The 62255-nt window shown below is 43.0% G+C and overlaps 1 protein-coding gene across 2 annotated transcripts; it reads right to left on the bottom strand.

Annotated features, from left to right (window-relative positions):
- Positions 1–14268: 14268 nt before the first annotated feature.
- Positions 14269–60712, bottom strand: trim44 (tripartite motif containing 44). 2 transcript variants are annotated; one of them, XM_008281764.1, is made up of 6 exons: positions 60390–60712; positions 59069–59705; positions 57550–57627; positions 48431–48721; positions 40477–40499; positions 14269–17375 (listed from the first exon to the last, which is right to left on the bottom strand). In XM_008281764.1, the coding sequence occupies exons 2-6, from the start codon at positions 59684–59686 to the stop codon at positions 17291–17293; spliced, it is 1095 nt and encodes a 364-aa protein (XP_008279986.1). In that variant the 5' UTR covers positions 59687–59705; positions 60390–60712; the 3' UTR covers positions 14269–17290. The 2 variants fall into 2 exon arrangements, with proteins under 2 accessions (XP_008279986.1, XP_008279985.1); XM_008281763.1 differs by having other exon boundaries at positions 59069–59726.
- Positions 60713–62255: the final 1543 nt, after the last annotated feature.

Here is a 62255-nt window from a genome sequence, read left to right on the forward strand (position 1 = left end):
GAACTTTGCTAATACATCAGTGCATCTAACGAGAATGTGAAATGAGGACGAGAGGGCAATTATACAGCTCTTGGGAGCCTCAGGATGACGAGTCCTTGTCATGTCAGACTGCCATCAAGGTGGCTGTGAAATGCCAAGGCCCCTCAAGGACTGGCGGTGGCAGGTTTACTCTCCAGTGTGAGTCTCTTGACATTCATCTTATATTTAATAACCAGCGTACCGATGTGAAGGACATTGTTGTTTGTGAGCGAGTGTGTGTGAGTCAGGAAGCAATAGAGGGAGGAGAAAAAAAAAAAACAACGACGGGAGAGAGGACACATCAAGGAACAATGCACTAATGATTACAGCAAATGTTTCTGCGGGCCCATTAAGAAGTTGATTTTGGCAATGAATTCTCAGAACAACACACGCCCAACTGTAAATAATGATGCACAAACACACACACATATGCACGCTTAATCATATGAGGCGTGCACACATGCATAGTTGTGCAATACTTGCAGAAGTTTGCCCCCTCAAAGAGTCTCCTTCATGCTCTTCAAAATGCATTAATTGAATAATCATTCAATTACGTGATCAATGCCTTCGTTCCTTTGACATTAGTTAGCCAAGCTGACGTCTTGCCTGGTGGCGCTGCAGGGACATCAGATAGGCATCAGCAATTGAATCAGAGGGAGACGCGCCGGGTAGCATGGGTGTGTGTGTGGTTGTGTGTGTGTGTGTGTTTGTGCGACTGTCAATCTATAGGGCTCAGGCTGAGAATCAAATGAGGAACAGATATTGATTTGGGATTTCAGAGGCAGGGGCCAATAACAATTTGAGCAAGAAATGCCTGAAGCATCAACAATTACTTCCTTAATTAATCTAGACAAATTGACGTACGGGCTGGAAGGGGCTGCACGGCGAAATGCAAAATACATGGATTATAATCAATATGACAAATATAGTATTAGCGTGACATCATTGTAATGCAAAAAAATACAAGTGACTATCAAAAAATGGAATCTGTCCCAGGGCTGAACAAATGAAAATAGCTGCTGCGCCTCTTAATGGCAAATGTTCATTAAAACCAACTCAGTAAAATAGCAGAATAATGGCTGCTCAGTATAAAGGTTAATTATACTACAATCACAGCAATAAAATTTGATAATTAAATGCAATGATTTACGCTGACACTTCTATAACAGGAAGGAGAAGGGCATTACATTTTAGTCGTACATTCACTCTGCTGTAGCAAAAAGCTAGTAGAGGCTGAATTTCCTCTGTGCTCCCAAAGCCACAGCAGTCCATTATCACATTCGGTCTCCAAACAACAGGCAGAGGCGTTTCTAAATAACAGCCTTAAACAAGGTCAAGTCTTGCTGAGCAATGGCCAATCTTCTCTCACTTATACATAATTAGTAGACAGTTAACTCTGAGCAGTCATCAAGGGCTTCATTCCCAAGATTTCGTCCTTCATTTTAGGAAAAAATATAAGCCAAATTGATGCTTGGGCAACCTTATATGTCACTCTAAGTGATGAAATTATTGTCAATTGAGTTCAAGCGATGGCTGATTAGAGAGAACAGATACACCAGGGGCAGCTTGTCAGAAAGAGACTGTCCTCTGTGAGCATCTATTTAAGCACAGTGGTGCTTCGAGCTAAACGCAGCAGAGTACAGCCGAGGCTGCTGGGAATGTCAATAGCTTTGCAGGTATTAGTTCGCAAACCAAAGAGTTGGACACACTGAAATTCTGACCTGATGCATGATTTAAAACGTCAGGGAATAACCGAAGTAGAAATGTGTGCACCAAATGCCACCAAAACCCAACAATTTAGACATTTTGTTGTAGTTGCACCTTACCGGGGGGCAGCTATAGAGTAACTGGTCCCATCTTGTGTCAGCTGTCTGTGAACAGTCTTTAGCTTGAGTGCTAACAGCCAACAAGTTGATATTTTACAGGTGAGCTAGGAATGGCCTCTCCTCGGATTGATTAGCTTTTGGGGACAATCAGTGCAAAAATGGCTCCGCTAGAGGTCAGAGGTCACTTTTTCAAAAATGCCATATACCTTCAAAAGGGTGGAAGGTAGACTGATGGTGTTTGGTGCAGATGAGCAACCATGCCGGGGCTTTCTGTTAGTGATGTTATGTTTGACCTTGATTGATATTTCATGGTCATAGATTTTGACTGGCTCGGTGGTTAGCACCGTCACCTCACAGCTAAAAGATCAGAAAAAAAATTATGGTAAACTTCATAGCTTAGATACTATAGAAAGTACTGGGTGTCAGCATTGAGGAAATGCTATATGAGCTGAAGAGCAAGAACTTGATAAAGGGCTGAAAGATGAACTGATTTAAAACCGAAATTTAAACTAATGTAAATTGTAAAAACAAATATTTAGGTGGGGCTGCAAGGTGGCTTGGTGGTTAGCACCGTTACCTCGCAGCAGGAAGGTTGGTTCACGTCCCCGTTAGGACGCCCGGGATCTTTCTGCGTGAAGTTTGCATGTTCTCCCCGTGCAGCGTGGGTTCTCTCTGGGTTCTCCGACTTCCGCCCACAGTCCAAAAAACATGCTAAGGTTAACTGGTGATTCTAAATGATGTGTAGGTGTGAATGTGAGTGTGCTTGTTTGTCTCTCTGTGTAGCCCTGTGATAGACTGGTCCCCTGCCGTCACCTTGAGTCGGTTTGGATAGGCTCCAGCCCCCCACGACCCTAGTGAGGATTAAGAGGTGTGTAGATAATGGATGGATGGATGGACGGATGAATAATTTTTGGCTGCTCTGTAACTTGAGGACAGCGCAAGATAAAGACATTGTTTGTATCAGGAACCATCTATAGGCTTCCCACTGGGGATGTAATATTTGACCTTTTTGATATTTTAAGGTCAAACTCAAGGTCATAAAAAAAAAATATTGCTAGTATACTTTAAATAACATGCAACGTACACATGTATAGTACCTATTTGACCTTGGACAGCCAGCCAACCATGATTACTGAAAGAAAACACCTATTTTGTGGTGCAATCATGTCCGGCAGGGGCAACCATATCCCTCTACTGAGGGCCTTTGAGTTTTATTCATTGATTGAGACAGATGAAGTCAGGAACCACCAAAAACTCTTTATGTGCAAATCCATCTGGTACATATGAAACTTTTATACATACTGATGGTGCATGAAAAGTCAAGGGATCACCAAAACCATAGGATTAATCTTCTGAGGAACCCCTACATGTAGAGCAATCCAGCATCGACTGTACAACTCTTCAGCTGTAAAGCCATTTCACACACCAGATGTTAACCTCAGGGTGGTGCTAGAGGAAAAGTCAGGAACACTAAAGACTTCAGGATTTATCCCATGGGGACCATGAATGTCTGTACTGAACTGATGGAATTTCCTTTAGAATTTCTCAAGACGTTTTTTTAGCGGGCCATAGTCGTGGAACAGCAGACCAACACTGCCAATCTGTTTTCTGAAGGCAAGTGAATCTTTTTCCACATAAATAGTGATTGTTTTTGTTTTCTTCTCACAAGCAGAGATGGAGGAAGGATGACATTGTAGAGCTGCATAAAGAGTCTGACATCAGCACTTGAGATCAAGATTTGCGTTGCATTTCCTAATAGCTGATTTCTTTTACCGTTCAAAGAGTTCTGGTTGCCTGTTTTGAAAGGCCAGTGCTAAAAAGGAAAAAAAAAAAACATGCCTTTTAATCTGAATAGTTTACAGTTTTTTTTGTTGGTGGAAACTCCTCGTGGTCAGCAACTCACGAGCAAAAAAGGGGGTTCACACTGTGTCAATAACTCTGGGTATCAAAACCAGCATTTAAATGGGTTTTTGGATTAGAGCAAATCTCACGGGAGGAAGCAGTTTTAACTTTGCTGCGGGCAGGAGCGGCCAGTCAAAACAGTCAAAACATAAACTGCAGGCCCTGGGACTTACCGCTAACCAGAAGAATGGAATTTAAAAGTTAAACTAAGGAAGGAAAAAAAAAAGGTGTTTTCTTTTTCTTTTTAGCAATACAAAGCAAAGGCGAGGCAAGACATTTGGAGAAATGTCCCTGTTGCTACTGACAAAGATGGAAAAGAGCTGGACTTCATGGTGAAAAATGTGCAAAGTGTTGATATGATGCGGGCACAAATCTGGCAGCTCTGGACTGAGGCAACAGAACTGCTTTGTTGTCCCCAGTCAAAGTAAACTCTCCTTTATAGATAAAGCGCTTCTTCCTGCGCCATTAAAATGCATGAAATGTGTCACACACACCTATGAATGTATCTGAAATTGTGATATTTAATACCAGCAAGTCTGTGTGTTTGTTTGTTTTTTTATTAATTCCACACAGTAAAGCAGTGTGCCCTCCCTGTGGGACGGGATTATGAAGGCGTGAATGGTCACAGTTTTTGGAATTCAGTTTTGACTCACTTCCCACTGAGCACGTGACCAACAGCTCAGACAAAATCTAATAAAACATTAAAGAATAGAAGGAACGGGACGATCACAGAGAGCGAGCGAGAGAGTAGAGGAAGAGACGAGAGCATCAGGGCCACAAGGTCGTGGAGTTAGTCCAGGATGACAAGAGGCACCAGCGCTCCCAGCAGGCTTGGCCTGTTTTATAGCAATCATTCTGGCTTGGCCCAGCGCGCACACCCGCAGGCAGCCTTCATTTAGTCAACCACCAACTGTCACAGGTGTTTTTTTTATGGGCCAAAGTGTGCCACGCATTCGCTGCCTCCCCGCCATGCCTTGGCCCTATTCTGCATTTTTCATCAAAATGCTCCAGGCTATATTTATGTTCGATAAAAAGGCCCAGATTTACGAGAGAGTAACATTGAGAGTAACCTTGAGAATATTAAAGTAGCGCCGCATGCCTGTGCGGCGTCGGAGAGGATGAATATGCAGAGCGCCGGAGAGTGAGTGACACATCTGAGCTATTGAAGTGTGAATCTGAACGGAAGGAACAGTGGACAGCGGCTGAGAACAAAATAAAAGTTGAAGACGACGATGAAAACAGGGCTGGCTCGCAGGTTTAAGATTCAGCCGTAAAGTGCATAAATATAGACGACTGTGTTCAAATGGGTTTTGGAGGAAAGGGAGCATGAAATATCTTAACTAAACTGAAAATTATGGGTGCTAAGAGAGGTTTCGTCAAGAGCGTGACAGAGTGGATTGTGTGAGGGGCTGGAGAGACTAAACACAGGAGGGGAGGACTGTAAGCGTTATAGCAGCACTGTAGCTGCCAGAGAGGTTTCTAGAAAGGCCAGGAGTGAAGCAATGGTTTAAGTGCGGGTTCGGTTAGAGCCTGCAGATTGACCATGAGAGGAGGAAGTTGGGTTTGGAGGGGAAAGAGTCTGGGTTGCCAGTCAGGCGCGACCAGTAAAGATATGCAAGTCTCAGGGATAATAAGCAACACTGCCACGGGGTTAAAACTCACGTCTGGCTGCTCAGGGCCATGATTGGAGCAGCATGGAGAGGGGAGGGAAGGGAGAATGAAGGGAACAGAGAGAGAGAGAGAGAGAGAGAGAGAGAGGGCGGTAAGGGGAGCTTGCTGAGAATCGGGCCTTTGATCACAGGGTGAAGAATTACCAGCTCAGTGCCCACTGCTGCTGGGTCCCGGCCCCAAAGCACGACGGGAAACGTTCATATTCAAATATCAACCCCTTCCTCCCGACACATGTCTGCATCACTCGCTGGCACGCACACAGAGCCAAACATATGCACACAGCCGCGCACATTAGAAGACGCGCACAAATAAATAAATCACTTTGTTGTGTTGACTTGCCTTGGGCGAAGTCTCATTAGAGTCATCGCCGCCGAGCTGTGGGGCTGCAACACAATGTGGCGTCTGCAGCACATGTCAGCCGGCGCCGACACGCTGGGGCTGAAGAACGAGCGCTGGTCAGAGGCGTCTAAGTGGAACATATGGGAGTTTTTTTTTTTGCGGCGTGACATCTAAACATGACTATCACTGAAGGAGACAGGCAGGAAGTGCTGCGATTCACCTACAAATGACAAACACAGGCCCCATAATGCACTGCAACATGCCAATCCTCGAGCTGTGATAGAAAGCTTTTAACCAGCATTTGGTGGCGTATCTCCGCGTCCTCTTGCCGTAAGCTTACCCCGCTGGCTGATACAGAGGTGTGTGTGTGTGTGTGTGGGCTGACGGGGGTTTCCAATCTGCTGTTAGGAGCGAGGAAATGCGAGTGTGGAATGAGCATAGCTTTGATCGTTTCTAATCCTCAAAGGAGGGTGGAGGAGCGAGGAGGGAGGGAGGTGGGGGGGGAAACCTCAGCATGTCGGCAGGAGAAGGCCAAATCTAGCGTTTAGGAAGAAGGGGGAGTGTTTGTGCATGTTTGTGTGTTGTCTGGCGTTGATACAATAGCTTAACTGCGCACATTTGAAGCGATTATTCACGTGCCTGAAGTGTTTCTGGCGTTTTTTTTCCACTTAAAGAACAAGAAAGTAGAGAACGATCCATCCTCATCTGACGGGGCAACAAACTGCTTTTCACCGCTCGACCCAGCGTCTTCTATAAATGTCAGCTGGGGAGCAGAAAGCCTTTGACTTTGTTTCCCTGCGGATAAATTAATTGGGAAAGTCTCATTAAATACCACTGCTGGTGGCGCCGGCGGTGGAGGAGGGGAGGAGTAAAAGACACATGCCGAGTCTGACCTTTCATCATAAGAACAATTAACATGACTGGATGCTCGTTTAATCGGACGGCCATTTTATTATCATTACCCTAATGGCGACTCATATATCACGGTTAAAAGTCCGAGTCTGCTCACCAAGTCGAGGCCTCCGGCGGGGTTAAACAAAGCGCTCTGATTGGCAGAGAGAAAAGGAGAAAGTTAAATACAAGGGAGGGAAACAAGTGGCGTCGTAGCCGCTCATTATTCCGCTCAGACATACACAAAGCTTTCACAAGGAAAAGGCTTCTGTATACAGAGGAACTATGACTCAAGTGCAGTGTGGATAAACAGATACTGGCTCTCAAAAACAAGCTGGTTATTTATTTTCCTCTGAATTACTAGACGGGGCTCTCAGAGATTAAATTTGCATGCGCATTGTTGCCATATTTTTGCCCATTAGTTGCCATGGAGGCCCATTGTAATGGAGATGGAGGACACATTTGGAGTAATTACACACAGTTTTAGAGATGGATCTTTGTAGGTGGAGCCGTCTCAGTGGATAATATCTGTGAGCTGAAAAAGGGAAGGAGCTGATATGTGCAGCTATTCACAAAAAAAAAAAAACAACATATTTATGGGTGTGTTTAGGCCTTCGCTCGCAGGTACAGATGGTGAGACCACTCCGAAGCCAGTCCAAGCTACCTCGGGACAGATTCCAGCTCTCACTTCGCAGTCCTCCTGTACGGCGCGAGACCCCGCAGGGCACTCGGAGGGGTGGTTAAAATTGGAACACATTCATCTCAATCCCCCACCTGCCAGCACTAATGGATGTTAGCCTGTTTTGGAGAGACAATGAGATCGAAGAAAGACAGGATTTCAGGCTCCTGTGGACATGAGTGAAAAACACAAACACATTTAATCCCTTTGTGCTACCGCCTGTATTATACATGATTTGAATTCAAGAACTGCATCTTCTCAGCCTTGAAAGCAAATCTGCTGTTTTTATTTTTCTCTCTCTCTCACCGTTGTTTCCGTAGCCCTGATCTGCCAGTTTAGTGCAATCGGTTTGGAGAATAGCGTTAACTCCACATTTGCATGCACCTCGTTAAAAGTCTCACGTTGCGATATAAACAAAACATGCATCGATTATGCTAAAGGATGATCGACTAGCGATGCACTGCCGTGTGGTGGAAAGGTAAAGCCGTGCGGTAATATCAATATATGTAACCCCACGCATCATAAAATATTTCTACCTGCAGAAGAATTCAGACTCTGACACGTTCTTTGTTTACTGTTTCTGCTCCTCTACTTTCCATCCCTTTCAAAATGCACCTCAGTTCACACATTATTTGTTATGTTTTCTCTCTCTGCCTGTAATGTGGTTCTGACTTCTCCTGCGGAAAAAAAAAAACACACCCATCACCCCTCGAGACCATATAGTCTATCCCTTAAAAAGAAGCAGCAAAAAAAAAAAAAAACACAACTCACTGAAACATCTATTCTGCCAATTTGCTGCTCCAGTTAAAAATCCGTTAAAGATTCTAAGACTCTCTAGGATTTTAAAAATCACTATTTCTCTTTCATTTGTTTTGATTTCTCCTCTTGTGGCTTTTAGTTTTTGGAAAATTTAGAGAACAGTTATCTGCAGGGAGTTTGTGCTAGCCACCCAGAATCACCGCGTGCCCTTGTAGTGTATTGATTGTCGTCTCTTAGCAGCAGTATCATGAGCAATGACTGGCTTTCTATGTAGGAGGAAAAGTGTTGAAATGTTCACACACTGCTGCAGAAACAGAAAGTTCAGTCTCTCTCCTTGCTGTATAGAGGTCATTAGCACATCTGCTGTATACCTGCAAGTGTTGTTTTTTTTTTTTTCTTTTCCTCCTGTAGCTGCCCAAGAAGTGACAGCTACATCACCAGAGAGCAGAGCTGTTGCGTCTATACGAACAGCTTCACATACATTCACCTTGTAATTCTTCCTATAGATTTACTCCTGGTTCAGGTTTTGGGTCAGGAAAAGAAAAAACAAAAATCTTGCTGAGGGAGGGAATTTTTTTGAGAATACACAAACGAGTGCATGATTAGTTAATGTTGTATCATCGCTGCATCCAATTAGGATCTGTTTTTTTTAAAGCCGCTTGTCATCTTGATTAAGCAGTCACCACGGGGAGTCTGATGAAGAAACATTTTGTGTGGGCGGGAAGTACAAGGACAGGCATTAATACGACGTGTCAGAACTAAATGGATGAAATCCTGTTGACTGTACAATTTCTTGCAGATATTGACATCCCTCTACCTATGTTTTCTGTGTATTCTATTTTTTTTTTTACCTGAACTGTGAATTGATTTCAATCGTAGCTCCATATTGAAAATCTATAAGCTGCAGGGAAAATAGCAGGAGACATGATGCACTAACAGATGTCTTTTGTGAGTTTGCAAGCACAGAATAAATAAGTTGTACCAATCCAGAAATATAGAATAGAATCCACTAAGATTTCATGTCGCCGTCATGATACAAGGCCTTGAAATACATATATATATATACCACGTTTCAGACTAACACATCTAACGCAGCAGCAGCAGAACAGCTCTACATACAGCAACTGACTGCAAGCAGACTTCGCTCGTGAAATGAAAGAGCCTCCCATATTGCATTCTAGGTGGGAGTTTGGTGGACGGCGAACAAGTGAATGTAAATTTCGATGTGCTATTCCACACCAGAGGGTTGGCTAAAACTGAACAGAAGACTGTGAAATAGAACAGATTGCTTCTCTCTGACCTGAAACTGGTTGGTATAGGGAATGTTAGTCTGCAGTTTTACATACATATGCTGCTTTAAAGTAAACAGGGTTGTTTCATAAAGCTTCCTACATGACTTTTTTAAATCTGAATTTCTCTGACGTCGTTTAAGATCAGCTTTAAAACAACTAGAAAAAGCAACTCTTGCAACCCTCACGCCAAAGTGAAGCAACACCTGTTATGTTATACTTCATTAAGCACTGTGACGAAATTTGTCCTCACCTCGTTCGCCGACCTCTCTTTAGTAACAGCGGGCCGTTGTGCTGCAGCCCCCAAGGCACCAAGCCGGCGCATAGTCAAGGGTAATGTTAGTTCAGATGGACGGAAAGGCTCCCAGGTTCAGCTTAAACGTATTTGCTATAAGGTGACTGTTCTAACCACTGAACCATATTTTGGCATTTTGCCTCAATCAGATGAAATTCCCAGGCCTTCGATACTAAAGATCACTTGATTTAAGGTGTTAAGACTTTCTTGCACCTCAAAACAAACTCCTGCTTCAGTACACTTCGGCGAGGCATGTGTATTTTACAGTGCCAAGCCTTCATTTTTCATAAATCAGCCCGCATTATTTTTGATAGCCCCGTAAACGATCAATGGAGTTCGCTAATTTCCCTCCAAATGCTGCACTTTGATTTATTTGGGTTCTTTTCCACAGCCGAATCTCCCGTCTCCTCTCGGATCGCTTGATGAATGGGAGCCACCGACGCTAAGCTACTAACTGCGAGAAAGCTATTTGTGCAGCAGCAGGCATTTAAGTCTGCCACTCTTTCGCATGTGGGTCTACAAATTATGCAAAGTGATGGCATTTGATCTCAATGTATTAGAGGGTAGAAAAACAAATAAATTGAACGGATAACACGGTGCTCCTGCGCTAATCCAAAGGTCAGCACGATATTGTAAGTTTTTCTGCAACAATATTCATACAAATTACCTTTACTATGGTCCTGCATATATAAATAATCTGTTACTTCAGAATTTATGTATTAAAGTTTGCAGCATTTGAAGTAATTTGTTTAAGTGGCATAATATTTTCCCACCGGTTATACATTAAAGGCTTTTGAAGGAGCTGTAGAAAGAAGGAGCAGGTTCAAAGAACTGGAGGAAAAATCTGTTTTTGTTTGTCTGATAAGTTGAACAAGTCACATCTAAGTCACATTATTATTCATTTCAGACTTTTAAAGGTCCCGTATTGCACTAAATTTCAGCAGATTAATCAAAGTCTCCCATGTTCCCAGAGTGTGTCTTTCAATTTTTCAGCTCAAAATACCGTAAAAGACAGTTCATGTTACCGTAGCTGTATTACGGGCTTCTTCTTTTTTTTTTAGCATCTGTGGCTTTAAACACACCTGAGCTGCTGCCGTCCATCTTCAGGAAGTAGAACCCCTCTGTGTCTGAGGCTGACCGTGTAGAGAACAGCTGGCCGCCCAGCAGCCGACACGAGTCTAAATGAAACCAAAACTTTGTATCGCTTCTAACTTTCTCTCTGACGTGTTGCCAGATACACAGCAAAGCTAAAAGCCAGATTTTTTAGATGATGTTCAGATGATGTTGCAGTTACAAAATCAGTATTTCGACTGAGTTAAGCAGCTGTTTGGAAATGGCTCTGAGGTGACTGCTGGTCGGCATGCCTTCCTAACAGAAACTTCAAAGTACATAAATGATAACAGCTTTTTCGGTAACTTGGCTGCATCAGAACTCACTATATGTGAGCACAGAGAGTAGGAAAGGAACAGATGTAAACACTGGCTGAACTTAAGGTACACTGAAGCACAACAGGTGACGTGAAAACACAATGAGCCACGCCCTGTCTATTGGTTTTCAGATCATCTCTGAATGTCTCCCAGCTTCCATAGAAGTCTAATTTGTGGCTATATGATCAAAGCTAATGGTACCATTAGCCATACTATTTGCACAACGTGCTAATGCTAACAATGTTTTTTTCTATTTTGACCAATTCACTGGTTCCTCAGGTGCTGGGAGTGCATGAAGACTCTTGTGTTCACTCCTACAGCCAACAACAAAACATTTGGTGACTTTTGCTTGTGGTTGAAGCAAGTTAGCAGAGGCAGCTCTACAGTTTACAATTCCATTTATCATTTATCCAAAGCGACGTACATCTGAGAGCAGATACAACACAAGCAAGGATCTAGTCAGGAGAAAACCATCCAGATAAGTGCCATAGAACAAATCTCTAGAAGGTGAACAAATCTGGTGGACGATGAGACAGCTGCTCATTGTGAGTGGCTCAGTTGGAACTAATGGGCCATGAGGAGGCAGGATTATTGCAAAGTTTGAACTCGATGACTATTAGCACCTCGGTTGGAATGTAGCAGCTTATTAAATGTCTTACTGTCTTGTGAAGCTGGGAGGCTATCTAGTTGTCAGGTGGCTTGAGGCATGGGACAGTTACACATCTTCATAACTTAACAGCTTTTCCTTTTACACCTTCAAGTTTATAACAACCACAGAAGACAGTATTTTCACTACAGGGATGTCGGGTGAGCTGCTGTATTAGTCAAGTGTAATTCTGCCTGATAACGATCCTTGGTTACATTCCGTAATTAGGAAATGCAGGGTTATCTAAGTTATTAAAGGTCTGAGGTACCATGAGTGTATAGAATGAAGCAGGCTTGAATTAAGTAGATTAAGCTGGATTATGCTCTGACGACTACTTTTCCCTGTTGAAGAGCACCTGGAAAAAAAACAGGGTTTAATTTTAGATTAAATGTGCTTAGATATAGCACTCTATCAGAGAATGTCATTAAAACAAGGTTAAAACAGGTCAAAAGTGACAATTCATGATTGGAATAGAAATACATTTCCAATAATACAATATTTGTGTCCTATTGTGTTATTATGAGGCTATTGTTACTGTTATTAGGAGGCTACAGTGCTCTATTGTTACCATATAAAAGGGTGTGTTTATGGCTTTTTATCAAGCTACAGCGCAGTGTGTTTGCTCATCGCAGTGTTTGTGAGCTATCAGTGGAGAGTCAGGCCATCATTTAGCCGGTGCTGCTCCAGTATATTTCATGCAGCGCAGTGTAACAGCTCCAATGAGGACGGCGGTACAAGTTCGATGGTCGACTCCGTCCCTGATAAAACTGCTAATGCTGTCCGTCTCATCAAACATGGAAGCGTGCGTCTAATCTCGTAGCCTTGGGGTAGACCTGGAGGCCAGATGGCCGCACCCTTCCTCCCGTAAGGCCAGGCTAGAGCAATTACTACCGCTGCTTCACACGTAGACCTGTGTCACCAACGCAATTAACAAGCTCCGGAGGAGCTGGGCAACCAGAAAGGGACAGACTGTGTACACAGCATGAATGATGAGAGGAATGAGGAAGGACGGAGAACAAGGAGGAGACGGAGGGGAAAACATCAATGGTTCATGCCAGGTTGCCGGGTTTTAGTAAACAGCTAGTGTGGGGCGAGACTTATCTTTGAAAGGTAAAACAAGATCTTAGAGATTTTAATGCTAAACACAAGTTACGGGTGTATAGCACATGTTTTCATATCACACTATCTACACAGAGTATATTGTTTTTACTTCTGCGCACCTTTGGGCAGAGATTTTGCAGAGTGAGACTGCAAATGTTATATTTTGTCTCCCACTTCTCTAAATTCTGCATTCACCCTTGTTGTGAGGGTGATTCATCACGGCTGTGACAGAGAGCGTATAATGTGTTACAGCTCCCAGAAGGAAAGGCAGGAGGTGTTATCTAGGTGGGATGTTCATTTTATTCACAGGCACGTTCCTTTATCAGCTGGAGGAAACCAAGCATCCTGGCTCCTCTCCACTGCAGCCATGCCTTCAGGATCACCGCCATCTCTATTACCTTACAAGGAACAAGTTTTATGTCTCCCCGCTGCGTGCTTAACGCTAAACTTTTAGCCTCATTCTAAACTCTGGCTTCAACCTTCTCATCTGCAGGTCTTTTGATCACAACATCCCCCTTAGTCTCTCTTCCCCTTCCTTCTCTATAATTCCTTTACTTGTCCAAGTGGGATGCCTAGACAGGAAAAGATTGCACAGAGGTTAGAGAGAAAGGTCCTGAGGTGTCTCTGCTGAATCGAGAATGGAAGAGTGATGGCGGCTGTCTGGAGGAGAGATGGATTCTCTGGCCTGTCTCGTTTCCACCCAGTCATTGTTCATGAGCTGGGGCTGCCAGACAGCTGTCTGTACCTGCCACCTCTGACAGATGCCTGCTGTCAGTCAGTCTGAGATGGTCCACAATCTGCATCACCTTCTTGCTGGCTGGATCTCATATGAGCCTAAAAAAAAAAAAAGAAATCGACGACTAGTAAAAGATTGATTCGTTCCCTGTTGCTATTCCTCAGAGGTCCTTCAAGCCTTTTGTAGAACACGTTGAATGAAATAGAAACAAGCTGGAGGTGTTAGGTCCGAGCTGTGACTAAAAATACTAACGACAAACACTTCCTTCAAGAAATAGAAATAAAGCGAAATCCCTCTTCTTGTTATATACATTTTTTTCCCACTGATAAACTCCTTTCATATATTGGAATATGTTTGGAAGCTCTGTCCCTTAAATAACTCCCATTGCCACCTTAGGCAATATGCTTATTTTGTCCAAGGCTTCAGCCCTCCCGTGTTGTATCCAAAATGCACGGCACAGATTGGAAATGTCCACACGTCACTGCAGGGAAGGAAAATGTTAATTTTGAAGGTGACTCTAGTTTTGAATCTTCACATTGAATGATGTCAGGAGTGGCTGAACCCAAAACACAAAACAGTGGAAAATGTAAGAAAAAAACAAAAACAAATCTGGACTAGCATCTCTGGATTGATGCCTATTTCCTTGTTTTTATGTTTGTGTGTGTGAAGAGGACAAGGGGAGAGAGGAATAAGAAAGTGCATTTACTGTGAGACAAGCAATACATTCTCTTGAATGGTACAAGAACATGCAATTTGAGCAAGGGTGGAAGTGTGGGTCTGCAAATAAACTGTCATTTTTCACAGGCTAATGCACATCCTCGCAAATACTTAAAGGCACACACACACACACACACACACATATAGAGTAGCACATGCACACACACACACACACACATATAGAGTAACACATGCAGCGCACACACACACGTCTCAGGGCAATGCGTGCTCTGTTATTAGAGGAAATTTCCTACTTCTCTTCTAGCTCTTGCATGGTAATAAACAGAATCATTAAGGCATGTCATAGTGGGTTGGTGGGTGGTGGAGCTGCTCCATTACTGTGAAACTACAGACTCCAACTGTCTTTTAAAATGATGGCAGAGAAACAGGCTCTATTAAAGGCGGCAATCAAAGCTGCATCGCCACTTGCAAGCATGTCACGTAGCTAATTCAATCTCACAACCCATGAAGCAATTAATTCATGTCAATACAAATACACAAATAGTCTTTTTTTTTTCTTTCCCCCTCTCTCTCTCTCTTTTGCTCCGTCAGGAAAGCGGAGGTCTTACGGCGGTGCTTCTGTTTGTTTGTGCATCTTTGTGTCTCTCTGTGAACATGCTCAGTGGAGTGAACCTGGAGGAGCAGGTGTAATTGGGTGTGGAAAAAAAGGGAACCTTGTGGTCTCCCTGGCTAAATGAGATCAGACAATCTTCTCCTCTCCATTTCCTCCCCTGACAACAGGCACATTGTCCCCCCCTCAGGTTTGTTATTCTTGCGCCGTGGCATAAGCAACGCACATGAGGGGATATGATTATCCGCTGAAACCAGCCTCCCCTTTGATAGCACAGGAGCCTGCATCTGGCAATGCCCACGCCCGGAGAGCCTAAATCAATTTAGCCTTAGACACACTAAAACACACACAGGGGAGGAAAATCTTTAACGGGGTTCAAGTGCTCCGCAGCTTGGTCAGTAGACAATGGCTTTGTGAACGCTGAAGATCAAAAGTTAAACTCAGCAGAGAATACAAAACTAGATGTTACCATCAGGATAGCAATAGCCAGCGGCTAAATGGGTTTATCTGAGTCAATATCTCAGTGTTTCTCCAAGTCAATATCTCAATTAAGTGCTGAGAAGGCACTCTTGGCTTGATGAAGCAGCTCAGGTAGAAAGCAGGTGCGAAGCGAATGTGTGCCGCATGGTGTGTTTCTGAGAAAGCGAGAGAAGTAATGCGAAAAGGGAAAAGGAGCGGCGGAGAGACAAAGGCTTTCAGATTGAGGTTATGAGTTGATCAAAGTGGATTCTGGCTTGTCTGGGTCTGTAGGCATGAAACCAGTCTGTATTTAAATGCATCTGTAGAGAAGCGGAGACCCTAAAGAGCTCTGCTGCTCCATCACCCCCTTGTTCCCAAACCTCCAATTCCCAGGCCTATCTGGATGGGTTGCTGCTTTGAATTTTAATGAAGGAAAACTAGAAATTCTCCCCATCCTGAATTCCCTCTTTAGGGCATTTCATCTCTTTTCCTGTCTCCATTCATCAGAATGAAAATGTCTTACATGCCCGTAAGGTTTTCTGATAGTGGTGACTCGGCTGACAGATGGCTTTCAGGTGTTTCCAGAGTTTTGCAAGAGACAAATGACACGAGAACGGTCCTTAAAGTGGAGACAGTCTCATCTTCTGCATCCAGTATAAGAAACAGGCTGTTTATTTATAGATTTAAGATAAAAATAGACAAATAAAAACAAGAGGAAACATCAGACAGTCAGACTCCTGTCTTTCGTTACACCAGAAACAGAATAAGCTCGAGCAGTTGTGTTTTTTTTTTTTTTTCCCAATAGGCTGTTGACACACCAACATTTCCCCTGGGCGGGTAAACAATTCTCAGTGCATTTTAGTGCAGCGCTACAGTAGTGAAGTCATGTCGTTGTCAGACTTGTCCCACAGATTACGGGTGACACCGCTTTCAATTCCGAGTTTAAGGCAACCGAATCAATCACATTAAAAACAAACTGCTGATATGGACGGACTGGTGGCAGTACATCATAAATGAAAACTAAAGCTGAGCGGGTCAAGGTAGGAAAGTGCGTGCGCTTGTCTGGACTGTAATCTGTCATGTGCTGCAGATTGGCCCGCGGTAATGAGCTCTTACATTACAGCGCATGGAGACGCCGATGCTGCCGTAGCGCTGTTTCGCAAGTCAAGACGCAATTCGATTTTCACCCAACAAAGACTCGGCAACGTTCGCCAATCAATAGGTGTCAAAACGTCCCCCGGGTTTGATAACAGATCTGACAAGAACACGAGGAAGTGCGCACAAATCTACAAGCGTTAAGACTCAGCGGGGTGTAGGGTGAAGGCGGCAGGATGACGGAAAGCACAAGAGACACTTTTTTTTTTTTTACAATCAAAATATAACACCCCGAACACCTTTGCGACATATATATATATTCTGTGGATGATATAAGGCATCGTGGCATCTGAGAAATGTGTCCTTTCTACATCTGAGAGCGTCCAGAGTGCTTGTCGAGATGGCGGCATCGAAAATGATACCGCGGACGAAAGAGTGAAGCGCACAATGTCACCGAATTCCCCGTTTCTGTCATCTGTTGGGCTTAACAGATGCTCTGCTCGGCTGCCTACCCAGGCTCCTCTACCGAGTCAGCCAGGCTCACCAGTAAGCCAAGGATCTGACTGGCTGTGGAAATTGAGCCTGATGGTAATTGATTGCACATAACTTGCGTGCCTCAATTAAAGAAAGTTAGTAGCTAGTGAGGAATTAAAAAAAGTTTGAGTAGAAAAGACGTGGCCATCCATATTTGTCACACCAGCCTTCTTCAAGGTCAGTTCACTGCCAGCAGGCGCCTGAGAGGGGAGGAGAGAGAGAGAGGGAGACGAGTGACAGAAAGAGGGCCGGCCTGACAGCGTGACAGGGCTGACGGCTGGCTGAAGCAGACAGTGAAGGACAGGTGGATGTAGTCGGACTCCGGTCTGCTTGTATCACGGGGCGTGGTCCATGGACGGCCCTGAATCATTGTCTTCCAAGTCCCGCGGGTTCATGGGGTTTGCCCTCGGCTCTGGCAGCCTGGAAGAGACAAAAAAAAAAAGACAATTTCATATCACCTTTTCCTCTTCCACAAACACCTGCATGCAGCCTCACAAACACACACACACACACACACGCTTCCCCATGCACACATATTATGGAAATATAATAAACCTTTGTGAAATGTAATCAGCTTCAATCAAGCTACGCCTTAAGTAGAAATCATCCATTCTGTCGGTTTTATATTAGCAGCTCTGCAGTGACAGAGACAAAGTGATAGCTAAATTGCGAGGACCTGTAGTAATCCGAGCCTGGCTGATAGATTCAATTTCACTGCAGACAGTCTACACTAATCATATGCTCTAATTGGACAATGTCGTAAGGGTGACAGAGCACTGCTGTGCCCTGAGAAGCAACTCTCCTGTAACTTCTCTCCTCCCCACCAACCTCCGTCGTTCTTATTATGATCCCCCCCCACCGACCCTCCCCCCTACAGCACCACATCCATTTTCAAAAGTCTATATGTCAGCATGTTTTTTTTCTAAACACACATTTATTCACTGCATGCTGTTTAATTCAATGAGATTCGACGCACTTTGGAGCGACGCCGTTTCATCTCGCCATGCAAATGTATCTTTTAAAAACAATCGCTTGGTACGACCTTGGACGGTTAGTTTGCATTTATATTTGTGAATTTACACTCATCTATCCAGGAGCAGGGATGAACAAAGATTACTCCGCATAAACTTTTAATGTCTTACTGATGCACAGTTTTGCAGGGCGCAAACCGGAGTAGAAGGTCAAGCTGAAAATGCTACGGCAGCTTGACTGCCTAGACGTGTTTTTTTTTTTTGAACGGATGCTTCTAGTTCAGGGACACGATTAATAAAGTTGTTCCAAAATAAAGTGGCGTATGAATGTCAGCCTCTGAGGTCAATTAAGCGTCTGTATGTTGCAGCAGTGCGGACGCTCTGTTCCTCGGTTATTACATTCGGCCGGGCAGTGTTTCATCACCACCAACAAAGCAACAGGTAATTTGAATATCAAGCAATATTATCTTTCACACAAATTGTTACACGGCACAGTTAATGAAACTAATGAATAATTTTCCCAAGCAGCCGCGGCGAGCAATAACGAAAGGCATTCGCAAACATAAGAGTGTAACGGGATAGAAAGCTTCTACTAGCAGTGGGAAGATAATTAGTCGTGATGCAAAACAGTCAATTGTAGAGTCTGTTCGGTGCGTCGTGGATGCAGCACGAATTATTTCATCAAACATTCGTAGTTAAACGCGGCTAATCGCAGTGTGAAAAGCGGGTGATGAGGAAAGATACGGTTGCGCGCACCTGTATGGGATTTTTCTCGGCGGTAAAAGCAAAAATCTAGTTAGTGAACAAATAATTGGTGTCAAATGAGACAAAAGACCGCCTGCTAAGCCACAATAATATAAGTTCCAGTGTAAATTATTTGCTAAATTTGGTTAGCCATCGGGCTGCAAGGTGACGTGGTGGTCAGCGCTGTTGCCTCGCAGCTAGAAGGTCGCCGGTGAGGACCCCCGGGATCTTTCTGCGTGGAGTCTCCATGTTCTCCCCGAGCAGCGTGGGTTCTCTCCGGGTTCTCCGGCTTCCTCCCACACAGTCCAGAAACATGTTGAGGTTAATTGGTGATTCTAAATTGTCCGTAGGTGTGAATGTGAGTGTGCTTGGTTGTCTGTCTCTAAGTGTAGCCCTGTGATAGACTGGTTACCTGTCCAGGTGAACCTGCCTTCACCCTGAGTCAGCTGGGATAGACTCCAGCCCCCCATGACCCTAGTGAGGATTAAGTGGTGTATAGATGATGGATGGAGGGATGGAGGGATGGATGTTAGCCATAGGTCAGGGTTGTTACAAAATATGAGAACATCATTTGTGAGATACGTTCTATTGCTCATGTATGAACATCTTGTCAGCTCTTAATGCTGCAAATAAAATAGTTTACTTGCATTAAAATATTACTTATGTAGAAATACACAAATACTGTCTGCAAAACGTATTTGAAGTATCTGAATCTCTATGATAACATTAAAAAAATACCCAGTTAGTGTTTTACTGATGTTTATTATTATTATATTACTTATTTACACTACTGGTGCGTTAATGGGTGAGCAGCATTTGACTTCTGTACTTGGCCATGTTGGAGTTGATTTGAACTATTTTATATCACACTGGGTAGTTTAATATGTGTCAGTGTTTTGTTAATCATAAGTTTGGTACATAACATTTGCCAAGTGATTATTAATTTAAGCCAATCAAACATCAGGACAAACCTTCTCATTCCATTTTTTCCCCCTAATTTTTACTGTTTTCTACATTGTAGAACAATATCCCTTAAAAGGTTCATGAATTGAGCACAATAACACAACCAACATTGAAAAACACCAAAATATGAGCAGGAGCTAGTTTTGTAATCTGTGATGGAATATGCAATTCTAGGCAGTCATGAGAATTTCATGTGATCCAGGACTTATGTTTTAAAGATTTGTTTTATTTCAGTGAACAATCAGCTAATTATTAAATGCCATATAGACGTGATGTTGCGTGTGCTATCTGTATTCTGTGATTTCCTCCCATCCCTCTGTGGAGAACACATGTCTACCCATCTACCTCAACGCTGGTCCCACCTCCGCCGCCTCTTGTCTTTCCTTTCCCGCGCCATATGCAAAATCTTTGAGGGAAAAGTCCCCACGTTTGTTAATAGGCAGCAAAAATCTGTCTGAGAGCTGCTCCCCGAGTTCCCCCGTCTGACACACTTCTGTTGGCAGAAACAAAGAGCTGCCTCCTCTCCCTTCCTGCGCCTCCTTGAGGACTGCATCATCACAATACAAACTCAAACAGGGCATCTCATCAAAGACTGCACGCACACAGGAACGCCAGGTTGCACACATGTGTACATCTCGTATTAGCCTTTTCAACATGAATGGATTAACTCCGAAAATAGTCAGCGCTCCAACTATAAATAACACTTTCAGGTGTGAACAAAGCGGCAACAATACACAAACAGACTCACATACACACCTTGGAGCCGAGTGCCAACTAACTGACTGCCAAGAGAAATGACGATGTTGGACAGCGTATACACACACACACACATATACAGGGTTAGCTGCTGTACAGTTATACCATCTCTCTTAAGTATACAATCGAGGCATTAATTATTCAACGGTGATGCAAATTCAAATCCTTGGCACTTTCATCCGCTACACTGGTTTTGCTCAGTATTCATTGTCTACAGCATCACGCAGGCTGTTCACTCTTTGCTGTCAGCACAGCACACGAGAGTCTGCGTCGAGTCTGCTGAGCCCCTCGCTCTCTCGCGCAGCTCCTTCCTGTCTTGAGATGGTGTTTGGGGTAAAACGTTGCCAGGCTTATTTGTGTAAGGCAATTTCATCTCGCATCTCCAGTCAACCAAAACAGTCACCCTGCTCTTTTGGAAATAAAATGTAATTACAAATATATTCATATGGCACAAAGTGAGGCCTACGCTATGGAGGCAAATGAACTATTTATATTCAGACGGTCTTTGCTAAGCCTTAGGACACATGGATGTAATAACTTATTTATTCCACCCGCAGGAAAAAGGCCATTACTTGAGAGTGAGAGAGTGTGAGAGGGAGAGAGAGAGAATAGGATGGGTAGTAGAGAGAAAAGACAGAGTGGAGCTTCAACTTACACCAAAATGTCAGTGGGTGGGTGATAAATTCCCTGCAAGTTAAAGCCTTTGCTTTGTTCTCTTTTTTTCTGTCTGTTCATCTTCCCTGGCCTAAGTAAAAGATCACTTTGCTGTGTGTGTGTGTGTGTCCTAACGACAGGGTTCTTTCCATCCATGACTTATTCATAAGCTTTAATGCAGTCGATGTTTTATTGATTGGGACTGATCATTGCCTCCTCCCCTTGATGTGACCATGTCCTGCGGAAAAAGAGGGGAGCCGAGGGCTGGGAGGCCTGCGACAGAAGCTGGCTTCAGTGAACCATTCTGGCTGTGCTTGTGGGTGATGGATGGACAACAACCAGGGTGTGTGGAAATTTGGAACGCTGTGTGTGTGTGTATGTGTGTGTGTGTGTGTGTGTGTGTGTGAAGGAGAAAGAGGGACAGATAAGAGTTTAGATAGGACTGATCGAGTAGAACAAAGCTCATCTTCCTAATGTCCCCTCTCTGAGTGAAACAGAAAAGTTTCTCCAGTAGCCCTCGAATGAACCCATCGCTCATGGGAGAAAAGCTCGAGCTCCCCGTGAGGAAAACTAAGGGCGGGAGCGTGCATGACGTTGCCGAGACTTTGACTTTTGTCTCTCTCATTCTGTTCGTGTTTTGGCCTCAGCCCTGTGGAGCTCTCTGGGAGATAGAGGAGGAAGGGGTCCTTGCTCTGATTAAGTTTGAATTCCCTGCTCTTGGCAGAGGAGCTGCAGGACTCCTAAGTCATCATCCGGAAACGCTCCCATCACGCTGTGGCAGCCGTGCCAGCTTGATCCAGCCTCATTGCCATATGAATAATCATACTTCAGTAGCTTGGATATGCTGAATGGGTCTGAGAGGTATATGTGTGTGTGTGTGTGGAAAAGACGGGAAGAGCAAACTGGCGGTTGCTGATAGGGGAGTGAGGTTCTCCTTGATTAAGCAAAGAGGTTGAATGAGAATAAGGCTGTGTACATCGCCTCCATGGCAATCATCTAGTGGGGAAAATAACTATTGCAATTTACATTTCCAAACAGTGGTGATGCCATCTAAGCATGCTCCATCACATAAGATGGCTGAGCACATTTCTCAAGCCCTTGGGGCCTATGAGGTTCGGTCTAATGAGAGAGGATCCTTAATGGTTATTGATAGAGCCCACGAGGACAGATTCTTACCCCCTTACTCTCCAGCGAAGCAGTGCACTCTGCCACTACTTAATGAAGTAAAACTTGTCGCTTCTGCAGGATGATTTAACACTACAAACAGCTTTCTGACAAGAGATGACTGTGATATGGAAAATAGATCAAATAAAGTAGTTAAAGGGGGGGAAAAGAAAGGAGTGCAGAGCATTAATGACGAGAGGAAAGAAAAAAAAAGTTATTGATTTGTAGATGGCAACCTAATGTGGAAAAAAAGAGAAAAGACATATTGTAGGCTATTATGAGTAATTTACCATCCCGGTGCTACTGCTGGATCTAATTGGCCATTGTCCTGGAAAGGTTTACATCCGTCACTCTCGCCATATAGTCTGCCAGCTTCCCCTCTTCTCTCTATGGATTTATGCTCCCTCCTTTCATCTGACATCCCCGTCTAGGGATGTGTAATTTAGAAATAGCCCCTGCGCACACCTTTCATTAAGAGCACCCCTGTGATCTTCCCAACACTTTGCACTGTGATGATCCTGCCAGCTAGAATTTGAGATATGGAGGTGTCCTAATGAGGAGAAATGTGAAGGAAAGGGCAAAAGAGTGACACAAAGAGGCAGAGGAAGCTTTAAGCAGAAAGGAGAGACTATTTAGCGGAGCTTCAGGAAGGTGAAGATCAGAGGACAAAGGGAGGAGAGCCGGAGTGATGGAAGGAGGCGATACCATCTTGATTGAAACGTATTACTGACACGCGACAAAGGGAGAGGTGATGTCTACGCCACGATTAATAGATTTTTCCGCCGTTGCTATTAAAGTTTCATGCTTGCAGGTTCCTCGGGCCACGATGAGACGCGGCGTGTTTGACTCGTTGTCAAATACAAAGAAGGGGAACGCCATCGTAAACATTCTTGTTAGATACAAACGTTCTAAAATGAGCTGCTTCACACGAAACTGTGTAAAAAAAAAAATCCATCAATTCCAAAACCAATTTCCCTTATGAATATATTTGCACACACAAAAAAGCCAAACAACAGCAGATTTTGATTGGAGAGAAAACAAACTTGCCAGGTAATGACAAGTTAATCTGCTATAATAACATTTTATTTCAAGGAAGAGAAGCCTTTCAAAAATGACAACTTGTAGAAAAACAAATTTCCTGTCTTCGCTGTTTCAATCGGAGTTGATAAATATGGCAAAAATAATAAGAACATCCAAGAAAATCATCATCGTTTTATTTATATTTCACAATATCTATAATATACCGTCTTACTGCCGAAAGAGAAAACCTTAACGGGTGGTAGCAGCAGGTATTGAGGAGTGAGGACTCTATTAAAATTCCACGGTGAGAGGCTGCGAGGTGGGCACAGGTGCCACCAGCTGTGCAGGTACTGGAGGTGGATGGCAGAGGGAATGAGTCACAGTTTGGATTTCATGACTGTTTAGCCGTCTCACTCCTAAACCACTGACGCACAGGATTTGTATTCGATACACTCCGCGTGACGTGCCGAAACGCACAAATACGCTTCGCAATTGGATTACGTGACAGCCAGTTTAACATAATGACACATGAATAGGTGGCACGCCGTGGGAGTCGAGATTGTGGTGTCATTTTTTGTTTGTCGTAAAAAAAATGTTCTGGTTTTGCTCCGATTTATGTTTAATAGAGCGGAATTTAGGCACAACACCAAAACGAGCCAGAAGGCTGCTCGGAAAGCCTAGCAAAATAAAAAAATGGTGGCCGTGTTTTCTGATGCGTGTGTAAAAGCAGACACATGTGGATCAATGATGTTAGTAATCTCCAGTGAGAGAGAAAAAAACTCAACCGCTGCACTTTTCTGCCTCCATGAGATGAGACAATAATCTTCACGAGTGTCCTGTGCATTTTAATGACAAATCTATATTTTCCTACACAGCCTGTGCATCTACCTCTGATGACTCATTATATCGGCTTTGTTAACATCGTGATTTATTGTGCTGAAGAGAGAGTTTCTTCCCCAGGAAATAAATCTGTCTCTACTCGTGATGTCCAGACTGACCACAACAAACTGAAAGGAAATATAATTTAACGTACAAAAACGACGGCTTTTTCTCTTATCAATTATGAACTAAGCACATTTGTAATTACATTTCCTTTTCAGACGAACCTCTTCAAACACTAATAGCCGCATTTGCACGGAATGAATTATTGACTGCATGTTAATATGGCGGAAAACAAGTGAATCAAACTTCCTGACCAAAGGAAGAGCCTCTACTCGTATGATGCACGTCCTCCACTGACTGACTAATTGCTACAAACAGTGACAGTCTGCCTCTTTCAGAGTCACTGGTCTATTCATACTGTTCACTGGGACCGTCTTCCCGCTGAAAAACAATGCAACACCCTGTGGTGTTTCCATGCTGTTCCAAAGACTTAATCAGTTCACGGAGGAAGTGAGGAGACAAGGCACAACAACAGGCAATGCATCATGGTACAGGGGACAGAGAGCCAGGGGCTGTTTAATATGACCCTCTGTGTGCACCACAGCTTATTCATCAGAACAAAATGTGGGGAGGCGAGGATAAATCCATCTCATCATCCACCAGATGTATCGCCTCAAGTAAACCCCAATCCAAACTCATGTTCATGCATGCGATTATTTTCTAAAATGTACACCGGGAAGTGTGGCGCGTACCGCTCCGACCGCGGATGGCGTCTCGCTGCATGATGCATGTGTTATGGTAAGGATGCCTTCCTTTGTGTACAGGCAGCGCACAGCGAGGCCAAAAGAGGTCAGTGATGCGGAACAAAATAGTGTAGTGATGCTCAGCCAATCAGAATAATCGCGGCAGGTTTGTCGGCGCCGCGGCAGGTGTAAGGAGTTGGATGAACGCTGTTATCCCCTCCCCATAAAATAAAACCTGGCTCGCTTCGACACAGGTACCCGCCGTTAATCATACAGAGGAATTAATGCGGAGCCATTCCGATAAGAGCATTAAACCACTGTAAAGACTCTATCTGACACTGGCTCATTTAGCGATTCGACAGTTTCTCCAACCACGGGGGCAGTTGAGGAACTAATTGAGGTGCGGTTCTAGCCAAAAATAAATCTGCTTAGTAGCGCGACTGTACAATCAAAACGGACCCCAACATGAAGACAAGCACCTCTATTGTCACTTGCTTTGAGTATACGTCTGTGCGCGGAGTAGCCATACCGTCTTAAATGCCCCCGCTCCGCCAAGGGGCTTTTAATCAGTCAACAATCAACAATTAACTCTGAATTGCATTCTCCTACAGGCACAGGACTGTTCCTTCCAATTTTCTACAGCCATTACACTCTTGTTCACAAAGTAAATGGCAATGAATGACGTTAAGGAGATCCTTTAGAGGGGAGCAAAGACGAGATAATGGAATCACCTTAATGGCTCCCCAAAGTATAACAAAGCGAGAGGGGAGCGGGGACAGATATGGCGGAGGAAGTCTGCTAACAAGAGGTTGGATCTTCAGGACTGACTCTAATTAGGCAAATGGCTGCCATTCATTTTTAAAACATCCCCAAAAGAAAAAGAATAAAAATAAAATAAATAAGAAACCCACGGGGTGTTTATCATAAATGGCTCACTGTGGTGTTGTACAATTAGCTGCTATTGTTTGGTGTTTCGGTGTTAAAAAAAAGAGTCTTGAAGAGGAGCTGCTCGAAAACTACCTGATGTCAACTTGAGTTTAGTTTACAGCAGAGAGGTGACGTCTGATTGGACCAATTACTGGCTGCCAAAGGGTCGGCATGGTTCGAGAAAATTACTCAAAGGGTTCGTCAGTAACTAAAATGCACACAAGCGTGAAGAGTTGGCAGAGAAATAAACCAAAAATACAAATAATGAATACATTTCACAGGTGCTGCTTTTCTTGAATCATGTTCAACCACCACAGTAACCTTTGTTTTACTGCTTAATTGCACAGATTCCAAGTGCAGCGGACCAAATGTGTAAATGGCACACTTCCTACTAACCAATCAACTTTCTGGATACGCTTCTGCTGACACACAGTACAAAGTTGTCCCTCTGTGTAGCAGCTATGCAACTCATTTTGTTGTCCGGTATGTTGGAAATTAAAGATGTGTAATTACATTGTAGTGATGTGATAATGCTGATGTGATGCACATGGACGAGAATCAGCTGAGAGTCATCAAGAGCTATTTGTACGGAGGAATGGCCGAAAAGCACTCGTCACATGATTAACACCTGGATGGGCACGTGTCTACATAGCAGCAAGTTAAAATCAATGTCGGCTTTTGTAGGGTTTTTGCAGCTCTAATGACATCTGATGTTCCCTTGTTTCCAAGATCAAGGCTATAATTTCAAGGGCATTAAAGCCTCTGTTGTGTCTGTAGAAGTCTTGCCATGCTCTCTTGCCCTCAGTTCTAATGTTCGAATTCTTTCCTTAATGCCGTTCTTTGTCAAACAGGGTTAATAAGAGCTCTGCCGCCTGATTTTAAATGCGACATTATTGTTTTAGCGCGTATTTGCTGTTCCTGCGATGACATAGTTTACCCATGCACGGGAAATTCATTTCATCTCAAATCCCAGCGTGTGTTCGAGTTGTTGCATGAGAGCGAGAATTTCATTTCAAGCTGCACTGCAACGTGTACCTTCTCATAACTGCTTCAGAAAGTATCTCGCCTAGATGGGACCTGCTTTATCAGACAGGTCCCAGGTCTGGGGATAACTGATACTTGCCAAGCAGAGCAAAACTTTCTTTTCGCCTTCATGTTTTTTAAAAACATGCAGACTATGTCTTTGGTTTAAATTGAAATTTCTGTCGTACCTAATACTCCTTTGAAGTTTGAGTTTCAAGCTCACAGGCGTGAGAAAGGGAGAGAAAAACACATTGGAAAGATAAACTTTTATCTGTCCTTCTGAGAGCACACGGCATCAGCTTACAGGTAATGAATAGTGAGAGCCTCTGCTGTCCCTACTCTCCCTTTTTACTTAAGACATTTTGCATTTTTTCTACCCCACTGCTTCTTTCATGACTTCAACTTGGCTGTAATTTTGTTTCTAGGTCCAATATCTGCCCCTTTATAATATCCCAGGCCAGCGATTCAACAGTTGTTGTCTTTTTGTCCAGTTTCTCACTCCCTTCTTCACACATGCCTTATACTCTCTGTCCCTGACTGCCCTTTATCATCTCCACAGGCACCATCGATCCAGGGTTTCTGAGGGGAGTCCTTCCTTGTCTGATGTGCACAGTCTGTCATGTGACCACTGAGCTGGCTCTTTCCCAGGGGCAGACAGCCATTATGAAGACTGACTGGTCACAGCAGCGCCCACACATTTGGCAGGCTGGCATAGCTGCCCCCTGTTGCCTCTTTCAAACAACCCCCCTTCTCTAACAGAACACTGGCGCCTCCTTAATCAGTGAGCTACTCAGGTGCTCCGACGAGCCGTCCTGGAATCCTGATTGCTCTGGAGAAATTTGAAAATTAAAAGCCTGTTTACACCGCACTCGGAGCAATGATTCCGACTCCTCCTTTGTCGGCACTCTCCTCAATCAAGAAATGGAGAGATGTCACGGGCACATATGGCCGGCGAAGAGGAGGAGGAGGAGGAGGAGGAAAAAAAATTAAAGAAAAAAAAAAAAAGTGCGCGTCGACGAGACAGAGAAAAACAGAGTTGGAGAACAGACTGGCTATTAGGCAAAGCCTTCTGTCACATGAAAACTCCCCCGCCCCTGCATCCAAGCCCTGTCATCCAGCCCTTAGTGTGAAGGACACCCAGACAGACAGATCAGAAAACCTGGGCTCCAGACTGTCAAAACGCTCATCGCGCCTGATAAAAGTCTCACATGCCTCATCCATCCCACCCTGCTTTTTCCTCTGCTGAATGTTAAACACACTGTGGAATTAAAGGACTCCCCCTCAGGGAGCAGCCAAAAGATCTTTCGCTCGTAACAAACAAAAAAAAAGATTAACTGTTATGATCACTATCCTGAAATCAACTTTAAAGCCAAAACTTCCAAAAGCACATTTTGGGCTGCACTGCAACTGTATTAATATCAGACGTTACAGATGGCTCTCCACCACCTGAGCCTAGTTTGGGCTTTATTACCCTGAACTTAAATTTGTAGCTTTGCTCCTGCGTGAGCAGCACAGTTAGATGCAGCATTGGAAAACAGAGAAATACAGCCACGGGGGCTTAAAGGCTCCCCGATACTACCTGGCTAATAAACTTTTATGTGTACTAATGCATCCCGTAAAGCATCAGTCATAAAAGGCTGCCATTTCCTGAAGGTGACATGCCCTTATTGGATATCTGATGATTGAGAAACTGGAAGGGATTTTATTGATCTTTGGAAAAAAAAAAGAAGAGGTACGTCCATTTCTTTCTTTTACGATAAATTCATGAATATTTGATGTACTTCAATGGTTTACAAAATCAGTGGGCGAATGTCTTGCAGCTGAGCAAATGGGACCAGAAAAAGATATTAATTTTCCGTTCACATCCCTCCCCTCTTCACAGAACAACGGTGGATTAAGGTGATTTTGTAAAGTGCATGCTAAACCTCCCATTAGAATCCTGGGGTAGTTAAATCCCAACCATCTCCTCATTCCTCTCTACCCGGCACTATAAATCTACGCGGTGACGAGGCTTGTCGCGAGGCGGATGAATTAAACATGCCAACCTTCGCACGCTCCTCCTTCCCCTCGCTGCGAGAACGGCTGATCAGAGGGACGAAGCTGAGGGGACTGGAAGAGGCAACAGTGGCTCGAGTGTGCTGCTGCTGTGATGTTGCTGCCGTGTCCGACCGTGGAAGGAAGAGATTTTTTTCCCATGGTGTGTGTGTGTGTGTGTGTGTACGTGTGACTGCTGTTTCTGTGTTGACAGTTCCTACCTAGAGCAAGAGGTTTGATAAGGCACTGATTCATTGCCCCTTGGTTTAGCCTGCCACTATCGTCCTCCTGCATCTCCACCAAGCTGAAATCAGACCTGTAATTCCACCCGAAGGCTAACACACTGCGATATGCAAGTGTGTGTGTGTGTGTGTGTGTGTGTGTGTGGTTAAAGGGGACACAGGTCAGACAGCATGAGGAAGGCATCTGTGCGTGAAAGCGTCTTCCTGTCTGTGCAGAGAGCTTGTTTCCTTGTTATTTTTGTCTTTTCACTAATTACCCGAACCATGTGAGAGTGTGTGTGTGTGCGTGTATTGTGTCTATGTGTGATTTTCAGAATGAATAATGAATGTTTATACACAGTGTGACATCTTTTGAGAGGTTTTACTGTGTGTGTGTGTGTGTGAGTGCTGCATGCATGATAGGGTGCAAGGCGAAGACTCAGTAGATTCAATATGACAATCTGCCTTGTGGACAGAACACTGAGCGAGGAAGAAAATGCTCGCGTGCGTGTGAGAGTGTAAGTATGTAAGTGGGTGAGAGAGAATATGCAAAGAGATTCCAGAGAATCTATTTTTCCTGTTTGTAAATGGGTATAATTCTCTGACAAGAGCAAGACAGGAGAAGAAGGAGCTCTAATTGCCTAATCCATTTCCCGTAGAGTGTGTCATTTCAGCCTTGCCCGGGCCAAATAATGTTATTTTGAAAAGTAAACAAAACTCACAAGCAGCAGAAGACTGCCTACAGAACGCAGCACGACCAGAAGACCAATTATCAACTGGCTGATTGCCACTTTCCTGAGGTGGTGATTTCAGCTGAAAACGCTGACAGTGTTTTGATCTTTACAGTCCAGATGTTGGATGTGAACACTGGACGAGCTGTTCAAGGTACCAAATAAAAAGGCGGCAGAGTGTAATGGTTGTTTAAATAAAAACATGGCTGTCTAAAAAGGTCGCAACTCGTACTGCAACTGTTTTTAGATCTGCTAGCAGAGTGGCTCCAGTGATGTTAGTTTCTGTCTGTCGGTCTTCTGGTCAGTCAGTCAACCTCTTTGGCCCAGACTGAAATATGTCGACATTCGTTGGCTAATTCTTAATGAAAGTTTGTACAGACATTCGTCGTCCCCGCAGCAGAAAGCCTCCTGACTTCTCTGATCCCCTGACTTTCCATCTTGTGAGTCAGTGAGACAGAAAAATGTCTCAAAAGCTGTTTGGGGGAAAAAAAGAAAAAAAGTCGGAACTGTCATTCATAGATCCCAGATGACTAGTTCCAGTGACATTTGTGATCCCCTGATGTTTTGTGAAGTTTGTGTTTCTTGAGTTAAATGACTATTACAATGAAAACTGGTACAATCTGAATCTTCTTCAGATTGTTGTCTGTACAGTCTGTGAAACTAATCAGGTCAAATCCTTGATTTGTCCAATACTTGGTGACATTCATGACAGCCTCAGCTGTAGTTTGCAATGGTGTTAATTAGCAAATGTCAGCAAGAGTAGATAAGAGAAAGACAAACTGTATTGATCCCTCACTGGGGTTAACACGCTAAATGTTACCTCGTCAACACGCCGGTTTGTATTTTAACAGCGAGCATTTTAATTACATGTCATTTATTCCTTTATTTCACAGGAACAGTGATTATTGATGTCATTGAGTTCGCCCTGAAGGCTTCATTTCATCTGTTGTCTCTGGGCAGTTGTTAAAACAGCAACATATAATGAGATGACTTATCACGAACATAACACTGACCTCATAGTGATTATTTTCTAAGCTGTGCCAGCTTTGCAGAGCCACCGGTGTGACTGTAGAGCCTTTAATTTGTTGTCAAAACAACCTTGCTTTGAATTTTATTGTTGATTAGAATCCAACAATTTACAACGTTTAAAACAATTACGCGTTACTGTAAACACGATCATGCTCTACAGTCTACGAGACATCTGACTGACTCTAAAATGTTGCTCATTAGCAGCCATTTCACTACAGCTGCAGGAGAGCTGCCTCTGGCCAGATGTGCCTCTACATGTGATTGACATGCGTGCAGATGTGCATCTTTAATGTAGAAAGCTAACTTCCGTCATCTGCTCTCACTGCACTTCCTCGAAAACACCTTTCCTCTCACTTCTTGTTGTCTTCTCACTGTCTTATTTTCCAATAATTGCATATGTGCATAAATGCATACCAACACTCACACACTCAGTCCCTAACTATCTGCTTTCAGGAGGGGAGAATAAGCTGTAATTAACACATTTGGATTCAATTTTTACTTCTGATACTAATTCCTCGCAGCCTTTCTCTTAACAGTACACACAAACTGCAGAAGCTTCTGTGACAATGTGATTATTAAATGGGACGGCGAGAGATGTCTGGATGGGTAATTTAATGAGCAGGTGCAGAGGCAAAAAAAAAAAAAAAAAAAGGAATTAACACGACAGGCTGGGAGAACGGAGTGCAGCGCATAGACACGCTGTTCTGCATTCATAAATAATAAAGCAGATAATAACACATCAACACGTTTTACGATGTGACATAAAGATGACAAGTTCCGCCTCAATTTACAGTAACAGACACAGTAAAGGAAGGCAAGACCTGGAAAAAAAAACAAAAAAAAAACGAGTGGTTTCTCATTCTAAGTGACTCGATATGATGTTCACTAGCGGGGTAGATAGCGTGAGGTTATCAGGAAGCGTATTTGTTCGAGTACATACAGCGAAATATGGGCCACTGGAAGAGATAAAAATGCTCGTAACAGGAACCCTGGTGAAGTTTACCGAACTAACCTATTGTTGCTGTCTTGTGCACTGGAGCCTCCTGAAATATTATTTGCCACGCTTTCTTTCATTTTTCATGCCTTTCCTTTCTGTATTACCAACCTGCCCAGAAAGCTTACTGTGGTTTCCGTGTTTTCGACTCCCCCCTATTTCGTCTCTTTCCTCTTCAGTAGTCATCCCACATCTTCCTTGATGGAGTGGAAATACATCTCTACAGGCTACACCTTGTGCTCATCTCGTCTCAGCCCGGTCACAGCCTCCCTCAGTTTTACTTCAAGAATTTAACAATACAAAGCTTCCCTTATATTATTATTTTTTTCTATTTGCATATATATTCCTTGCATGTCTTTATTTGTACTCGTCTTGGACTCATGTTAACATGCACATTTCACACAGTTCTTTTAGATAAGAGCGTTAGCCTTATAAAATATGAATTGCAAAGGATCCTAACACGTAACTTTCTGTTAAATCTGGCCTTTTGTCGTTCTATAAGGTAAAGTTCAACAAATATGAATATTTAAAGAGTTCCGTGGCGCTCCTCGTTAAACTGTTAAATCTCTCTGTCTTACCAGCTTTCCAGTGTCAGCAGAATAAAACTGACAATCACTCCGTTCTGCGAGGTATAACATTACTATGCTGACAAGCATCTTTAGCGCACGGAAACGCGGCGCACATAATACGGCATAAATGAGAATACAAACACACCTTTGTACACATACAACAAAAGCTGCAGTGGAAAGGCAACGAAAAGTGTGCGGGAGAGAGAGAGAGAGAGAGATGCAGTTTACATACATGGCTTAGCAATCCATTATTCATAGGCGCAACACACTCGGAGGATCAACATAAACACAGCAGTAACCTGATTCTGGTACACTATGGCCTTGGATGCATCGCGGACACTTAATGCAGAACCTTTGCTCCCTGGGATCACAGACAACACAAGGCACTCGGCAGAGCTCTCATTGCTATCTGCACAGCAGATCAATACTAGAAGCACTCTTAAGCACACTGTGGCCCCGTCCCTTGCAGGGCTACACAAAAGGAAATGAACAACAATCCGGCAGCAGTGGGTTACAGATGTGGTGGAGTTCAAAATCCTCAAGTACATCAAACTTATCAGGTGGCAGTCTCCGCTGCAGTCAAATCAAATATCAAAAGAGGGAGTTTCTGTTGAAAATACATTCATAGCTGTCAAGTCTGTTTCGCAAAAATACATTCCTACCTGTCTGGTCTCCTTCGCATTCTGACAGTCATGATTCTTGCAACTTAAACAGATTATTCAATTAGACAGCTCGCACTTCCCGACTTGCTTTTAAGCCTTCACGCTGCACTAGAAGGTTTGGATAAAACCTCGACACCCCTGCATGCAAAAGTAAAATAGATGGGTAGTGTTAAAGCAGCTCCAGCTCGAAGTCAGAGGTGTTTTTCTAGATAAATTACCTCATTTATATTCAAGAAAAGATTCAGGAGAAACAAATAACTGCCATTAGTCATCACAAAAGACAAAGTTAACAGAATCGCGTGCACACACACACACACACACACAGAGACACACACTTACTTATTTACTTATTTTCTCCCTTAAAGACCTTTGCACACACACCCCTCTCCCGACGCCTCAAAAAACTGTTTGATGTGATTCATGAAGCACACATGCACATGTGCCCACACACTCAAACACCCAAATGAATGACATCTTAAAAATTGGGGAAACATTGTGCCTGTGGCATGAATTATGCATGCTTATAGTCTCTTATCATCTAAATGCATGTCTCTCTATTTGTCAGTTTGGTTTGTGTGTGCTTTGCATTCATTTGGGACCTCGGATACACCCCTGTGGAATGGTGATGGCCTACAGAGAGAGAGAGAGAGAGACGGGACATGAAGACGGAGGGAAAGGGAGACAGCTGGAGAGACTGAGTGGAAGATTGAGGTATAGATGAGGTTTACAGTCATAACTAGCAGCTGGGCCTCACGCACACACACACAGGAAAACAGATACAGATACAGAAACAGTTTAAATTATTAAATGAGGGCACGATCACTCACACACACACACACACAAACAGAATGGCATAAAGGCGAGAGGGCCTGTAGTGTCTCCTTTTGTAGCAGGCAATGTAAATTTTTCATTAGACGAAATGCAGCTCCCTCCCATCCACGCCTTCATCTCCGGGTTCTGTCCTCTGGCCACGCTCCCCCGACACCTCCTTGTTTCACTCAACACATCTATTTGACCCAGTGAAGGGCAAGCAGCTCAGACAGATAAGCTGTGTCCCAAAGTACCCGCTTTGCTTCCCTGTCACCCCCCCACCACCACCGCCGCCGCCGCCGCCACTCCCCTCCTCTTTTCTCGGTTTGTGTGTACATGTGAACGCACGCCATGATTGTGGGTGGTCCAAAAAAAACACAACTCAGTGAGACAGTGACTGATTTTCTCCATCGCTTTCTTCTGTCAGCGAGCGTGCGATGATGGCAGATTACAAGCTGGGATTTGAGGAAATTCAAAGCGCAGTGCAAGATAGGGAGAGTGCACACACAACTGATTTTTAGTTAGTTAAACACTAGAAACAGTGACCGGATCTCAGTTGTGGTGGATCAGCTGCCTCCAACATGTTCACCAGCCACTCATTCATTCTGGCTGTCTGCTGTTTGGTGCTGTGCAGGTAGCCCACAGCCGCCTGCTGTTGCTGAAAGTGACACTGTGAGAGCAGCGGGAGTGAACGGGAACCTCCTCTGCAGTCCGGCCATTAGATTAACGCTGTTATCACTGCGATACATCATTGCTTAAAGGCCCTGCACACCCATAGTAAACCCAGCAGGGTCATTTCAATTATTTTGCTTGATTTAACCTCCTCTAAGGACTGTGTGGGTGTATAAAGAAGTGTTTTATTGACTGTATTGTTAGCTTTACTGTGTGGGACAAATTATACCTTATTGCTCTTACTGATATAGGGCTCGGTGATATAGCTGGAAAGTCTAACATGAAGTTGTATTTTAGCTAGTATCGCTAATTATTGATTATTTTATCGTATTAATTATGATTATTAATAAAGGCCAGTAGAAAATAGATTGAATTTAGTCACTTGAGGCTATTAATGAAGGTACACAGGTCATTATTTTTAATATTAGATGAATAATAGACACATAAATAGAAAAAATAAAGATGAAGGAATGATCTCGCCTTGATGCAAAAAGAAAAAAGAGTGAAACCCGGAGGCGCACCGAGGGTGACCAAAGCTGTGAAGCTGTGAGGCCACATCGGCTTCAGCGTTCACCGTCAGAGCGGGCAGCCGGAGTGCTTCACCTCCGTAGAGATGCTGGGGGACGCTGAGTCGTGGGTGTTTTTAGGATGTGAAACCTGTCTTGCAAGAACAGCCAATGGTCCTTGCTGCTTCCAGCCTCCGGCAGGGAAGGTCTGTGGGTTTGGACAGAGACGGCGAGAGGCTTAGGGAGCCTTGGGCTAGCACGCCTCAGGAGACCTGCATGGCGGCCACGGGGGACAGCGACGGAGGGTGAAGGAATCCATTATCAACGTGTGACAGGCTGCGGACGAGCCAGGTGGAGAGCGCGCTTGGAGTCTGTTCTTGCATCTAAACTTTGTGTTTCCGTGATGTGCTTGCATGACGGTGTGCACCCATTTAAACCAAACTATCAAATCGTTGTATTGCCCAGGCTGGTACACACGGTTTGCTGACATCATTCCCAGCAAAGCTAATCAGTCTAGAAATGAGTCTGTGTGGGTCTGTGGAGTGTTTAATATTTATGCATAAGATCATTTAATTAATTATTAATTTATTTTTTGAAACCCCTTATTACCCTCTGTTCATTCATATCTAGTGTGTCGGGATAAGTTAGCCTGTCTGGAGCACGTGTAAAGCACATTTCTGATGGTTAAGTCTGTGTAGGCTGCACAGTATGACTCGTCTGTGTTTATGTTAGACAGAAACTGTAAGATGAGGAAAATAAATAGAGACCGTGTGTGTGTTTGTGTTCTGGGACATACGTGTATAATAAAGCGAGTGAAGCAGGAGACCGGAGCTCCTGAGCGATCGGAGACGAACGGGGGAACCTCACGTTGTAATTAGAAGTGCTCCGCTCCTCAGTGAGCTTTACCTTTGTTCTGTGATTACACTGTGTGATTTATATGCTCGACGGGCCGCCGACGCTCTTGCTAAGCAAACTTGCCACACGTTGCACCCATTTTCACTTTCTTCAATTCACCGATTATAACGCGGTTTTTGGCTGAACCCGAACTGAGAAATAATCGAGATTATCAGCTGAAATAATAAACGTTTTGTAGTGTTGTTTTGCTTCTTTCTTTTTTTTTTGCTTGCATCACAATAATTAATGGCTTTTTTATCTTCATTATTCATGACGTATAACTATTTTTAAAGCCTTCCTACGCTTGTATCACTCCATGTTTTTTTTTTTTTGCTTTGGATGCTTGGCATGTTTTCATACAGTAAACCTTAAGGCTTCACAGATTCATACTTCTTATTTCTGCCTTTAATAGTATTTCTGTCTGTGAATAAAATATGACCTCAAACAGATAAATAGGCAGATTTTTTTTCCCACCCCAAAAGAATATCAAGTAGGATCTAAGTACAAAGGGAGTGACTGTGATGTGAACACACGGATGTGAACTGTGAAATCCACATGTGCAAACTCATGCATTTATCTAATAGTCTGAAGCCTGTGACTACACTTGCATACATGTTCTTAATCCCCCTTTTCTTTGGAGGATATTCAAAGTAAACATGCTCTCAGTCTAGATGTAATTGTTTGTTATACAATTATTTGTTCTTGCACCATGGTGACGAATGCAACCACTGCACATACAGAGCAGGCTGAGGCAAAGACAAGACAGTGAGTGAACGGATTGAAGGAAAAGTGCATGGCACAAATGGCAGACGTTGCTTTGATTACGCCGCGGATGAGCGCTGTTCATGCATATCTTTGTCATATGATGGCTCATCAGCTAAGAAAAAGTAGGCAATCAGCGACAACTAACAAGTGCCGAACATTTTCTTCCCCAGGAAATGTCTCTCCTTTAAGGCGTCTCACAGTCTTCATTTTCTATTCTTTATGTGGTCAGAGTGACAGGATACAAAAACATGAGGGAAAGCTCACTGTGGGAGGCAGGGAAAACAGTGAGCTGCATCTCTGACAAGACCTGACTTAACGATGACACCGCTTCCAAAAATATTTCGAATCGGTGCTTTTGTTGGTGGCTTTAGGCTATAGCAGCGCTCTCTGTTACCTGCATTTATAAATGCTCCATTTTTAATATATGTTTTGGAAGAGACACTAATTTACAAGAGTCTTCCATTTGTGTAGCAGTCAAACAACGGCTTAATTCGTTTGCTTTTGGAACGGATTTGAACAACTATCAGCTTTATATTAACAGCGCTGTACAGCCACACAGTGCAGGAAAGTGGCTGACTTTGTGTTTGCTGGAATTTTCCAAAAATGAAAACAGTATTCTGTTGGTAAAGTCACTACTGTTTGCTCCCAGAGGTAATCTGTATTTGCTGCAAGGGTATATTTCTCTTTTTGCAAGCACTGCTGCGAAAGGAAAACCCAACGCACTAAATACGCAGACGCTAATTAGCATCATGCATGCTGTGTGTGTGTATGTCAGGAAAACAACTCACGGTTTGATTACACGTCAGGACAGAACGGCTGTAAGTTTTAATGTATGCATGAACATGTCACTAAGCCTAAAGGGAATCTGTGTTGGTTAACTTGGTGAATCAGTGTAAACATTGAGTGGCTTTTAAACATTTCCCTGATCGTTAAAATTAAAGAGATAAGGATGGATGAAAAAAAATAAATAAAAATGAAATAACCCTGCGAGCAGAGCCCTGAAAACTCTTTGACAAGACGTCCAACGCTAAAAACATCTTAGTCGTGGAAGCCAAACGGCAGCGAAATGCTTCTATGCATTTGCTAAAAATAAATCTTCCAAAGTCCCAACTGAACTGCAAATTTAAGTCTAGCGAGTGGAATTCCTCGGTGTACATCTCTCTTTCTGTCATTGTCTGTCTCACTGTATTTGCATCTATTTCTCTGTTAAGCGCGATACCTCAGGAGACAAACATAAAAGTGGCTTTCAGGAATTAAAGCGTCACTGTTGCAGTAAGCCCTTTTCTCTCCAGCCTTCCTCGCGTGTACGTGTATTTATGTGTGCGTAGACAGTCTGAGACACTCTCCTCTCCCCCTATTGATCAACGACATGGCGACTCCTAATGTACCATGGCTTTATGTGATCACTGGGGGGGGCTCACACAGTAAAATCTAAAAGGAAATGAATGGTGTGTCATTGCTTCCAAGAAGACAAAACCCAACTGGGGATGTACATATATATATAAGACAGAGACAACACGCCAGCTATGAATTTAATTGCTATATTTCATTATTTCTCTTGAAATTTAATTTACGTAAGAGCCACAACGAATGTCAGAATAAGCTCTAAGAAGCAAGCAGAAGATCTATTTCCACCTTTGGGCATATAATTACATGCACATGCAGTGTGTGCACACAAATACAGCACAAACATGATTTACTAAGAGATTGCGACAGCCAGATTAGATCCAGATGATAAATATTGTCTGGTTTGATAATTAGGCGCGGCCATACATACAAATACACACAAAGACAAATAAAAGAGCCAGCGCACAAGACAAATACAAACGCAAACATATGTAAAAGCCAAAAAAGTCCGGGAGAAGGGTTGTAAGCGGGGTCCACAGATTAAAGGAAAGGAATGAAAGTGAAATTTGCAATGCATTACATTAGAGGCAGCAGGGAAATGATTGGGCGGAGGAGAGTAAAGCAAGATTTATATTCAGAGGAGGACAAATCTTTGCAGGCATGGAGTACGTATGTTAAGAGGCTTGGGGAAAGGCGGGGGTTTGTATTGATGAGCAACTCCAGGAAAGATGCGTGTGGGTGCAGGATTGTGGTCCTGTGGGGATGCTCTGTCTACGGCAGCGATATGGGGCTCAGACAGCGGATTAGTGTTTCTGCTCCATAATCAATTTGCTGTCTGGATCCCATTGCACATAACCCTAAACATCCACTCGTTGCTTGATCCTCCAAAATGTCTCTTCTTCGTCTCTTTACTTCTCCCTGCACGCATCTCGCTTCATTTTTCTTTTTCCTGTTCACACTTTTGTTTGCTTCACCTTCAAACCTTGAGACGTCTAATCTGGATCACTCAATCCACATTAAAAAAAAAACCTTACGCACGGGGTTGTCCAAAACATACTTGTTCCTTTTTTTCTTCTAAGCCCTCCAGACCTTCCTTTCTCCTAGCCTCCTAGCACTTCCCTCCAAAATCTGTTTTTTTTTTTGCACTAGCCACAGTAGATTCTGCACAGACTGCATTTTAGGGCAATACAAGGGACTTTGGGAGTAATTATACTTTGTATGTGTGTGTGCAGAGGTTAACCTTGACCAAGGGCAAACTATTAGCTTCATCTCACCCTTGGGTCCAAGCTCGCTGCCATCTGCTCCAGAGCTTAGGGGTCATAATACTAGCTGACCAATCAATAACATATTACATGTTGGCACCGTGCACCAGCCCTGGTCATGACTCAAATGCAAGGTACATTACACTCCAGAGACGAAAGACAGTATGCTTCCCGCAAGCAGGCAGCACCACAATATCAATAGGGCCAAGTGAAATTAAATACTCTACGTCTGTCTGCAGGAAACGAGCATGTTTTCCATCAGAAGTACATTATATGGCACATTATGGCGCTATTTTTGTACACAGCCCACAGCTGTCAGGATCTGTGCTATGTATGCATATGTGTGCTTCTGTGTCTGCAGCACTGTGTGACGAAACCCCACGGAGACAGCTGAGGGTGTAGACGCAGACACCAGGTGGTGCTAGGAGTGCTCTCCACTGGGTGAAGGCAGACGTTTTCATGTCAACAGATCAATAAGTGTGAGACTGGGAGAGGACTATCCATTTCAGATTGTCTGACACAGAAGGAGATAAAGGTGAAAGATGTTGTCATGGCAGAAAAAAAGAGAAAAAAAAAAGACACAAATAAACACCTAGTGGCTGAAAAATAATACGAGTGCACCTATCTGTCAGTCTCCCTTCACACACCTGCATGCAGAAATGCAAATACTACGCTGCATCAGAGGGCCAGATTCTACCCAGCTAATGACGCAACAACTTCTCTTCAACTTCATGCATACATGCATATACAGCATCCATAAAGGCACGCACACAAACACAGCGCCAGCCTGTCAGCCGCTGTTGGGAACGGTTTTATTGGACCGGGCAGATTGTCACCTCCTCTGATTTCGGCGAGGACACTCAGATGAGAGCAACTAATTGCCTTGCCGGGGCACCAATGTGACCGAACAGGCTTTGAGGCATGGCAGGCGTGATGTGTCTGCACTGCGTTAGTGAGATGTCACGTGAAAGAAGTGAAAGGTGGAATTGTTAGAGGAGAAAGAGGGGAAGAAAAAAAAAACAACTTGGAGAGTGTGTGTTGTTATTAGATGAATACGTGTCAGTCACATGGTGGGTAATATCGCAAGAAGCTGAGTGGGGAGGTATCGAAGGGTCCTCAAGTGCCAGCTAAACTATCTGCTATAAAAAGGTGAACATGAATCACACTGGCAGTCTTACCTTGGCCTGGCCTCAATGTCGCGCTGAAAACAAAGAAGAAGAGAGGGAGGGAGAAGAAGGAGAAGGAGGAGGAGAGAGAGAGAGAATAAAACGTATTTAAAATCTTTGCACAGGTGTTGTGGATAACAAATAAATAGTAAACAACATAATTTACATCAACTTGGTCCACAGCTGGTGTGGCTCTAAATCTGACCAATTAATTTTCAGTTTCATCCACCAGTTGTGCTCATGTATATTCATGAGCTTTTAAAGGAACAAAGCACCAACTGAGCTGCAAACATTATTCATGTGCGCTGGCTTTTCTATTTAATTTCGACTGGGGCTTAAAACATGTCAAAATCCTTTATGGACTGCCAGTGAGGGACGCATACACAAACACTGCAAGCAAAAGGTTTGCTTAGATGCTAAATAATGAAATGTAATTAAAATCCTACACATTGTAAATGCAGTATCTCACAAAGCATACATGCAAAACTTAAATTATAGCTAAAACGTAGCAATATAATATATATACTGAGTATATAGCAGACTATACATGCAGGTGCAGTGTGCACGTGCACCTCACGTGAAACTGCTCTCATATACATCCATCATCTATACACCGCTTAATCCACATTCGGGTGGCTGGAGTCTATCCCAGCTGACTCAGGGGACACCTGGACAGCCGGAGAACCCGGAGAGGACATGCAAACTCCACGCAGAAAGATCCCGGGTGTCCTCACCGGGACGCAAACTGGTGACCGTCTTGCTGCGAGGCAACGGTGCTAACCACCGAGCCACCTTGCATCCCATCATGTATACAGCTACAGCTAAATTATTTAGTCTACCATGCTTGAGCTCAATTGGTTTGTTTTTTAGTTGGTACCTTTAAAGATCCCTTCCAGGAAAGATACACAGAACAAAATTATGCTTTGAATATTAATTATGGTCGGATGTGGTTCATCCATCCTCCCTCATTGAATATTTCAGAACTGACACCAACATTTTATCTCCTCTGCATCTGTATATCAGCTCCAAATACTGCTTATTATTCTCATTGATTTGTAATAATCTGTATCAGTCGGGGGCTGCAAGGTGGAGCAGTGGCTAGCACTGGTGCCTCACAGTTAGAAGGTCGCCGGTTCGGATCTTTCTGTGTGGAGTTTGCATGTTCTCCCCGTGCAGCGTGGGTTCTCTCCGGGTTCTCCGACTTCCTCCCATTAAGTCCAAGAACATGTTGAGGTTAATTGGTGATTCTAAATTGTCCGTAGGTATGAATGTGAGTGTGCTTGGTTGTCTGTCTCTAAGCATAGCTCTGTGATAGACTGGTGACCTGTCCAGGTGAACCTGCCTTCACACTGAGTCAGCTGGGATAGACTCCAGCCCCCCATGACCCTAGTGAGGATTAAGTGGTGTATAGATAATGGATGGATGGATGGATGGATGTATCATTTGGCCCATAGTATGTAAAAATGCAGGCTCAAAGTTTCTCATCCCACTTTTGTAAGCTGCCTATTGGAGCAGGCTCAGGACCAGAATCCACTTCCAAACTAGTTGTGATGCCACAGATCATGATTGCAGGTACACAGAGTAATCTCAGATGTCAGAGGAGAAACTTCTCACTTTCAGCAGACGAACATAAAAAACAGCCTTCTCGTGTCGATGTTTGAAGACACATCAAACAAACATCCAAGAGAGGAAACAGAGGCCAAAGCACCTTCTTGAGGGTAGGGAGCCCTAATTTACTGCTCGGCACTGATTGTTCTGTGGCACTGGACCTTGACTAGCAGAGCTGAGACAGCTGCAGCAGAAAGAGATTTTGACACTGTGTAACTAACATCATCATAAGACAGTGGCTCCTTGGCAGCACAGCAGATAAAGAGGAGAGCAGATGAGTGGAAGCAGCGGCGCTCTGACTGGCTGTCTGCCGCACTGACTGAGATTTGGCTCTCAATTTAATTAGTTTCAGATCTGGAAAAACACATAGTTTCAAATATGGGAAGATGAGATATTTCTTGGTTTACCTTGTCAAACACTTCAACAGACTCAAAAGTCAATTTGCGAAATTACAGGACAAAACTGACATTCACTCGAGGAGCTCTTGACTGGTTTCCGAAAGGCTGCCTCGGCACAAATTCGCAAACTTCTTTCATTTTTTTCAAAGGATGCTGGTTAACCGACCCAATCATGAGTTGACAGCAAACTAGGGTAGGTTTTAAGATGCCCACAAGAGAGAGAGGACACATAAAAAAACAATCCTAAGCTTTAAATGGAAAAAAATGAATCATGAAAAATGTAAAAGTGAATCCACTGTTGCCTCTTTAAAAACACTGAAAACATAATTACGTCGCTGGGTACAAATATTGCGGCTGCATACATTTTTAATCTCCTACGCAGCAGGTGAGCCAATAAGTGGACCGCAATGTATACCGAATATCATTAATCAAAACTATTCCTAAGTGCCACAACTTAAGAAAATATTTGCGTACTAAAGTGTAACACTGAGGTTGCATTAACATTTTATTAATATTAATGATTCCCATTAAGACACCAAGATCAACAACAAAGTTATCTCACCAACGTGTCTGTGACAGCCCGGTACTGACTGAATATCTGCCCTGCGGTCGTCGCTAATTACATCAATGTTGTCATTGCTAGTGATGACTGCACTGACACAGAAATGATTCGAGGGCTTCTAACCGCTTAATCCTTTTTGTTTTTTTTCTCCCTAACAGAAACTTTTGGACATGTCAAATGGACTATGCATGCAAATGGATCCAGCAAGTTATAAAATATGTTCTGGTTCTACCTCAGCTGCACATCACACTGGTTCATTTTTTAAAAGATTCTTATATTTAAATTAACTAGTTATGCATAATGTTTTTATTTCACATTGACTGCATTGTGCTACAGCGATGAAAATGTTTTGTTGTTATAGCTCCAGTCATGTGCTTTGTTTTCATTTAGTCCAATTAAGAGTTTTTTTTAGTGCCACTGCCCACAAAATTTAAAGAAATGTGCTGTTAGAAGGAAGCTGACAGCTACAGAGCCTAGTTCCCATTGTAATTACTATAGTTAAGCTTCCAACAGTGTACAACAGACATGGCATACCCTAAAGACTGAATAAGCCCAGATTTATCATTTCCTGCCTCATTCACATGGCCTAGGGCGCGTCAGTCATTAAGTGCACACATAAAAACTAGACTCTCAAAGCTAAGAACAATCTAGCTTGTGTGACAGTCATCAGAAGACACAACCTGAAGCTGCTTTGTGTGTTATTTAAACACAGTATCACAGAACTCGTCAAATGAGAACTTATTTCTGAAGTATATCGTTAATGTCACAGCTCAAATGAAAATTGCGACGCAATTATCTGCGAGGAGAACCTTCCTCTAAAACGAACGACAGATTTCATTTGACATTTCATGTTCATAAATATTCAAAATGCAGGAAAAAAACGAGCATATCGTGAAAAACCTGAGCGCCTCGTTGTCATATGGTGTACTTCTTAAGACCATAGAGACTTGCAATCAGCCAACATGATGATGAATATTCGATAAATTGTCAAAACTAATCCACAATATGCATAATATATGAAAACAAAACAAAGTGGCCTTGGATCATAACTGAGTCGGGGTTGGGTCAGTGCTGCATACGAACATTAGCCGACTAGCCGGGAATCTTGGCTCGGTTTTCCTGCCTGGCCTTCTTTAAAGCTTAAACAGTATTGAACCTTCTTTCTCTTACATTAGCAACTGAGCAGACTTCATAAATGTTTTATGTAAGTAGATGCAACATTTAATTCACAATTATAACTGCTACCTTGTGCATTACACGTTTCCATTCCTGCCCTTTCTCGCAGTGTGTGTGTGTTTCATCGGTGTGTTCATACTGCTTCATGTGTATCTGTATGGATGCTGTAGATTTTTAATTTCTTTGAATTCCTTTGTACTTTGTGTATGATGACAATAAAAGCATTCTATTTTAATTCAATTCAATTTTATTTGTATAGCGCATATTTACAACAACAAGTCATCTCATAGCGCTTGACAAAGGCAGAAACACCCAACAATCCAAAACATTTGGATTCCTTATAAGCTCCAGCAGTCCGAAAGCAGTCCGCAACAGTGGGAAGGAACCGAAAACCCCCGCAGTGGAAAAAAAAACCTCCGACAGAACCAGGCTCAGGGAAGGACGGCCATCTGCCTCGACCGGTTGGGTGGATGTAGGATGAATTATAAAATTTAGTTTACAGTTAAACAAGTTATTAGAAGTTATTGTCCATTTTATTTCATTCTATTCTATTCCATTCTATTCTATTCTATTCTATTCTATTCTAGATGACCCACACCTTTCTGTGTTTTTATCAGTTTTGTCAGTTCTACTTCCTGCCTGGTGGCATGTCACTGGCGTTTTTTTTCTTTTTTAATTTACTCTCCAGTCATCACCGAATGTTCAAGTAAACACTCTGAATGGTTGTACAATTTAGTACCTGCTGGTACTTTTTAATGAAACTGTGGAGCCAGAGAGCTTTGATAATAAACAGGCTCAGACTGAGACAAAGTCTCTTAATATATTCTCCCTCTGGCTCCCACTGATTGGTCAATGCAATTTTCGTCCCCGCTGACCCTCATTATTGCGTGCCCATGTGTGTCTGCACCTGTGTGTTCCTGTGCCTGCATTACCAACACAACCAATGGTAATTTGTTTGTTTGACCCAGAGCAACAATTCTTGCCTTAATTATGTGATTTATTCCCTAAGAAGCTGTTAAAAATATGGGTTTTCATGCAGGTGAGAAACCTTTTACATTACAGTTGCCACATTCCACAGGCTTGCTGTTAAAGTGGCTGCAGTGTCTGAGCTCGATATGCACGGAAAGCTGCAGCAGTCTGAAGCTGAAAGTCCTTTTCCTGGCAAAAAGATTTGAATCAAGACGCTACTTCCAAGAGGGCTGGAGGGTATAACTGTAGCTCTTAGGCAAACAGGATTAGATTGTACTTTATAGAAAGAGAAATTCACAAAAACCTAAAATGCAAACAGGGTTAACATATTTAAATATGTATTCTCAGTCAACCCAAGCTGAAGGTAATGGTTTTGTTGCAGCGGAGTTGTTTTTCTAGTGTCACATCAGCTTATATCACGGTTTCAGTCATGAATTTCAAATCCCAAACACTACTTTACGTCATTATTGTTGCATCAGAAATCTCTCCAGACCCGACTCCTGCAGCATTCGCTAGTAGCTAGTTGTAGTGTTTTAACAACAGACTAATCAGTTAGAAGATCAGCCAGAGTCCATTCAGACTGGTTTTGCCATTCGACAGTCATCTTAGTCACACCCCTGGGCAATTATTTTTGACCAACACAACAAGCTACCTATCTAAGTTATTGAGTAGAAGAGCTACAGCAGCAATTTCACCGTTCACCAGGACATAGGAACTGCAAATAAGATTTATAAAGCAGGCTTTCCTGGCAGGTGATACATTTACTCCACATGTGCACAGTTGGACAACACCGTGCACAAAACTATTCACACTCTTTAGTCGAGAAGCTCTGGGACTAGCATTTTAAAAGGCCAAAAATGACTAAGCTCAAATTGCAAGAGAAGTAGGAAGTAAAAAATAGCAACTCATTAATCAAAACAATTAGATGAAGCAAAAACATATGGTCCCAGCACCAACAACTTACATTTTGAGTATATAGTTGAGAACTGCAGTAAAAGGGCAAGTGAAGGACTCAATGTGCCACCGCTGTAGCAATACGAAGCAGACAGTGACAGAGTGAGAGAGCTGGTAGGAGAATTTATGTTTGAGTCAATTATTGTCTTGGACCATGAGGTGCCACACGTATAAAAATAAAATAAATAAAAACTGCTCCAGGTGTTGGCGGTTTAAGGCAGACTCGATGCAATTTCTCCCACCAACAACTGCTCTGGCGCCCCTGTGTTCATTCTTTTCAAATGTCACAGTTCCCAAACATTCTCAGACGACTCATACAATTTTAAAACTCTGTGTATCCACAGTGAGACACATACAGTAGCCAAGTGCACCGCCGCACGAGCCCCCGCACGCTTTCTTTTAGTGACCATACATTTCCAAATGACACTGCCTATTACTTACATCAGCGGTAACTAACGCGTGAGATCCAACAGGGTAGCCCATCGGCATTCAATTAAGGCTTTAATGAATCTGACCCACCGCGGATTAATTTCTCAGCAAGAAAAGCAATCTGTGCATCAGCTACAACCATTACTACAGCCTCTCTAGGGAACACTAGAGCCTCCTCTATTGACTGTGGTGACTCAAATACAGCGAGTGACAAACGCGCCGATGGGATGTTTTAATTTGAGTCCTATAAGCGGTTCCTCTTCGACGATCGAATGAGACGTGTGGGAGTGAAGTGCCGCAGAGTTTGACGCAACGTATGTTGAATTTCTGGCAGGGTTCGCATACTGTACGTGCAAACCTCTCGATTATACAGTAGCTGCACCTACTCATAATTCTCAACGGTTCTTTGGCTTGAGAGGGAAACATTCACTAAGCAGTTGATATGTAAAAAAAAAAAAGAGGAGGAACAGTGAACCCAGCTGCTGTGTTCATAGCTACAGCCTGAGGACAAACATGCTAATACCGATGCTTCAGCCAACAGCTCAGGATGTATTTTGCATCTAACTACCTTTGTCACACTGACACGGCTGAGTGTGAGAAGAGCAAACTGTATTTTCTACAATGTATGAATGGATAAATACTAAAAGAGCCAGCCTCTCTTTTCATTTGGAACAAAGGTGTGTATGGTGGCACCTGTTCGCCACACTCACGTTGCCGTCTGGTTCCACAGTCATTAGGTAGATAATCCATGAAGTGGCAGCCTGGGATCAAGCATCCGTGATCGCACGCATTCATGCCGCCGGAGCGCTTTAAGCAAGGCGGCACCAAGTCCTCACAACCAAGAGCATTTTAGTCCAAGCAAAAAAAACAAAAAAAAAAACGGCTGAAGACAGGTTGATATGGCACCGCTAATTATCCTAAGTCATACTGCTAGGCTGGCTATTCCTGATCAGCGACAAAAAAAGCTTTTATGCTGATTAGAAAACTCCCTGTAATTGTCTATAGATAAGAGCAATAACACCCATTTTAAGTAGGCTGCTCTTAGTAACGATTCTGGCACCAGACCTCTGTGTTCAAAGCTTACATTAATTAATCAGCCACCACATTTTCCTCGTGTTGTTTCGTGGTGCTCTCAACAGCAGACCTTTTGATGTGATGCTGTAATCAGGAGGGGGTCAGGTTTGCTCAAATGTGCACTTATGAATCTAATCAAGAGCCTCCAACATAACTGGTCAGACAAATTGATAAAGAAAAGCTTCAACAGCCGACCTTGAGCGTATACAGTAACTGGGATGAAAAATCACAATAATTCCTTCTAATAAATAACTACAGTTCTATGGTTCTTATTTAAACTTAATTCTTCACTGCACAATATATTCTGCTTCCGCTTTGCACGACTACAGTTAGTTTTATTTTTTAGCTATTTTTATATCCTTAATATGTACATTATTCCTCACTGTGTATATTTATCGTTGCACCAAAACAACAGAACAAATTCCTCGTATTGTGCAAACGATACCCGGCAATAAATCTGTTTCTAAAAAAGACAATCATCTGTGAGTGGGCCAAAGTTGAGCAACACTATGTCAGATGTGTAATGTTGAAGGCATCATACAATAGCTTATGTTAAGCAAAGACTATGGAGATATAAAGGAAATATTTATTTCTAAGCAAAACTTAGAAGCTTAAAACATCACACTAAATAAATGATGGCACGCTGACTGTCAGTTACGCTGAGTTTTCGCGTCATTACCTTTTATCTATGCTTCCCTTTGTAGTGACTGAGATTCCCAACGCTGTATGTGCTGTATACAAACAGTTTAAGACGCATATTAAGGAGAATAATAAAAGGAAGGAGGATTTTTCTCACCAGCGCTCTGTTTGCTGGTCGATTCGCTGCCACGAGGGCCTCGACTGCCACCGCAGGAGCCTGTGACTCGGCCTGTTCTAGCAGGCACAGCTGGTGCGTGATGTTGGCCATCTCTTCCTGCAGCTTTTCGGTTTCGACGGTGATCTCTGCGATCTTCTCGGCGGCGGACGCGGTGAGGAACGCTTCTTTGAGGTCCACCAGGTGGAGGAACCTCTTCTCCTCCAGACGCACCAGCTTGCGGAGCTCGTCGAACTGCCTGTTCACGTATTCTTCCAGCTCCTCTGTAGACATCTAAGGTGGAGTATATTAGTTACAGGAGACAGAGAGAGAAAGAGCAAGAGTGAACGGATGAATCTGGCAATTTAAGTGAACATGTTAGGAAGACAGGCAGTAATACTGAGCTGCACTAAATTAATCCAAATGCACTGCTTGACTGGAGGTATAAATCCTGGAGATTGACACATCAGGGAAGCAAAAATAGCCGTCACATTTAAAACAAGTGAGTGACAGAAGAGATGAGATGACAGTTAAGTTGTGCGGCTATGAATTGAACATCTGAGTAAAACAGAGAGAGATGCATATGGAACAGTATAAGGGCCAGAAAGAAACTTCGGTCGTATACTTTGACATGTGAATATCGTTGCAAAAAGCCCACAGGTCTCTGTCATGCAGCGGCTAATTGATAGCATGAAGCTGATTCCCCGGAGGCAGACTCCATGCATCCCATCTGCAGATAGAGAGCTCAGAGGCGCCTTCTACCACAGCAAGCCATCTGTTTGGTTTTCAAGGCAACTGAACTGCTCACTGAGCTATCTTTTTAATTTCAGTCCCTGTTCCCCATTGAGGCTCTCTTTAGCTATGACTCATTACGTTAAAACACCTCAATAAACAGACTCCTCCCTGCAGTCCTTCCCACTGAAATGGCCCTGCCTCCACTGCAGATCCTGTCATGAGGTAAAACATCCCAGAGTCCCCTGTCATGATCTCTGCTCCTGAATATGTTATAATTGCTTCAATCTATGAACATCAGCTGCTCGGTCTCCCCTCTTCCCTTGAGCAGAACTTCACTCTCTTCCTTTCCATCTATTTTATCTTGTTTCCCTCAGCCTCTCTCTCTCTCTCTCTCTCCAGTGAAGCAAGGAATCATCAGTCTCTACTAAGGTTGGCAGATCCACGGCCCCTAGGGGCCCAAAGTTTTATCGTGTATTTGCCATTTCTGCACAAGCAATCAGATTCTCCAAATTGCCCATTAAACCAAGCGCAAGAAGTAACACTTTTAATTTACTTTCTTCGTATGAGCACAGAAAAACATGCACATCCTTCATTCTGAATAAGACAGAGGGAGTTAGTTAACATCTAATTGGAAAGCAAAGAGTTGTTTTCTCGTTTTGCTTCCACAAAATCAATGCCCACAATATATGTCCGATAGATAAGGAACAATAAACTACAACTGAGATGGACTTGCAACGTGCTCCAATCTCTGTCCCGACATGCTAATGGGAGACGTATGTGCGAACGAGGAGGGAGGAAGACGGAGCGTATTTCAAGTCCATTCCACTTGGATACACTCAGATATAGTAAAATCCAATAAAAAAAGCAATATATGCTGATCAAATCTTCTAGAAGCCTCATTATTTCAATCATGAGCAGCGAACACTTTAAAAGCAGTAAGAAATGACAAGGCATTTACTACTTCAACTCATGCTGGTACTGGAATTACATTTTTAGGTTGTTGCTCATGTTTTGATGTCTCTGAGGTCCAAATCTAAGTTTAATATGATTTTTTTTTTAAAAGCTTTGACATCTGAGCAGCTTTTTCATGTATTAAGAGTTTAGCCCAATAGAATACATAGCATCTGTCTGGCAAATGTTTCAATGATATCTATGAATTCATTAATAGCTAGCCATAGTGGTAATTACTTTATTAGATAATTCCATTTCAAGCATAAGCGTCAGTATTCAGCAACCACCATGAACGCTAATCAAAAGTTACGTTTCAGATATTTTAAAACTGAATCATTTATAAAGCAAGAAACTGTGCAAATCTTCCTCGTGCAAATGAAAAGTTCATGACCGTTAGTCTGGCAAATGCGAGCTAATACTACAGATCAATCGCACCAAGTTAGCAAAACGTACATAAAGCACATCGAGCTGCTCGACTGACAACACCGAACGTAACTAAGGATGTGATTTTTTTTAAAACGATGTTGATTTTAGGGAGTTAAAAGTTTCAATATTGATATATAAGCCGATATTACTAGACGTTAATCCCCTCTCAGACACGCTCTCCTTTCCATTAATCTGAAAGCGTCTCAATGCGCCGCCGCCTTCGTGCCTGAATGACAAACCCGAGTTAGACAAAAGCCGTGATGGCAATCTAATCATATCCCAAGTAGCCTTTCTGCGTCACAAGTCTGAACTGGATGCAGTTACATTAATGGATGGAAACACAAAAGATTACAACCGACTGAAGCAGTTATGTATAGAAGTGGTCAAGACAGTCTAGGAAGTGACCCTATAAAAGCTAATCCATCAGAAGCTGCTGGTGTTACTTGATGTCCTGTCATGTCCGGTCTATGGCTGTTATTGTGCGAGTGCTGTGGCTCTCTCCATTGTGAAGTCATGAGGAAAGAGTAACAGTAAGCTATTTCTAAATGACAGAGCTGTCACTTTAACAGGCTGACGAAGCAATTAAAGTTATAGATCCCGTGTCTGAAAGAGAAGAATGATGGGGTCTTTGTAGATCAACTTTGTAAGAATGAATTTCACGGAAAAGTTAGCAAACTTACTGTGAAGACACCCCTTGAATTTGCACCACTGTGATCTGTGCTCTGCTACATGCGCTGCAGACAGTAGTAACCCTGTTGTAAATAATGCAGCTGGAGTGCTCTCTGCCATTGGACAACATACACACCAACACCAGTATATCTGTCATAGGCCAATATAGGCTGATGAAATTGGCTGACAGACACATTGGTTGGGTTCTATTTGGGATTTACCATAATTTCACATATATAAAGACGTCATTTACTACAAAAGCAAACAAAAAATACAACAAAAACACGCCTATTTTGTTCTGTGATGGTTACAACACAGTTTAAGCGAATGGAGAGATAACCGCGAATGAATAGGGCAATGTTAGCATAACATTTAGCATTTTTAGTAACAAGTTTCATCCCCACACCTCCTAATCTCCAGGTCCTCTACAAACCCCCCCGCCTTCTAATCAAGTCACCATGGCCGACTGTATTCTTTGTTTTTGTGGAGCAGGAGCCCTCTGCCATCAGACCTTTCACTCAGGGACAGAGTCTCTCCAAGAATTTGTCCCGATCGCAAGGAAGGAGCATTCATGCGTGCTAATCTTCATTTGCATTGCTGCAAGCTGAGGCCACAAAATGAGGCCTCAGGAGACAGCAGCACACTGCTAGCAAGGGCAGAGTTGGAGTAAGGACAAAGGATGAGCGGAAGAGTGCCGGCAGAGGTACGACATCAGGTTTGCAAATTAAGAAAGCCAATTTCTTTCTTTTCCCAAGTTAAGGTGAGGCATTAGTCAAGTATATTAGGAAAAACAAATCCTGTTTCAGTCACGTTTTAACATGCATTTTAATATCATTGCAGATTTTTTTTCCCCATCTGAGGTAAGAAGGACTAAACTGCTCTTTATAAAAAAAAAAAGAAAGCTTGCATCTGTGGGCTAATAAAAATAGAAATCTTCTTAGACGTTCCACGAGCACTTAACATGATCACAACATAGCAAGACAGCCAACAGGACTATCATACTACGAGTGTAATTTGTGACTGGCTATAAAAAAAAACAAAAAAGGTTGTGTTACTCATTAGCGCTGATGAAAAAATCAGAACCAAAGCCTTTGAGAGCAAACGACAGATCCATTTAAAAACAACTGTCACAATACTTTGGTGAGACATCAGAAGGCGAAAATGAAAAACAAAAGTAAAATGAAAACAGCTCTAAATAATATCAAAGCAGCCTCAGCTTTTAATCTTAACCTTTTCAACCACACAGACACTTCAGTGGCTCCATCATCACGAAATGCCTTTTTTGTGAACCAAAGCAGTTTAATTTCTAGTCAGGTCCAAAAGATTAATATGTTATTCTGTCTGAATATAATGCCGAAGACATGCAAAATTTATTGGCTGATACAACGGTACAGACAAAATTCTGCTCATACTATACTATAACATGTCTTTGAAATACACAATGTGAAAACGCTTTAACAAAGTTTGACTTTTTGAGAGCACATGTTTGGAGCACCAGAGTTCAAACGGTTAACTTTCTTTGAATTGTGTTCCAAATCACGGCCGACCCTGCTGCTTATTCAGAGCTCTGTTTTGTGTGATGCTTTTTTAAAAAGGCCTAAAAAGCATTAATAGAACATTAGGAGTAAATGGATTTGAACTGTCCTTGCCCTTGGCAATAGTGGCCCTGCTCCAAGTGAACACTACTCTCTCTTTCTCTCACGCTCTGTTTTATCTCCCCCAGAAATTAGATTTTCCAATTTAGCCTCTAACACAGCACAGCAATACATAGAAAGTTAATTTGAAAACACAAGCTCTACAATAGTCATATAAAGCAATATAAAAAGGGCAAGTACCAGAGTTGAAAAAAAAAACAGAGGAAAAATGACACAGAAGGTCTTTGGTTGTATAATAACAGTTTCAATACCCAGTACCTTTTTATTGGTTTTGAGTGAAGCAATGTCAGCCAAGAAACTTTCTGGGGAACGATACCGAGTAATTCAATTAAAATGACGAGATAGAACGGGAGTGACAGCCTTGAAGAGCAATGGGTGAAGGGGGAAGAAAGAGGAAGAGGAGAAAGAGAAGGATAAAGTAGAGAAGGACCAGTAAAAGCAGGATGAATAAACCTAACAGTAGCAGCCAAGTCCTTTCATGCCTCTCCTGTCTGTTCCTCAGGCTCGGCTCCCTAAGACAGCTTTAATGTGTCTGCTGCTCTTGTAGATTTTATGAGGCAGAGAAAATGGATGTTGCGACTGCACACACACACACATACACATTTGTGACTGGGCTAATGCAGCTATGCTGCTTTCAGGTATCACACTCCCCTCCTCTGTAGCTGCAGAGAGCTGCTCCACAGGCAGCGTGTGTCTTAGACGACACCACGCGCAGCAGAAATAAGCAAAGCGTAAATAAAACATGAGATGAGGTAAATATGCTGACTACCTGCTGTCCTGGTCTGAAGCCACAACATGTTTCACATATCATTTCCAGCTCTCTGACGATAGGTAACACTAGCTGACTGGCTCAGTGAGTGACAGACAACCACCAGATACCTCCTGTTATGCTACGCCTCCGGTCCTCCATTAATATGTATGCAGCTTCATCACTGTTTTTTGCATTATATTCCATTCCCCTGTGGAGAACGACAATATGAGGTTTGAGAGATTAAAATCCTCACGCCTGTGGCAAAGTACATAATTAATACATAATTAAGCAGGCTAGATTTAATAAGCAAACACCAGCTAAGGGTTAAATTTTTTCATCCACCCCTCACCTCCTCACAGACAGCTACTCAGACCTCTTCCTCGCTGAAGTCCTTTTAAGATGTCAATACCATGCAATTTAACCTCCTCCAGCGCCTCTTTCTTGCACACACACTCACACACACACACACACACACACAACTTTCCTCACCAGGAGCAGTCACTCTGATGGTTGCCTGTCATGCATAAGAAACGCTGACATTTGAGAGTGCAGAGAGGACATGCCGACAAATCCACATAATGGTCTCCAACGCAATGCCCTGTGAGTGAGCAGGTAAGTGGTTTTCACCAGGCACACTGCACCTCTACAGTGGAACAGCACAAGACTAAATGTCCAGGAAGTCCTTGGGGCAGCATTGATATTTCAGTATGATAATAGACATGAACTCGGGTGGGGTGCCGGCTGCCAGAAAAAGTGTTATCTCTCACAGGCCAGTCAAATTAACCTTCTACATTATGCCACTGTGCTTGGGTCACATCTCTGCAGGTATTCAGCAATGCTCTTGTGTGCCACGGCTCTCCGATGGGTTCTGACATAGTTATAAAAGCAGAGCATAAGGCAGAACAGGGGCTGTAGGGGTGGTTGAGAGAACAGGTGCAGCTGCTTTCAGCGGTAAATAGCCGAGACCGTAGCTGTACATTCCCATTCCTGCCTTTCACTATTGCATCTCTCGCCGCACAACCCGTAACTCCGTGTGGTCAGGTTTTATTTTCAGTGGCAGGACATGCCCGCACTATGGCATCTGTAATGGAAATACAGCAACTGTTTTCAAGGTTGACTTGTCGTGAAAATTCTGTTTGAGTAGCTTTTGTTTGGGTTGACATCAGGAGAAAGGTGACTGCGTGCAAAATGCAGTCGGTACCCCGTTTTATTTTTGGTTTATTTTTTGGTAGCAACCTGGAGAAGGGTTAGCAAAAAAAATAAGGTTATGATCATGATGTGATGACTGAGACAATCTGAGTGGAACAAACAAGTCAATGTCCGTTCCAAAACTACCAAGGAATGGGCTTCTGCAACGAGCACCATCAATAGTAAGAAGACACCATGCAAGTGCCATCAGTATAAAACAAACCTTGCTGGTATGAATATAGAGGGATGAGGGAGGCAGCATTTATGAGTAGACTGAACAAGTGATGAGAAAAGGTGAAACGCAAAAGAACTAAATGCAGTGAAATACAGCAGGTCTGTATAAATATGAACTTTGTCACTGCATTGATTGACTCCCATAGCAGTATTTGAGTATGTAATGAATATTAGCGGCGAATTGAGCTACTTCCTATTAAAATAGTTTATTTAAAATATATTTTTCCCGCCTCATTTACTCATACGAAGGTTAAAAATGTTGGAAACCTATTACATTTTTAACACAGTGTATAATACGCCGTAAACTCAACCAGGATTTTAAAAACAGCTGGAGGGTATTCAGCACTCAGCCTTCCTCTTTATTTTATCCGTGACAATGACTAAATCCCGGTCGCTTTAAAAATACAACCTCTGACTTTGCTCAGAAGTGCTGAGTCAAGAAATCAACTGAAGAAGCCTAAAAATGTCGTGCCGCTGTGATCGCGCAACGATTGCGTGCTTCGCGGGGAATCGCAGCTGCAGAGACCCAACCCAAGATCTGTGCATGGGGCGGTGGGCGCCATGACAAATGTATGGATTGAAATGATTGGCTATCATGTTTGCGTAATGTCTGTATGACATAATCTCCTTCTAATCCTTCTTAATCTCATTCTTCACTGCTGTGTCTCTGCCACTATAGTGTCTATACTGCTGCACTGCTTAGAGCTGTACCCGCTGAATTACACATAAGTAACGGTTAATTTTTATATTTGTTACACTGTGATAGCGAAAAAAAAAAACACAAAAAAAACTAAACAGACAATACTGACTAAATAGCCTCATTTAGATGTTTTGGAATAAAGCCATGATAAAAAATAAATAATAATACTCACACATGGGAGGCTTTGGGTGACTGGGACTGCTTGACCTAATTATGTCCACAGACATGACTGAAATGTACTACGCTGCCCCCAGCAGTCAGTCGACTTACATTAGATGATGAGGGGAGACTAAATCGAGCAAATTTTGATTGGTTGGCTGGTTGCAGAAAAGGGAAACATTAAAAAACTGCACGCTGTATGTAGAAAAACACCCGACATGTATATAAAAAATAAACTGCACCATGGATGGCAGGCACACAGAGAGAGGGTAGGAAAAGAGACAAGCAGGGCTGGTTTAAACTTATATTTTTTGACAGTCCACTGGACCACCAATGCGACAGCCAAGTGTGTTTTCTGACGGGGGTTCTGGTGCGGGTCATTGACAGACTGATGGCAGCATATATTTTCTGTGATGACTTACTGAGGAGGAGGTACTCACTAGTTGCGCTTTGTTGACCCGAGGCGGTTTACATGATTAGGCTTATTAACAAAAACGATAAGTCTCCAACACATTCTCATGATCACTTTGCAATGAATCACAGTGTTAGCAATGTTAGCCGACTTATAGCATTGTGTTCCAGCTTTGGAGTTCAAATGGTTTTCTCATGTTGACTGAAAATGCATAATTAAATAATGACATTAAAGTAATTGTGCAAGGTGGAGCAGTGGTTAGCACCGTTGTCTCGCAGCTAGAAGGTCGCCGGTTCGCATCCCGGTGAGGACACCCAGGATCTTTCTGCGTGGAGTTTGCATGTTCTCCCTGTGCAGCGTGGGTTCTCTCCGGGTTCTTCCTCCCACAGTCCAAAAACATGTTGAGGGTAATTGGTGATTCTAAATTGTCCGTAAGTGTGAATGTGAGTGTGCTTGGTTGTCTGTCTCTAAGTGTAGCCCTGCGATCGACTGGTTACCTGTCCAGGTGAACCTGCCTTCACCCTGAGTCAGCTGGGATAGACTCCAGCCCCCCATGACCCTAGTTGGGATTAAGTGGTGTATAGATAATGGATGGATGGATGGATGGATGGATGGTCAACTAATGGCTTGAATTAATGACTAATAATCAACTAAGAAAAACTTAGAGACAGTCCTATAATCTATAAAGACAAACTTTTAAGCAACTGATATGCTGCATACCTACACTATGGGTCACCAAAGGGACAAATACAGTAGTTAACATACACATTCATACATTTTTAAGATGATAAAGATTATGTTATTATTAAGATTATGTTAAAAAATTAAAGAACCTATTCTTTTTTTGGGGTCTAAAAATAAACCTCCCACATTTATGCCACCTGCAACCAGTGTAACGACGCTGTACGCTCGCTAAACTTGTTTAGCTTTGTCTGAAATGCAAGGTGAATTTGGCATTTTGGCACTTCACCGACAGATACCTTTTAAAAGACGATTATCAGCAAAGTTACCGGCGCTATCACATAATGAAAAGCAGAGAATATGCACAAGGTGTGCTGTCATTCCTTGTAAAGACGTCACATTTAGCTTTTGTTGCAGCTGATAAGAGTTGGTAGGAACTCATTACTGAATGAAAACAACTGAGCACACACCTTTCGGGGGACGTTTTCTGAAAACAGCTCTCACTTCAAAACTCGTGCTATGATCCGACTCGGTGTTCTGTACACAGGAGTTCTGACTCACCTCGGGGTTGGTCCACTTAGTCTTGACGTTCTCAGCCATCTGTTGTGTACAGCCCAGCAGGTCGTAACCCTCCCTGCTCTGCACGTAGAGCAGACAAACAAGGAGTAAACACAACAGAGTAAAAAAGAAAAAAAGAAAAAACACAGCATGCACAGAGAGATTCTTTCTGTGCAACTCAAAAAATAACACAAGTTAGATAAATATTTGTTAGCATTAAGCTATCAATCAGCCGGAAGAGCAACAAACTGACTTAACTAGTTCTACACTCAAACAAAGAAAAACTGGGCACACTGACAAAAACAAACAGCTCAATGATTTTGATTAAACATCTCAGTATTGATAATATGACAGTATTTCTGAATGATGTTTACACACAAGCAAAGACATACTGCTCATTGACAGCCCGCTAGTCGATCGCAGGCTGAAATTCCCCAAGTTTGACATCCTCAATGTGATGCACAGCAAAGCAAAATCGTATTACTACTCCAGCAGAAAAAGGATTCCTCACATGAGCACACTGAGACAGGAAGCGGGGTTAAAGCTGGGGTAGGTTTAGAGTAAATAATGTGGCCTCGGGCTGTTTCATGTGACCCTTTTTGTCTCATGCCAATCCATATGTGGCTGCGATGTAAGAGTGAGCCAGTGAAATGTGCTGCTCCACTTTTGTTTTTCAGATGTATGGCCACAGGGCAGAGAACGACACTGCGCTACTTCCATACGGCTGAATGTAATGACTCCGTGTGTGGCAATTTTCAAATGAGGCCCTCGCTGAGATTTCCTGATTCTGTTTATTTCACAAACAAAAAAAACCTTGGCCGGTTCGAAATATTAATCCAAAACTAAGCCCTGGTTTCTGATCATATCACACCCCTGTTAACAACACAGTCCAAATGTGCTCAGTGTGCTGAAAATCCAACTCGAAATGGTTCAATATTCATCACAAACACTCTGCGCTCTGCATAACTGAACTCATAGTATTGATGGAGATATTCTCAAAATCCAGCACATTAACCCAGCTTATTGGACCGAATGCAATTCAGCACTGAACAACTGGTGACTCACTGGACCTATTAAATAGGCTTGAAGGAGAAAAAAAAAAGCCATCAGGGGAAAACGGAAGAAGGGTGAAGCCGTAATTGGCACCGAGCCGAACGGACATCGGGGGTATATTCATAACGTTTCATTTCCTCTTTTCATAGAAATTATTTATGCGGCTCTACAATTGAATTAATTTATTAATGGAGTCATGTGGGTGATCATGAGACATTGTTATGTTTAAAATATTACACAGAGCACTTACAGAGCCCCTGCGAGTTGACTTAAAGACTAGAGGGCCTACAGCTATTGGCAAACTACTTAATACTGAATTAGAAATGCAAACTAGATAGGTGACGCTCTGCATACATTATGTCGCAGAGCATGCCGTTGTTATTTGGTACGATGAAGAGCGGTGCGCAGTAAATCACCCACTGGTGCTCCACCGTATATAAACCTGTCATGTACTTAGTGTGACACTCACCTTCTGCCACACGTAGGCCTCATACAGAGTGATGATCTCATGCCCCCTGTGCTCGCCCTGCACCGCGCATACCACGCAGATTATCTTTTCATCTGGTTTACAGTAGAGGGAGCCTTCCTGTCCATGCTCCTTGCAGCGGAGCCTCTCCACTGTCACGCTGTCCTTCTTCCCGGCCTCTCCGGCAGGCATGGCCTCCGCTCCCTCAGCTCCTCCACCCAGCTCAGCTTCCAGAGGCGGCGGATTCTGGGCCGCCTCTCCCTCCTCGACATTGCCACTCTCGCCGCCACCGGCCGCCGCCAACCCAAGTGGTACCGTGGCCTGATTTGAACCCGTTCCAGCCGCCCCCTCTGCCCCGGCCTCATCCTCGCCTCCGACTCTGGAGTCCCCGTTTGTGCCAAGACCATTAGCCTGTGTCCCATCACAGTTATAAGGCATCAACGCGTGATGTGTGTTGCTGGCGTGTCTGTCAGCGTGAAGCGGGCAGAAGGCGAAGCTGCAGGTGTGGCACACTTGTGTCGCTGGCTGGGCCTCATCGGGCTCGCACGCGTCGCACGAACCGTCCATCTGCGGCAGCTCTTCCTGTTTCAGCCCCATTGGTTCTTCCCCTTGGTGGTCCATGGTGGCTGATTAAAAAATTCTGGGGATCAGAGATGTAAGTCTTACAGGAGACACACAAGAGAGTAGAGGGCAGGTTATAAATAGCTGTGACCTTCTGTGAATACTTTATATTTGTGCACGGGAGGGGGGGAAAGTCCAAGATTCTCTGGACTAATCCCCCGATATAACATTTCCACAGCAGATGAGCCAAAGTCCACAGGAAATAGCATCCAGTGCTTCACTATAACACAAGGCAGAGAGAGAGAGGAGGAGGGGAAAAAAGCATGGTTGCGCAAGTGCAATAAACAGGAAGAGCTCATTTGCAGTCAGTGAGCTGCCTTTGTTTACGAACACACTCTCACTTTGTTGAACAGTTGAACAGAAAGTGCTGAGTTTGTACCCTCAGCATGGCCAAAACACTGCTGCTGTCCTTTTTCTTGCCTTCCTGGTCCTGACCTTTTCATATTTTATTAGTTTTTTTTTGTCTTTCTGTCCAGTCTAAAGCTGACTCTAGGACACACACATGGACTTTTCTTTTTGTTTCTCCTCCTCTCTTGAGTTTGTGCTGGCACAAAAAAAAAAAACGAGTGAAAAAGTGCTATCCTGCAGAGAAAACTCGACTCTTTTTTCTCTCTCTTTGTGCTATTTCCCTGTCTGACTCACACAAACACACACACAACTCATCTTGCAGGACAGCTTCCTACTACCTGCAGTGTGTACTTACTCGTCTGTGTCTTCCTGTCCACCTCTTGTTGTGTTTTTTTTTGTTTTTCTGTTTGCAGAAAATGTGTAGGAATTAGCTTGACGGCTAACTTCCGTAGCACAACCGTCGTGCCTTGAATGCTATTACCGAGCTGTCGACTGGTGTGTTTTTTACTTTGCAAGGCAGTAAAAATGGGACTCTAGCTCCAGTCCGACAGCGTTTTTACTTCCTTATTTTCATCAGCTGCTGTCTGCTTTTTTTTTTTTTTCTTTTTTCTTCTTCGTCTTGCTTGTAGTCTCCGGTGTGTTTGGGAGCGGCAGAGACACACAGAGGCTGGAGAGAGAAAACTCGTTTGACAGGCTCAAGAAATGCAGTGAAACTCCAACCAGAGGCAGGTAAAAGAAAAAGGAACACACTCACAGTAAAATGTAAAATAAAAATAAAAATAAGCTACAGTATGCCGTTGTTTCATTAGCTGTTGGCTCAATTTTTTTTTATTATTATTAGCATTAGCAAGTTTCTTCTTCTTTCTTGCTAGCTTAAAAAAAAAACAAATCCACCAAAAGCTGTTTCTGAGCTGTGGTTTCTGTTATTATTGCCAATGAAAGGATGAAAAATAATTTCCTCTGCACAACAGAGACGGCGCCAATATAATTATAATATAATTCTTCTTCTTCTTTTTTTAATTTTCCTCTGTTTTTCCTCAAAAACTAGTTTACTTGCTCTTGACACAAGGGGGAGGATTTGGTCTTGTTTGTTTATTGAATTAGTTCAAAATAAATAAACAAGTTCAAATAGGAGGAAACTGAAACAAGAAAAAATCATAATTAAAAATAAATAGAAATAAGCAGTTGAATTTAAAATTGCTGCTTTGTTGTTGCATTGCATTTTTATATTTCCATCTAGATTTTGTTGTTGTTTGTTGTTGTTGTTTGTTGTTGTTGTTGTTGTCCAGGAACCCTCTGTGAAAGTTCTGCAAAGTTCTAGTAATGTTTGTGAGACTGTTTATATTTATTCCCAGATTGTACTTCTTGAAGGAAGGATAGCGTTCTCTAGACATTCTAAAAATGTTGTACAATGTTGATTTGTGAAACATTGCGGGAAGGTTTTATAGAAGAAATGTTTTGTTAAAATATCCCATTGTTTCATAAAGAACGTTCTGCCGTCTGAGGTCTCTGTAAAACATATTTTCGTTTGTCGAACTGGGAATGTCCGTCCTCTGTTGTGACTGTGGGAATGTTTTATAGAAGAATTTTTTTTTTTTATAAAGTATTTTCCCAAAACATCCTCAGAACATCGCAGGCAAAATACATCACTGAGAGCAACTTCCTTATAAAAAGTAATCCGAGGCCTCGATCTGGAAAACATCTTTTGAATGCTGCTTTGAGAATCCTCCCAACATCTGAATGTTAAAGCATTCTGTCTTCGTTAACGTTGAATCTCACAGGAAAGTTTAAAATAATAAACTCAACATTCAACTTTAAAACATTCGTGGAGCTTGTAGATATTTTTCAACCAGTGTTTTGCTAACTGGGTTGTGGATATAGTTCCACAAGCAAAAAATGTTCACTAAGCCAAATCCAAAAATCATTTGGCTACTCCTCATGTAGACCAAACACAATTAAAGCTAAGCTTACACGTTACTTTGGTGCCAAGCCAACTTTAGTCAGCTTTTATTTAAGTCTCCAGGAGTTTTTTGAGGGCACACCCTCATTTACAATGATGTTGAGCGTACAATCCAAACAGAATTTTTAGGCAGCAGTTAACGAGAACACAGACAAGAGAACACAGTTAAGAAGAGCTGCATGCCAAAGCAGTGCCGTCTGTAATCATGGATTTAAACTGATCTGCAGGTACAGTTGCACCAGGCTTGAATGTTTGCTGCAA

The sequence above is a fragment of the Stegastes partitus genome, unplaced genomic scaffold (assembly GCF_000690725.1).
Source record: "Stegastes partitus isolate 25-593 unplaced genomic scaffold, Stegastes_partitus-1.0.2 Scaffold243, whole genome shotgun sequence".
NCBI classification, from domain to species: domain Eukaryota; kingdom Metazoa; phylum Chordata; class Actinopteri; family Pomacentridae; genus Stegastes; species Stegastes partitus.

Excerpts from the sequence above, each read along its gene's own strand:
- trim44 (XM_008281764.1), bottom strand. The coding sequence starts at position 59,686 with ATGGACCACCAAGGGGAAGAACCAATGGGGCTGAAACAGGAAGAGCTG. Across the intron at positions 48,722-57,549 it reads CTAAGTGGACCAACCCCGAG|ATGTCTACAGAGGAGCTGGA; the intron begins GTGAGTCAGAAC and ends ACTCCACCTTAG. Across the intron at positions 17,376-40,476 it reads GACATTGAGGCCAGGCCAAG|GCTGCCAGAGCCGAGGGCAA; the intron begins GTAAGACTGCCA and ends TGTCTCTTCCAG.